General features: G+C 38.0%; 1 protein-coding gene and 2 long non-coding RNA genes across 3 annotated transcripts; 1 reads left to right on the forward strand and 2 right to left on the reverse strand.

Moving 5' to 3' along the window:
• Positions 1 to 28,900: 28,900 nt before the first annotated feature.
• Positions 28,901 to 29,851, reverse strand: LOC131901844 (vomeronasal type-1 receptor 4-like). The gene has a single exon (XM_059252938.1). The coding sequence runs from the start codon at positions 29,840 to 29,842 to the stop codon at positions 28,901 to 28,903; it is 942 nt and encodes a 313-aa protein (XP_059108921.1). The 5' UTR covers positions 29,843 to 29,851.
• Positions 29,852 to 35,733: 5,882 nt separating this feature from the next.
• On the forward strand, positions 35,734 to 38,024 carry LOC131902579 (uncharacterized). Its single transcript, XR_009377094.1, has 2 exons — positions 35,734 to 36,188; positions 37,673 to 38,024. It is a non-coding gene; the product is annotated as an uncharacterized LOC131902579 (long non-coding RNA).
• Positions 38,025 to 50,232: 12,208 nt separating this feature from the next.
• Positions 50,233 to 51,998, reverse strand: LOC131902580 (uncharacterized). Its single transcript, XR_009377095.1, has 2 exons — positions 51,894 to 51,998; positions 50,233 to 50,334 (listed from the first exon to the last, which is right to left on the reverse strand). It is a non-coding gene; the product is annotated as an uncharacterized LOC131902580 (long non-coding RNA).
• Between the last annotated feature and the right edge of the window lie 20,091 nt (positions 51,999 to 72,089).

Below are 72,089 nucleotides of genomic sequence, written 5' to 3' on the forward strand. Positions count from 1 at the left end.
TGTCTGCGAACCCTTCTCTAACCCGGTGAGGATCCTCTGTAGAAGCAGGCAGTAGTATCTATGAATCAGCATCAGACTGAACTAAGCATCCTCAGGATGGGCACTGATGCCTTTCCATTCTCAACAACCATGCAGGGAGAGTCAGTTGGACAACCAAGAACTAGAGAATAACAGGCAGTGAATCTTGGGATCTAAAGTAGTTTAAACAGAGTAGAGAGATGAGCTAAGACCTTAGGCACTACCAGATATTCACAGTCTCCCCTTCCCCATGCACTGGCACTGGAGAACACCTTAAGGAATTGTTATTTCAGAAACAGAAACTACTTTATTATGAGATGTATTTCAAGTTCATAAAGACAGATAGCATTGGGCCAAGTGTATTTCATAGTGTCTAATGATTACAAATGTGTATTTATGTAAATGTGAGTGTGTGTAGAGGCCAGACAACTTGAAAGAGGATCTGGTATAGGATGGGGATGGTAAACAAATATTTTTGAAGTGAAAATGGAATAATGGAAATGGGACAGTTTAAGCTGGGATAAGGGCCAGAAAATGGTGGAACAGAAGATTTTGGGCCAATAAAAAACACTTAGTAAGAAAATGCTTCATGGAAACTCGCTGCTTTGAAGTTATTAAACATAGAGAATACAAAATAAAGCCAAACAAAATTAACATCAATATAAAATGAAGGAAGAAATACTTCAAAAAAACAAATTTGGAATATGCTTGTGGATGAACTAGGGATCAGATACCATGGCAAATTCTGTGAATGTCCCACTACCAACATTTGAAAACGGGTAGCAACTGCTTAACTTGAGTAAATATTACTATACACATCAGTTTTCACAGTCGTTTTCATCTTGCCAATGCTGTACTCATTATTTCATTATTCTGAGAAAAAACACATTATATAAATACAATTTCATTTATGTTGCAAATCTTAATATTATTATGGGCTGTAGTTCTATGTCTTTATATTTTAATTAAAATATGGTTTTGACATTGTCATCTTTTTTCCTCCAAACCCTCCCAAGTGCCCAAACACAAACTTCCTCTCAAATTCATGGCTTTTGGCCCTTTTCTTTAATAGGTGTTACATAAATGTGTGTATGGGTTGTTTAATTTTACTTGTATGTACATGATTGTAGGGTTCACCATTTGATACTGGAAAACCACTTAGGGGCTTCATCCCTGGAGAAGTCTGTTTTCCCCTGTTCTTAGCAATCCTTTGCTGTAGCTTTCACAACTCAACTAAGAAACTGCTATTCAAAAACAAAGGAAACCTTGCAAAGAAAGTATAGCTGATCAAAACTCAGAAAACAAGTGATGTTGTGGTGCCAAGCACCAGTTGATCTAGCTACAATACAAGTCCTTCACTCAAGGCTCAGGGAACTTAGAGATAGAGGAGGTAGAAGACTGTAAGAGCCAGAGAAACCAATATCTGCTGTGAGACTCCATCTCTTACAAATGTCGGGAAATCTGCACCCGTGCAGTCTCGAACAGGCTGTCTAAAAAAGGACACCAAGAGACATGCTAACCTGGGAAGGGAAATCTCACTGGGTGCCAGAAATCCCACTTTCAAGAATATCCACACACCTAAATTTACTTTTTACATCATCCGGAAACAATAATGGGAATTTCAACCTGCAGAACATTCACAAATGCCCAGTGGCACCCCATAATCAATTAATGGATACTCACAAAAATAGACATTTGCATGACAATTCCAGCCTGTGTCAATTCTGTGACATTATTACTGGGGACGATTGGGAAGATGCTACTGATCAATGGGAGGAATATGCACTCAGGTCAGCTAAGACCATACACCAAAGACAATTACCAATGTGTGCATTGATGATTCCACAGCATGAAGGAAGTATATGGAGATTTTGCTGTGGATGGGGACCTCAAGATGGCTGATAGCCTATAGGAAAAAAAGTTGGGAACAATTTGGTATCAAATATTCAGTGGAAACATTTGGTCAAGCATCATCTGCAGGCAGCTAAGAAACTCCAGGAGGATGATATAAAATCCTAAACTCAGTGCCAGAAATGCTATAATGATCTTGAACAAAAAGATCTAGAAACTATTTTGGAAATCAGAAGCTAGCAATTGAGGCTGCATTTGGAAGAAGATAAATGAGTACATAGTGTATCTTTTACAAAAAGAGAGGGGATGGTTACATGAAAAAGAAAAAGATGAAGAATGTCACAGAGTTCTCTGGAGGCAGCAGTTATTATGGAGAAGCTAGAGGAATAGAACCAAGAATGATGAAAGAAGCTGTCTGTACTCCAGCATGAGTGACCCACAGGGATCAGGAATGGTAAGATTCTGAAATCACACAGAAAAAGCAAAAAAAAAAAATACTTTCAGAAATTGATTGATTTCTTATGACTTAAGAAAAGACACAGAAAAACTTACAAAAAAGCTAAAGAGTGAAAAACTGATCTTTGTACAAAGTAAACATGATCTTGAGTAAAGTAAAAACAGCTATGTGGACACTTGCAAAGTCAAAAGACAATAATAGAAAAATGTTGACAGGCCATTCCCAAAACTACCACATTCAACATTGTACTCTGAGGATGTGGATCACTGCCATTTTACAAACAAGCATACTGACACTCTTTATTTCTCAAAATCAGAGTTTTCTCATAATTAAAATTATCTGCCTTGAAAATGATCTTGCTCTAGCAAACATGACTGAATGATACGAAATGCATTCCACATTGGTAGTTTTTCTTCTATCCTGCATTCTAGGGAGTTATGCTTAAGTATTTTTCTAATTATAAATAATTTCAGATCATTTAAAAAAGAATTTCACATATCTATGCTGAAGGAGACAATAATAGATTCCCCAAATCACATGAACTAATAGAAACATCAAAACGTATGATCGTTGTTAATGGAGGACTTCATTGATAAAAGCCCTGTACAATTAAAATGTTGTCTACTCTCTGAAATGATTACCAATAAATCTATTTCTTTCAACAATGCAGCACAGGTCTGTTTTGGTAAATTATTTAACAGGAATTTTTGATCATATTCCAGAATTGATTTTGTTCTCTCTACTGTGTTCCAAGTTGTGCTTCACTTGTAAAATGCCCCTTAAATGTATTGTTATGATGTTTGTTTAATGAGTTGAAAAATTACATGACAAAAAATGGAATAAAGAAAGAAAGGAAGGAAAGAGTGAAAGAAAGAAAGATGGAGGAGGGTAGAAAAGAAAGGAATGAAAGAGGAAGAAAGGAAGGAGCAAGGAAAGAAGGAAAGAATTGTGGAAGGAAGAATGAAAGGAGAGAGAGAGAGAGAGAGAGAGAGAGAGAGAGAGAGAGAGAGAGAAACAGAAGGAGGGAGGGAGGAAGGAAGGAAGGAAAGAAGGGAGGAACGAAGGAAGGATGTGAATTTTGGTTAAGGTTTCAGGTTATTTAAAGCTGGTGTCTATACATGAAACTCAGAGAACCATGGTTGTCAACCATGATCTCAGCAAAGAGGAGTGAGTCCATGGAAATGTTCCTTAGAACACTATCAAAATCTTGTTCTTTATGTTTTTGCTGGTTCATCTGACAACAATACATACATAGGAAACGTGACGTCATTTAAGATATACCCTGACCAACAGGGTACAAAGGAAAACCCAACATCCCTGGAAGATGTTTAAAGTTCTGCCTACTTGGAATTTTTGTTCTTAGTGAGAGGCCAGGCATAATCCCAGGAAGATGATTCCAGTGGACCAATCCGGCCATATCTGTGAGGATGGAAAAAAATTAAAATATTGGCAAGTTGTTTCAACCCAAGAACTGCTGTGGTCTCTGACACTCCTTGAATGACAACAACTAAGAAGTATCTATTCCACTTACATAGCATTTGAGTGGGTATACAACTGCATTCATTGTAATGAAGAAAGAAGAAATGTTAAGGAAAAGAAATTATGACCACCATTCACAACAGTGTGAGAACACTCCTGTGTTCAGATATGTGAGGTCAGTCTGCTCAATTCCAGATATAGGTATTCGTCATCACAGTAATAGCATCAGCACACAAAACTGTGTTGTGGTTATACTGATCACATGCACAGAAATCCAATATTCTCACTAGTTAATATTAACTTTGTTTTATTTTGTTAAGAGTCAAATGTATAATGGCAAATACAATTTTTAAAAATATTTATTTTTATTGAATGTATATCAATATGTATCATTCAAATCCTACAGCCTTTCTTACCTGATCATGTCTCATGTTGAGGATCTACACAGACCTAAATACCAATACCAGTGCTGACATCCCACTGATTGTAATTTTCCCTTAACAGTGAACACAGTCTTATTTTACTCAGGGAACTGGACAACAAAAGTACATCTCAGGTGTCCAGTTCCCTAAGTCATGCCTAACTATCCTCTATTATCTTTCAGTTCCTTATATTCATTGACATACCAGCCTGAAATGACAGCATGTCCTTAGTATTGCATAAAAACGTGTCAATCAGGGACTTATTTATCTTATATTGACTCATATGTGTACATTTCTTCTCAAGGAAAGGTGGTAATTTGAATTCCTCAATTTCTCTGCTTCCAAAGTTCTCACACTATTCATATTAGATCATTTTCAGTCATCCCATGAGCCAGGTTCTTAAAGAAGCTTTCCTTCCTAGTTCAGAAGACTCCACAGTATAAGCATATCAGATAGAAAGTATTCTATAGTTTTTTTATGATTTCATGTACTGGGCAATGATTAAGATCCCATGTCCATACTCAATCTTAGATCTTTCAGTTTCTATGGATCAAATGTTAGACTTCATGGTTGTTTTCTATTGCTTCATCTGTACTATCTTCTCTTACATCCTAAACATTATAAGAAGTGGCAGGTGTAAATTTGTATTAATTAAGTGCATAAGTGGTCAACAATAGTAAAAATTTATGTGTCAATCCTTTCCTCTTAGTTTAATAACTTCTTTGAGTTTTCTAATTGTCTGATGTGGACAGTAGTTCTATTTCCACTGAAGATCTGAACTTAGAAAGAGAAAGGGTGCATGACTCTTTTAAATCTCAAAGCTCTTTGTGTCAGGGTGTATATTGGACATATCTAGTGTGATGCCAACATAGTCCCCCAAATCCCCAATCACAAAGCCATGAGACACATTTTCAAAAGCACTGCAGTTTTTTAAGTAGTTTGTGTTTCCCGCTTGACATGTTTTTCATGTTGTTGATATTTCATTGTACGCTTTTTATGGTAAAATGTTTTTTTTGGGATCGTGGAAAGATGGCACAGTCATAGAAAATGTTTGATAGGTTTGGATTCCAGCACTGACATGCTAATTCACAACTGATGCTAAGCTCAGCTCCAGGGCATTCTGATAAGCTCTTCTGGTCCCTCCAAGTACTGTAGTCCCATAATGCATATGTATATGTGCAGGCAAAACATTTACAAAATATAATAAAAGCAGATAAATCTTTTTAAAAAGTTTTCATTCTGAAATAAATGTTTATTTCTTAGACAAATGCCAAGTGCAAATAAGGCTTTTCATATTTTAATAAAAGTGCAGTGTTCTAACAGTGGTTTGTGGTGACAGCTGTCCTATCTCTCAGTTCGATTTCACAAGCGCAATGTGTACCTGATATTTAAGATGCCACTAGAAATAGCCATTGTTTTCAATGAATGATAAAGCCTCTTGTAGAATTCAACCTGAGATACTAATGGGTGCTGAAATAGCATGAGAAGAAAACTACATTACCAAAATATTTTCTTAAAATTATGAGTATACTTACTAGATCATATGTTGATTTATATACTATAATAAAATTTATAATACACTCCACTAGAAATGCTTCATGACAGATACATAAGGAATCTGAAGAATGTGAGAACTTAATAAAAAGAAGCTAATATGCATATAAATGTAGCTGATTGGTAGAGTCCTGGCCTGCCATGGGACCATGGCCCTTATATTTTCCATTATTAACAAGGATAAAACAGTGAGAAACCACATGTCAGCACTTTGTGCTTAACACTGGAATATGACTCAGCCAGGGTAGATAACCTAAGACACATTTGTTTCTGGCTGTCATTGCTGATATTCATTCTATATCCTCCCTTTAGTGTTACCTTCCCAAGCTCAAAAGGGAGGTTTCAAGCTAGTCCTTCAATATAGACTGGTCATTCAACACAGAGTCAGCTAATGACTCTATAAATATAGTGTTACATAAGAATATCCGTTAGCCCAGAAACAGATTCATTTGTTAGAGCTTCCAAGATTGTATAATTTTACATTCCAATTTGAATGGGCATAAAACCATGCTAAATTCAACTATAATAATCATACTGCAAAACAGTCTACATATCATTTAACATAAGGTAAATTATCATATTGACATATTACCACAGTCCTTTAGCACTTTCACAGATGTATTGCATTACCCTGGTGGTACCCACAGTCACCCTCAGTCAGGGATTTGCATTACAGTAAGAACCAACAGGGACAGGCACAACGTTTTTGCCTATTTTGTCTCACCTCTTAGCTATGGAATTATTCTTCTGCCTTTTCTGTTTGTGCCACAGATCTATTTCTCCCCCACATTTCCATTGCTGAACATGAGTGCTTACTCACACTTCTCTTCTTTGCTGGATCTGATGCTCAGGCTGAAATGCGAAGTACTCCCCTGGCTTTTGGACTCTGCAGGATGTTGGATTCATTGGGCAGATTCACACTCATTAATATAAAGGAGAGTCACTTCAAGCCTGAAGTAGCGGTCTAGGATTTTGTGACCTCAGCTCCCTCTAGAACTGCAATTTTTATATCACCTACAATGGCAATGACAGTGCTGTGTTTAAGAGACCAGATCATTTATAAAACTTTTTCCACTTGCTGATTAACAAAGACACTTAAGAGTGTTTTCCTGACTCTCTCCAAAGACACGAGTTGTTTTGAAGAAGCACTGAGTTTTCGTCATCCCTGAAGCCTGACAGGGGTTCTATAGAAGGTGCTAGAAAGTTTGAGATCTGATTCATGAGAAAGTTAGAGAAGTCTCTGGGTCCCATTGGATCCAGACTTCTCTGACTTCTTCCAACACAAATTAACTCAGGCTTTTTTTTTAGCTTTAGAATATTTACTACTTAAATTTTTTTTGAGTATTATATACATGCTATATGTGTTTTAGTCTAGGGCACCCATACGTTATCTCCTTTCCTATCTCTTATCCCTGCACCAGTATTCCCTCTAAATCTCATGTATTCTCTACAAAAGGAAACAAACAAACAAAAGAACTGAGTATATGTAATGAGCTAGTATATGCCTAGTGTAGTGGCATCTATGAAAGCATGAGTAGATTCTAAAATGTCAATTCTTGTATGAAATCTGAAACTTTGTTTCCCAGAAGCCATCTGTGGCCAATAGCTCTTCAGCTGAGAGTGGGACTTATGGACCACCTCCACTGTGCTGGCACCTTGTCTAGCTTGATCACGTGGAGGTTTTGTGAAAACTGTCTTAACGTGAATTCACATGTGCAAGTGCCCTGTTCTCTCCAGACAAAATCGGGTTCCTTGGAATCTTATTTCACTACTGGTTCTTATAAATTTTCTGCCTTTTCTTCCATGATGATCGCTGAGTCTTGGGAAGAAAAAGTGTGATATAGATGTCCCATTGTCAACTGGGCCCTCCAGATTCTCTTACTCTTAGCACATGGAATGAATGTGGGCCTGAGGGTTAATCACCATAGTGTGCAAAAAGAAGCTTCTCTGATGAAGGTTAAGGGATAGACTAATATACCAGTAAAAAAATAATTTACTGTTGGTGGAGCATGTGTTAGCTGGCCCTAAGGGCTTGGGAGTGGGAGATCTGGCCGTGGCCCTCTTCTGCAGTAAGGTGGTATGAGTGTGTGAGAGATACCCTCTCCCATACTCAGGCCCTCACTACCTGTAGCAGGTGAGAGAGCTGACCCTGAGATCATAAGAGCAGGAGAGCTTTTCAAACCCCTCACCAGCTACAACCTTCAGAAGAGTGGACTCTGAAGCTTACCTGGGTAATATAGTAAGCTGTATTGTATTACCATGGTGGCCTAGGTGTGGTTGAGCTGGCTTTGAGGGTGTGAAAGCAGAAGAACTGTCCCTCTCCTTGTTCCTTGCTCAGGGAAATTCTAGAGAGCTCAACTTGGTGGTGAAGATGGGAGCACCTGCTGGTCTGACAAAGCCTGCAACCAGCCTGGCACAGAACCAGGGCTATGAGTTGCCTCACTTCACTCCAATATCCATCCCATCTATGACCTTCTGGAGCATGTGAAGGGGCTGATCCTGCTTATTCAAACCTACAGGATCTCCAGAACACAAGACAACAAGATATGCAAGAGAAGTCCCAGGGAAGGCATGGTATCATATCAATAGCATAGCAGAAATCAGAGGCCTTGAACCAGACCAATGACTCTTTGCAATGAACATGAAAAATAAAGATAGATGGACTAAAGGGTACATTGTGTGACTCACTGTGTCACACTACAGCTTCTACTATGAGATTTTTTCATTTAAATTTTATTTTGTGGGGTAATTTGTAAGGACAGAAAGCTGATGATACAAAGTGATGAAAAGATGAATGAGATTGAGATGCATGATGCAAGAACCACAAAGAATAAATAAAAAAATTAAAAAATAAGGGTTTATTGGGCAGTTTATTATTATGTTATTTTAGAATAATGAAATTTGGTTTATTATCTAGGGTGTATGTAACTCTGTAGCCACATAGCCTTGTTTCTAATAATTATGCTGGCATAGATTCCATCTTGTGAAGTGGGCTTTCAATTCAATCATGCACCGGTTAGTTATTATCATTGTGTTCATGACATTATTGCATCGGGACTGTGATCGTTATAGGTCTCAGGATTCATACTGGGTAAGAGTTATGATTATTTCTAGCACTATTAAACCTATCCAGCAAATGTGAAGCTTTCAGTCTAATTTCTCCATTTTCTATGACTCCAGTATATGGTACCTTCTGCAATAGGGTCATACCACATATGGACATTAGACTACTAAACAGTATAGGCTGTTGACATTATTCTTGGTTATCCTCAATTTATTTCTTAACTTCTCAAACCCTAACCTGCTCCACTTTAGAGTACTCAACAGAGGAACTTAGTCAGATCTCAGAATATCTAATGAAGTAGGACATCATTAGAACACTTTATATAATATAATACAAATTAAATTTATAATGATGACTTGAAAATATTCTGCGGAAAATTAGAAAATATGAACCATGTCATAAAATAAACTTTTAAATTTTTAAAAAATATTTTACTTTTGAAATAAAACTAATAATCTAATTTCCCTTCTCTTTCTTCCTTCTAACCCTTAATATGGACATCCCTCAATCTTTCTCAAATTCATGGTCTCTCTTTAATTGTTGTTACAACACACACACACACACACACACACACACACACACACACACGAATATACATATGTATACATGTATGGTCCTAAATGTATAAATACATTAGTCCATACAGTTTCTTCTATGTACAAGATTTCTGTGCTGAACATTTATTGGATGAGCAACAGGGAGGATCTTCCCAGGGGAAGACTATTTCTCCCAATCTCAGCACTTTTTGCTCATCTATAGTTCTTTATCTGTGGTTAAGGCTTCATGAGACTCACCCCTTCCATGTGATCAAGTCTATCAATATCGTTCTTGTTCAGGTCTTGTTTAGGAAGCCACATTGACGAGACCCCATGGGTATAGCCTCTCTGAAATTTGTAGGAGATGCATTCTCACTGCAAAATTCCTGTTCCTCAGGCTCTTGAAATTTTTCCAACTATCATCCCTAGCTGCACTCTCTTGCTCTTAGCATTTTGGTTTGTTATAGTTCTCTGTAAGTGTTTACATCTCTTGCAAGCACATTTCTCTCACTAGAGGTGAAACCTCTACTTATTTGTCAGTAGAAGAATAAATATTGAGAAAGTGTTTAGGAAACATGATACTTTAGTATATGGCAGTAGCAGACTCTCCTCTAATACCCACAACCTCAATTGTGCTTGGTACATGGCTAGGCTTCTAGCACCAGACACGTTTTTCCTCTCTAAATTGGAAATAGTTCTTCATGTGCCACACTGGTGCCTGAGGGTCATGATACTGCAGGGGTCATCCCAATCTGAGCAGCCTGCACTGGCACCCAGGGTCATGAATGCCATCCCAGCTTAAGCCGCAGCATCAGGACATGTCTAGTTCTGTGACCTTATGCAGCTAGGATCCATGCCAGTACCCATGCCACCTGTTGCTATTGAGGGCAAGACATATGCTGAGGCTGAGCTCCCACCTGAGGCCATATTGGTATCTGAGGGCCACCCTACAGCCAGGCATGCTGATATGACTGGCCAGTACTACCCCCTGGGGCCAAGGTGACATCCAGGCCTGGGCTGCTGCCAGAACCCTGTCTGAATCCATAGTCCCTCTGTAGCCCAGGTCTGCAACTTGACATTCAACCTCACCTGGAGAATTCTTCCACCCAAAAGCTGTCATTATCTGAGGGATCCATCTGATGAACAGAATTAAGCTATTGGAACAGACTAGTTGGTTGAGAATCGGTTCTGTGGGTCTTATCTCTGGTCCAGGGAGCAAGGTGAAGCTATAAACACATAGAAGCAAAGAATTTCCCATGACGCCTTCTTCAGTCTTTGTAAAGAAGATAATCCTCATGTTCAAGCTGATGTCACTCACTTACACATCAGAGGGATATAGATTTTAATTTGAGACAGAAGGCAATGAATTTTTTAAAAGTTACTTTCTTTAGCTCCATAATTTATACTGCTCAGTCTTAGACATATTTCTCCTCTTTCTGTAAGATATACTTTCTATTCTTATTTTTAATATTTATTTTATGTGCAAGGATGTTTGCCTGCATGTATGTCTGTTCACTGTGTGCAATCATTGCCTGAAGAGGCAAGGAGGCATCAGATCCCCTGGATAGTTATGAACTACTAGGTGTGTTCTCAGAACCAAATCCACATTCTCTGCAAAAACAGCAAGTGCTCCTAATCACGGAGGAGTCTCTCCTTCCCTTATTTTCTTTTTCTTTTTGAATGAGTTTTAAATTAATTGCTTGTTGGTGAAGTGGAAGGCAATAAGATCTGACAGTGGAATCTATTTAAGCAATAACATGAGGAGTTTCTTGACAATGTAATCCAACGTAGCTACAAAATTATATGAAATAGTTCATCTCTCCCAGTAAGTGAAATTACCTTCAAGAAAAAGCTTAAATAAGATGATATCAGAAAACAAGAAACATAGTGTGTTATGATTTTCTTATTATTATGAAGAAATAAAATAAAAAATAAATATGAAATGATGACTCCAAAACAAATCAAGCTGCAGATACGTATTTTGGAGTTTATAGTTAGGATAAAAATATATAGAACTAAGAATTCAATGGCATAGAGGAACAAAGACCAAACAGTGTAGAGAGAGAGAAGCAGGCATATTTACATTTCTTTCATAGTTTTTACATTGGGATTTACATAATTTACATTATACTCATAGAAATCTTTTACATAGCATTCTCTTATTTGTGTGTCACATTATACAATATGACATAGCACAATTACTAATACTGAATTAGAATTCAAATTCAAGGGCAAAATTAAATCAGAGTACATAAAGCAGTTAAGAGTGTCCTGGAGGAGATTGGAATGGGGGGCAGGCTGGGGGGAAGGTGAGGGGGGCGGGAGGGGGGAGAACAAGGGAATCTGTGGCTGACATGTAGAACTGAATTGCATTGCAAAATAAAAATTTAAAAAAAAAGATTTTAGTCAAAGCAATAAAGTAATTTATTACTAAATTTAATGGTATTATTTTATGGAGGGAGTCTCTTTCTGTGTTTTCCAGAATATTCTTGAATTCTTGAGCTTAAACGAACCCCTTGCCTCAGCATACCAATATATTGGAACTTCAAACATTGTCATGCCCAGCTATAATTGTTGTAATTTTTTTAAAGTCTGTGTCTATATGTACACAAAATTACTATGTGCCAGCATAGATATTATATTTGTATTGCTATATTATATTTATATACAATATAGATAGCTAAAATACCCATAAAAGATATTGTTGTCAATATTTAATATTGATAAATAAGTTAATATTACTGGAAACTGTCTTTCATCAATAATGGAAACAAGTAGACAAACTTAATTAAACTGCATAATTTCAAATTTATTTGGAAGAATCAGCAGTAACTTGTTATGAATCAGATGTTCACTAAAAACCTCTTTGTAATCCAGACATATCCTGAGTAATTATCACCCAAGTAATTAAAAAAATATTCTTTAAATGCAATTTCTCACCACCTTGCATGACTGAGGACCTCTGAGGAGTTAGTTCATAGGTTCTGGAAGAAAGTATTTTTAAGGTTGTGGATCCTGGAAAGTTGACCATGCTGTATTGGATGGCCCACACCCAGGAGAATATATTTTGCACAAATTGAACCTGGACATTTTATTTGTTTTTTTGTTACTTATTTTTTTAAAGAGAACCCACAGTTGGGGATAAGGAAATACGAGTGGATCTTATAAGAATTAGAGAAAAGGAGTGAAAATAATCAAAATGCAATGTATGAAATTCTCAAGAATTAACTAAATATTTAATGTTCTTTCTCACTAAGTGACTAAAGTATTACAATACGTTTGGGGAAAAACACTGGATTTTCAAACCAATGGTTGTGTGTTTAAGAATATTGTGACATGGAAAGTCTACCAAAGCCTGAGGTCTTTTAAGGGGGAAGCTATCCCAAGACTTGCATTGAAATGAATCCAGCTTCTCAATGACAATGTCTGTAAAACATCAAAGTAAGGTAAATGGATAAATGAAAGACTTCATTATAGTATACCTCACTGTAATATCTTGAAACTGTAATATACAGGAAGAAATATTAGTCACTTTTCACTTCTCCTTCATTCTAGTACAGACAGTATTTCAAGGTTACCAATTATAAAATTACAAAAAAAAATTTACTGATGATAACTTTCAAGTTAAAATGTATAAATGATAACAGAAGAACAATGATTGAGGGAATGAATGTGGGAGAAAGCTGACATAGGAGAATGACTGGCAGGCAAGAGACTGATTTGAAGGAGTTGCCCAGAATGTGTTGACATATTAATCAATTGTCAGTCCACAGGAAAGGCTTTAACTACTCCATGAGCTAGCAGAATTATGGAAAATACCCCCAAAATGAACTCATTTCTTTTTTGCCAAAATAATCAAAGGTAGGAAAAACAGGGAAATTTATTAAAGAAGAACATTAACAGCATAGCAACTAATATAATGCATGTACTGATTCAAATCATTTGCTTGTCTAGAAAAGTGATAAAACTAGAAAAATGTGGGCTTGGTAGTTAATGACAGTCTTGCTCTGAGGTGAGTGAAACATATCTGTGATCTTTTTCCAAATCAGCGATGTCCTTAGAGATACAGTCATGAATCTTCAAGGATCACGTTAAATGTTCTTCTGTTACAAGGGGTAAATGCATTAAATTTAGATTTCTATGGCCAGCAAAAATGTATGTAAGAGGAGTTCAGTCTCGTGGGATCCACATGGTAGACTGAGAGAACCAACCACTTATCTCGAAATATGTTTCCTTGAATGTTGAAAACACACATACATCTATCTATCTATCTATTTATCTATCTATCGATAGATGTGTGTATATACATATATATGTATATGTGTATATATATGTATATATTTAAGATTTCTAGATTATCATAAGACTGAAAATAGAATGAGTTGAATACATGGAAAGTCTTGAAGATTAAAATAAAACATTTAATTGCTCGTTTTGCACAATAACTCTCAAGACCTCATTATTTAAACACAACCAGTATAAAGCACTGAGAAAGTGAAGGAAATGTTGCCTTTTCTACAGTTGTATCAACTAAAAGGAAACAAATACTAAATAATATCATTTGTCTACTAGAAGTGATTGCTGTTATAACAAAAATGTCTACATAGTGTGTTTAGACACACCTTCATAGCTAAATATAGAACGAACACGGTATAATTAAGCTGGAAAGTTCATCCTTTCAGGTTAAATTTCATAGTATCAAAGGTTGCTGTGCAGTCTGCTAGGGGATAAAAGGCATCGTCAATCTTACCCAGCTCTGAATCCCACTAAGTACAATACCAGCCTGTCAGGAAGTTACACCAAAAAAGAACATGTGTCACGTGACTAATCCCAGCAGTAGGAAGGCTAAAGAAGGCAGGCAGATAGATATCTGTGTTTGAGGCTAGCCTGATATACAGAGCCAGTTTCAGGACCTTCAGGACTACACACTGAAGCTACATCTGGGAGAATGGGGAGGAGGAAGTAGAGGTTACAACCACCTGTGAATTAATAAATGCTCAAATAAATTTAAAAATTGAAGATACATTAAATATAAGCTACATTGTAGCTAGAGTTTTCCTGCCTGGCCCACAGTCAGGACAAATCTCTCTCACCTGCCAGTCCCACAGCCTCTCAGACGCAACCAAGTAAACACAGAGACTTATATTGCTTACAAACTGTATGGCCATGGAAGGCTTCTTGCTAACTGTTCTTACAGCTTAAATTAATCCATTTCTATAAATCTATACCTTGCCACATGGCTCGTGGCTTACCGGCATCTTCTCATGCTGTTTGTCATCATGGCGGCTGGCAGTGTCTCTCTGACTCAGCCTTCCACTTCCCTTGTCCCACCTATACTTTCTGCCTAGCCAATGGCCAATCAGTGTTTTATTTATTGACTAATCAGCAACACATTTGCCATACAGACCATCTCACAGCACTACATTAAATAAGAGAAATAAATCATTCTTTAATTCCCTGAAGGTCTGTAAAGAAAGTACACCTAGGCTTCATACTCAGAAATTTCCTGGAGTGTAATATTAAAATGACCAGAGTATTCTCCAAGAAAAAAAATTCTAAACATTAGCATAATAATTCTTTAGTTACTTGTGTACACAATATTTTATGTTGCTTATGAAGTAAACAATCCTAGAGAAACAGCTGTTTTTGTTTTTAGGCCAGTACACGTTGTTAGATTATAAATGCTTAAATAACATACCTTGACAGTAATATTCAATTCAAGTAAAGGATTACAACAGACTATTAACACAGCACATGAATTAGGAAAAAGTTTTTTTTTTTTGTTTTGTTTTTCAAGACAGGGTTTCTCTGTGTAGCTTTGCGCCTTTCCTGGAACTCACTTAGTAGCCCAGGCTGGCCTCGAACTCACAGAGATCAGCCTGGCTCTGCCTCCCGAGTGCTGGGATTAAAGGCGTGCGCCACCACCGCCCGGCTTTAGGAAAAAGTTTTATTCCTTGGCCTAAAGTAAACACAGACCGAGGAGACCCTGATGTCACTGAGTTTGACCACATGGGGAACGAACGCTGGAAAACAAATGGCACAAGGACAGCTGTTCACTCGTCACTGGCCACTCTTCTCTGTAAGAATCATCTAAAGGGGCATCTACAGTAGACAGACTAGAAGGCAGTAATGAAGCTCACCAGGATCAGAATCTCCATGTGTCTCTGCCTTTGTGAGAACAATCAGAGGGTCTGTAGTGGGGAATTGCCAGTGACCAGCCTCAGTAGTTTCAGGGGTCTGAAGGATGGGATACCTGGAAGGCGCAATAACAACTCAGAGACAATGTTCGTGCAAGCTGACAGGTTACTTTGGGCTTAAGCAATTGCTAAGTTTCTTTTGCTTCCCTAGCTTCTCTTGGCTTCTCTTAGCTTCTCTAACTTCTCTCACCTTCTCTAACTTCTCTTACCTTCTCTTAGCTTCTGCTTTTGCCCTGGTAACCTCAGTCTTTTATTATCATTAGTAAAGGGGGGAACAGAAAGAAAAGGGGAAATCACCCAATACAAAATATTCTCATGATTCCAAAGCTTATTATTAGAAAATCACCAATATATTCTTCATCATCTTTTACTAAACACAGGAACTATCCCAAACTTAACACTAAAGCAAACATAATCTATTTTTATTATTAATGATTATACAATCTTTTGAGCACTTGACCCAAAGGCTAGCAAAATGCAGTTTCACAAAAAAGGTAAAAATAAGAACAATGGTCAACATACCAGATAGTCATTTCCTTCTCACACAGCCTGCTCTGACCTCAAGACCCCTGAAGCTGCCTAAGTTCCTCCTCAGCCCTCTGCAAACACCAAGCCCCATGACTGGTGGGCCACAATGACCTCAGGCAAGAAATCTGTCCCTGCAACTCAGCAACTTCTGTCCTTCTATATTCCAACAATTCCAAGGAAAACCTAATCTAATTTTTAGAGTTTCCATGAAAGGAAGCTCACCTTTCTTGGCAGCTCTTTTCAATCTAAGAACCCAATAAAGCTTGTGGCAATCACTCCATCAATTGTCACTTTATCTCCACACTCCTTCAGGAGGAATAAAAAGTATCTGAATTAAAGTTGCCATCTCCATTTCTTGGTGGAGGCCACTATTTTCCTCCTATTCTAGGTTCCCACACTTCTCCTTTGTCATCCCATCTATATGTCACTCCATCCACAGTCTTCAGACAATGCCCCTTAGGGTCTTAAGTTTTACACAATGTCCTTGGAATGTTCTCAGAAACTGAATTATTCATCATGGCCAATTTAAGTCCAGTGTGTTGATACACATCATACAATGTGCTATAGCTGACCACACATTCAGTACAGTTTATCTAAGCCTAAAAAGCTTCCCCAGCCTGCAGGTTCTTTTCCATGAACTGCATAACTGCTTAAGCCGCAGCCTGGGTGATCATCTCTGTATAATTTCCTGTGAAATTTACTTCACTCCTTTCCTGTATCAGAGAAATCACCATTGATCTAGGAACACAGAACATGAAGATCAGATAGAAGAAAAAGACTAGTATTACAAGAAGTATTTATATGGAGGAGGGCATGATATATGCATGCCATAAAGCATGACCTTGGGACACATAGACATCTCTGCCTTGGCCCTCTAGAGGCATGCTAAGCAGAAGATCCAGCACACATGGAAGGTTGATGGTCCACAATCTGGGGTCCCCTTTTCTCCAGTCTCTGCTGGCTGCACATCAGCCATCTTATATGCAGTCCCTGGCAGGGAACGTGATGGACTCTCTGCTTGTGTATGTGATGCACAATGACCACCAATCCACTGTCACCGATCATAAAAGTAAAACTCATCAAGTCATGAGAAAAGTATAAGAAGGTGTATAAGGGGGGCATATGTAGCTGGCATTAGTTAGTATCCATACCTGCAGCTACCAAGGCACAGAGACCAGAATGAATAATATAACTTAATTTTTTTAATTTCCATGAACCAGTTATGTAAGATATTAAAACTACCAGAAAAAAGTATCACACTGCCACCCCCACCAAATACCTACCTTTGAGTGCTTGCTAGCCAGGCAGTGCATACTGGTTTGCCTTAGACAGATGTTGAATGAAGTCTCTGATATAGGATTTTTATTGAATGAGTCCACCCCCTCAATGAGAATTGTTCACCATTTATCTTACAAGGTCACTGGCAGTGTCTGTATGAGGACTGGAGATTATCTACAGAGGAATCTGTGCTCTGAGCAAGTCCCCAACTGCTGCTAAAAATGATAATGATGTCAGTCAGGAGATACAGGACTTATTTCCTGAGGTATAATAACAAAATAAACAATAATCCCATGTAATTCCTGAGGAGCTCAGGGAGGCTTTCATGAGTACTACAAGAAGTTGAGCATAGGCATACACCTGAGTTTTAATGATCTTGATATTTAGGGCTTCCAGATAATTTTGAGAATTCCAAGAACACAGAGTCCAACCCATTTCCTGGTGTTGCACTATATCAGTGATTCCTCCTGGATTTTACTGGCTACTGATTTTGGGTGTCAGAAAGACTTCCAAGGTGTCTGTTTGCAATAGAGATGGTTGCATATAGATTCAGAGTAATGCCTTTGTGACATCGTGGGATCATATACTGAGAAGGGATCATTGTTACAAAGAAGATGGATGCCTTTACAGATGGAGGTTGTAGAGATGCCTGTTTTGTACAGAGACTGATAAAGATGTGGTTAGCTGAGATGTACGTCCTGAAGAACAGTTTTTGATTGAATCTTGATTTAAGAGGGTTATTAAGTTAAGTGGTTAAGTTTAGGAGACAGTTTGATATTAGGAATAAGAAGAAGAGCAACAATCTTACCACAAGGACACATACTCAACTATGTTCATAGTATCATTATTTGTAATAACAGGAACCTGGAAACAACCTAGATGCCCTTCAACTGAAGAATGGATAAAGAAAATGTGGCACATATACACAATGGAGTACTACTTAGCAGTAAAAAACAATGATATCATGAAATTTGCAGACAAATGGATAGAACTAGAAAATATCATCCTGAGTGAGGTAACCCAGATTTAGAAGGACAAACATGGTATGTACTCACTCATAAATGGATACTAGATGTGAGGGAAGGGATGACCAGACTGCATCCCACAGCTCCAGAGAGGCTAGCTAACAGAGAAAGACCCTAGGAGGGACACATGGATGACCCAGGGAAGGAGAAGTGGATGACATCTACATGAGTGGACTGGGTGTGTGGGGGGTGGTGGAAGGCGAGGAGTGGAGGATGAGAACATAGGGAAATGGGAGGATTGAGCTAGAACAGGGTCAGAGTGGGAGGGCAAGGAGGGAGATACCGTGAGAAATGAGGACATCATGGAATAGGAAGAGGCAGGGTGCTGGGGAGGTTCTCAGGAATCCACAAGGATAACCCCACCTTGGACTGCTGGCAGTGGTCCAGAGGGTGCCTGGACTGGTCTACTCTGGTGACTGATCTAGCTAATAACCTGTCATCATAGAGCCTTTGTCCAGTGACTGATAGAGGCAAATGCAGAGATCCATGATCAGGCACTAGGCTGAGCTCTGGGAATCCAACTGATGGGAGAAAGGAGGGATTCTGCAGGTGGGGGACATCGAGATCATGATGAGAAGATGTGCAGAGCTGACCAGTCACACTAGTGGAAGCTCATGAACTGTAGAATAGTGGCTGTGGAGCCCCATTGGACTGGACTAGGCTCTCTGGATATGGAAGATGGTTGTTTGGCTCAAACTGTTTGGGGGGGGACACACAGCCAGGGGGATCGGAATCCATCCCTGGTACATGGGAAGGCTTTTGGGAATCCAATGCCTATGGAGTGATGCCTTGCTCAGCCTTGGTGCAGTGGGAAGGGGCTTGGACCTGCCTAGGCTCAGTATGCCAGGTTTTACTGACTCCCCATGGGAGACATTGATTTGGGGGATGTGAGCATGCAGGGTGGCTTGGGAGAGAGGGCTGGGGGTGAGAGGAGGTAGGAGGTAGGATCTGTGTGTGGTGTGTAGAGTGAGTAGAAAATTTCTTAATAAAGAAAAATGAAAAAAGAAAAGCAAGAAAAGAATAACTGTGATTGACTGACTGACTGACTGACACATTGACTGAATGAATGAGTGAATTAAAACTCAATTCTCAAAAATACAAATCCTTTAACACTAGTTTCACTAGACTTGGTTCCTCATGTCTCATAAGATTATTAGATTATTACAGTTGGTTTTCTGTTAGAGAAGAACAGACATTGCACCATTTTTTCTTTGAGGAATATCAGACTAGGTTAAGTGGGTTGGTGAAACTCTCTCAGACTTTAGTGGGTTATAACAGCAATTTGAGAAGTGTTTGCTGTTCTCTGCATATTTCCACCTCAAATTCTGCTTTTTCCCACTGGGGCTTTATGTGAATTTGGATTATTATTTACTTTATTGGAAATGCCTGTGCAGAATGGCAGAGTAAGAAGTTAATATCCTTCTTAGAGGGATTCATATTTGTAGTTGTGAAAAGAGGAGCAAGTGCTAACCTGGTGTTTCAATGTCCAAATTCCAAGTCCTTGGACATTTGACTAACTGAATAAATGTAACCTCATGTCACTCAGGTCTAGGACTTTTTCTGTCATGAAGCTTGTTATATAGATGAGGCAAGCCTCAATTTTACAAGCATCCTCTGGACTCTGCCTACCAAGTACTGGAATTAAAAGGATGTGCCACTATTTTAAGTCCAGATACTGCTTTTGAATCAAGTAGACATCAATTATTATAATTGTGCCATTTATGTACCCATTGCATCACTGGCTAACAGTCTACTAATAACCGTCAATATCTGTAACATTTATAGATATATTAGCTACATTTTGTGTCTCACAATTCAGAAGACATGCTTCTATTATTTAGTACTCCTATATAGTGTCTGTTGTGTTTAATTTCATTACAAAAAGTTGAAGAATCTTACCAGTGATCTTCCTATTGAATAATTCCATTCACTGCATCCTATTGCAAAGACATTGATAATTTTTTGCTATTCCCATTTATTTAGACATGAGTAAGTGTGATAGAGTTATATTTTAAAGAATACACACCAAATTAAAATATTTAAAGCTATATTAAAACAGATAAATCAAAATATGAGCACATATGTGTACAAGTAGACATATGTAAATACAAGTATAATTGAGTGTGCTGACAAAGGAGAATTCAAATGTTTTCTTTCATGATAGCTTATGGTTTCTTTTCTCATCATTTATTACTATTCTTAATTCTCAATTTTCATTGTTTTTATTATTCTCTATTGTTTATTCTCACTTTTTATGTTTGAGAAAATTGTGTTATAGATTTCGATCATTTTCATAACTCCCCCACACCTCACCAATACACCATCCTTCTCTACCAACCAATCCTTGTGTCTCTTTAATTTTTAACATATACATCACAGTTTGTGTTACCCATATGCTCTTGGATGTGTGACTCTCCTCTGGAGCTTGGTTGACTTATTGGTGGCCACATTTTTAAAGGATTCTGACTCACTCTTCCTATTAGCTATCAGTTGTCAGTAGCATCTTAGTTAGTGGTTACTATTGTCTATTGAGCCAGACAGTCTCCTTTCTGATACGTCTGTGCCTTTTACTAGTTGATGGGACCCTGGAAACCTGTACTGTGTCAGCATCTAGGACACTCATCTGAATCTGGCTTGATCATTAAACCATCTCACCAATGCACTTGTGGACTTTAAAACAGCTATTAGTGGTAAGACACTGAAAAATGCTAACGCTTATTAATGACAGTATAAAGTTTAACTTTTATCACAATGTGCCATTTATTTATTTATAATTTAAACAATAAGAATTCATTGAGACCTAGTAAATTTTAATACGTCTTATGAGTGTCAGGTGATAGTGTCTATGTAGCATATTATGAGTCAAGCTAGGAAAAACATAGTCCAACTTCTTCAACACATTTCCTCTGGATTTGTTGTGCAGTGACCCAGGGCCTTTACAGAATGGCCACCAAAGCCATGACTTTTAGGATCTTTCTTCTGTCCCAGACTGTGCTGAGAATGTTGGGTAACCCAGCCTTAATTTCTTGTTATATCATTGCTAACTTCTCTGGAATCAGGGTGAAGCCCACAGACCTGATTATCAAACACCTAACCTGGGTCAACCTTATAGTTCTCTGAAGAGGAATCTCATAGTCAACTGCTGGTGTTATTCAGAGTTATTATCTAGATAATGTTCCATATTAACTTGCCTTATATTTTCATAGAGTTACAAGAGGGGTGTATCCCAGGAACATGCCTGGCTGAGGGTCTTTCAGTGCATCACCATCAGCCTTCACAACTAATTCCAAGTGGGCACAGCTCAAGGTCAGGGTCCCCAGGATCATTGGCCCTTCCTTGGGCCTGTGATGGGCCCTGCAGCTGTTGTTATATGTCTTCATTCCTGTATACACAATTGACATATAGGGTTGAAGAAATGTTCCCAAGATAAAAGATTTTGGATACTGAGTTATTATGAATCCTGGAAAACTAATCAGTACACTTATTACAATGTGGTTGATATATTGAGCACCCCAATAAACTCATCTGGGGGTCAGAGAACAGAACAGCCACAATATTAAACATAGAGGTTACGCAGTGGAAGCACATGCCTTTTATCCTAGCATTCACTAGGCAGAGATCTGTCTAGATATCTGTGAATTCATCTGAGAATAAAGCCAGGCTTGGTGGCACACTCCTTTAATCCCAACACTTGAGATGTCATGTCTTTGCTTGGGAAGGGCACACAACTTTAATCCCAGGAAGTAATATGTCAGAACACAGAAAGGTATATAAGATGTGCAGAAACAGGAACTCATGCTCTTGAGGCTGAGGACCAGGAACTAGAGGCTTTTAAGTAGCAGTTCAGCTATGATCCCTAACAGGTAGGTAAGAACCCAGAGGCTTTCAGTCTGAGGATTCATGGAAACAGGATTGGCTGAGAAGTTGTCCAGGTGAGGTTGGTTGTGGCTTTTTCTGCTTCTCTGATCTTTCAGCATTCATCCCATTATCTGGCTCTGGGTTTTTGAGTAATAAGACCATTTAGCAATTCGTCTTATAATTGCAATCCTACTGGTATGCAATGATGCCATGTATTTGGGACTGATGGTGTGGGCCAGTGGCTACATGGTATTTATCCTGATCAACCACAAACAAAGGGTCAAACACATCTCCAGGGGAGAGTATGGGAAGAGATGTCTAAAATAGGTGGCCATTAGGAGCCAATATTAAAACAGTGCAGTACAGACTTACTGGAACCTATGGGGGTGATTAGCAAGGATTCCTTGTAATGGAACATACAGTTCCTGAACCAATCATCTTCTCTAACCAGGCTAGGATCGCAGTGTTGGGAATGGGACACTAACCCAGCCACAAAACCTGCTCTTTGTCTTGATCACAAGATGCATTGGGATAGTGGTGGCTCAGAACTTATGAAAGGGACCAACTAATGACTGGTCTGATTTGAGGACCAAGCCATCAGAGAAAAGTATACAGGGGTGGAGACCTCTTAAGGGGAAGGCTATTTTCAGAATGGCATTGAAATGAATCCAGATTCCCACTGACAGAGTCAGTAATGACCATGGAAAGGTAAATGAATAAAGAAGAAAGACTTCATTATAGAATCACTCTCTGTATTTTGGAGACTGTAAAATACAGGAAGAAATATTACTCACTTCTACTTCCTCCTACCTTCACAGGATAGACAGTATTTCAAGATAATAAAATATAGAATGAGAAAAATAGTTTCCTGATGAGGACTATCAAGTAAAATTGTAGAAGTGGTAATAACATTAATAGATCTAGAGAATGATCATTGGAGAGGATTGACACAGGAGGATGGCTGGTAGTTGGAACATGCATTTGGAGGAGATGTTTAAGTGTGTAGACTTGCTAGTGAATTGTCATAGCACAGAGAAGGCTACAAGGATTCCATGAGACAGTAAAATGAATTTGGAAAATTACCTCAAACAAATAATACAGTTAGACGTTTTGTAAAAAGAAGAGAGGGAAATGTTTTAATGATTAGCATTAGCTGCACTACAACTAATATAATGTAGGTATTGACTGAAATCACTTGAGTTCCTAGTGAAAGTGCTAAAAATAGAAAAATGTTGGCTGGGTATTTAATGGCATTTTTGCTGAAGGTGAGTGAAACAGATTCATGATCTCATCAAGTATCAGTGATTTCCTCAGAATTTCACTCAAGATTACTTGTGTGTGGCTATAGTGATACCCATGGAATTTTATGAGAATAATGTGTTGTTCTAGCATGGCAAATGCGAGATGAAGTAGGTATGACATACTGGTTCTTAGACAGAAATTCCTGCTGTCTTACTGTAGTTAGTTATCCTATTCTGGGTCAGGGGAGACTGATCAGTGGATAAACTGCTTGCTGCACAAACAAGAGGATCTGTATGCAGATTGCTAGAAACCATTGAAAAGCCAGATGTAATAGCTAACATGTAGAACCCCAGTGCTCCATTGACAGGAAAATAAGTGAAGAGCAGAAAAAAAACCCTCAAATGTGTCAAGCAGCCATTTTCTAAGAAATTTCTTTACAGAGAAGAACTATGAAGTAAGGATAGGTTGGGCATTTGACAATGATGTCTATGGACTTGACTCTAATTCTGGTGAATTCACAAAGTACGAAACAGTAAAGCAAGGCTTTATTCTCCAGAATTCCCAGTACAGTCTGGGACACTAAGTAGATTCTTTTTTTAACAGAATATGAAGTGTAGATTTTATTACATTTAATAATCTACTTCTAAATATTAACATAAGGAGGAATACAATGTGTATATATACCACTGTAGTATTTTTGTAGTATGGTTATATAAACAGAAAAACATTTGAAATAACCTAAATACTAAATATCTTTCAGTCAAGAAGGAGTCAAGCAGTTTATCTATATGAAAAATAAGAGGCCAGCTCAGAGTCTGTTCTCACCCAGACAACTGGAGACTGTCCTGTCCTCTGAAAACTATTGTGTCTGAAGCAAAGCAACACAGCTATGTATGTAGGATATATCTGTGATGCTGGCTGCTGGATGGGGGCTCTGTGGCCAGTTTGGGTCCCACAACCTTCATATAGTAGGAAGTTGAAAGTAATGAAGATTGAATATTCTCAGAGCTCATCCTCCTGGTGCATGACAGGATCATGGTATGGTGTGTCTGATGAGGGTGCAACATCAGCCCTAAGAAAGTCTTGTTGACATCAATAAGGAAGTAATTTTTTAACTGAGTAGTAAGCATCACAAAGGGGGAAGAATGGAAGTATGGAAGTGACTCTTTTATCCTGTGGTATGTGGTATCAGGAGCTGAGAAAACCTTGGGACTGCACAAGGCTTGTATTCTAGAGAACAGGGAATAAGAGCCAAGGTTGAGGTTCCAGGTAGACTCAACCTTCCTGCAGAGTCTGTCTCCCCAAAAACACGTTAACTGACAATTATTATATAGACACCATGAAAAATTCACTTGTACTCTGGGGAGGAGACATGGGTGACAAAAGGCTTGCTGGAAAGCAGAAGGACCTGAATAGGGATTCTCAAGAGCCCATCAAAATATTTTCATACAATGGAGATCTGTTACCTCATGCTGTGTGGTCAGTGAAAAGAGGATCTTAGAGGATCACTCTCAGCTTGTCTATTCTAAAAATAGAGCTCTGGGTTCAGTGAAAGACCCTGTCTGAAACACTCAGGGAAGATGGCTTTAGGAAGACACTGGACAGCAACTTCAGATTTCTACATATGCATGTATGCATGCACATGGGCATACATGCATGCGTGTACACACACACACACAACACACACACACACACACACACACACACATACACACACACACACATTTGAGGAAGGAACTTGGGTGACTGAGCAGGAGAAACTAGTTTGAATGTGAGGATGCAGCTAAAGACTTGGTGTTTGAACTCTCTCTCTTGATAAATTGTCTAGACAGACAATTATTTATTGAACCAAAGCTGGTAGTAATTGCCTGTAATCCTAGCAACTAGGAACCAAAGGCAGCAAAATCGTTAAGTTCAAGACCAGTGTGAGGTAAAGAACACAGAACTGCCTCAAAGAAACAAATAAGAGATTATTTTTTAGTATAACCCAGGTAAAGACAGGTTTTTCAAAGAGTTAGAATATGGTGAAAACCCACAAGGAAACTATGGTGCACTGGACACCCACTGGTTTAGCCAATTCTCCATCAGCAGTTAGTTTCAAACACTTTTATGGTTTCACAAAACTCATCAAGCAGTTCGAGCAAGGGTATAAAGAGTTGTGTCAGCAATTAAGAGCACTGGCTGCTCTTCCTGAGCACCTAGATTCAACTCCTAGCACCTACACTAAGATCAACAACCCTCTTCAAAACCAGTTGTCAGAGATCGGATGCCCTCTTTTGGACTACTTAGGCACTGAATCAAAGTAATGTACATACATACATGCAGGAAAACAAGAATTCACATAATTTAAAAATAAAAGAAATCTTTTTTTTAGTTTAAAGAAAGACATGGAAAACAAGAAAAGCATAATAACACATGCCTTAATCCCAGCACTCACCGGTTGAAGGAAGAGAAAGGCCTTGAATTTAAAGCCAGTCTGAGTTACATAGTGGGTTCCAAGGAAAAATAAGCTACAGTGTGAGTCCCTGTCTCAAGAATATAATTGAAATGTCAAACAAAAGTGCAAATGTTTTCTCAAACTTGCTCTCACATATGACAGGGAGCTGAGAAGAGAACTCAGTGGGTTAAGGCACTTTCTGGCAAGACTAATGACTTAAATTTTTTAAACAGTAGAAAGTGAGAAGTGACTGAAATGAGTTTAGTGTTGACCTACACATGTGACCACATACATGTACTAAATAAACTTTAAAAAATTAAACAGCATGTGTAGTGACACACATCTTTGACCTCAGAAGTCAGAAGGAAAAGACAGGGGGATGTCTGAGTTAGAGAGCAAGTATGATCTACATAATGAGCTCCAGTATAGCCAAAACTGCATAGAAAGACCATGTACACATAGAAAGAAAAACATGTATACACACACACACACACACACACACACACACACACACACACACGTGTATGAAGGTGATATAACTGAAATTTCCAAATAATGGGAAGAAAGAGTACCAAATGGACATCTCTTTTCACCAAATAAAATGTCCAATATCATGATTTGCATACATATATTTGAGTTTTTTGCCAAATGGATCCCACAGGAATCTCCAAACAATCCAAGATGTTGCCAAGAATATAGGTTTTTCTCCACAAAATTATGGCAAGGCCACATCATTCTGAAAAAGGAGAAGTTGAGCTACTGCATATATAGAGACTTCACCCTTATGTTCTAGCTTCCTTGATACAGGAAGTTCCTCTGAAGGCTACTAAAAGAGAAAAGGGAGTACCAAGCTAGCCATAAACTCTTCAAGCAACAATGGTGCCCTGTCTTTCAAATATTCTAGGGCAATGGTGGCAGAAAGCATGGGGAGTAACCAACCAATATCACATTTAACTTAAGGCCCACTGTATGAGATGGAACCTATACACACCTTTGATTGGAATGCCCAAACCAGAAACTAGATAGCCCAGGGACATAGGGTCAAAACAAATAATACTGGTTCAAAGAAACTTAGCAAAGGAGTGTCTCCTAATGACATTTTGATATTATCATGGATCAGTGACTTGCTCAGCCATCAGGAGTAGCTTTCTCCTGCAGCAGAGGGAAACAAATACAGAGATCAACCTCCAGACATAATGGAGAGAGAGAGAGAGAGAGAGAGAGAGAGAGAGAGAGAGAGAGAGAGAGAGAGAGAGAGGGAGACTTTGGATCATTCACTCCTAAATGGGAAGTTTCTAGCAATTTTTTACTGTCAGGACTCATGACACCCTATTAAAGAGGAGATGGAAAAAGTATAAGGGCCACAGGAGATGGAGGACCCCAAAAATATAAAAGCTCACAATAACTCACAGAGACTTAAGAAGAATGCACATGACCTGCATGGGTCTGAACCAGGTATCTGAGTATACTTTATAGCTTTTGGTTTTTTTGCTTTGTGGGATTCCTGAGTGTAGAAACAAATAGGTCTCTGATTCTTATGCCTTCTCTTTGGATGTTTTTCTTCTGTGTGTTCATCTTCTCTACCTCTAGTGTATTAGCTTGGTTTTATATTTATTATATTATATTATTATATTATATATTATATTATATTATATTATTATATTATTATTATGATGCTATAGAAGCTTGTTTTTTCTTTCTTCTTTTTTTGATACAGGGTTTCTCTATGTAATTCTGGATGTCCCCAAACTCAATCTGTAGACCTTCCTGGCATGGAACTCACTGAGATCTGCCTACCTTTGCTTTCCAAATGCTGGGATTAGAGGTGTGCACCACCACTGCCCAGTTGAAATTTGTTTTGTTTTGTTTTGTTTTAATGAGAAACAGAAAATAAGTAGATCTAGATGGGAGGGACAGTGAGAAAGAACTGGAAGAACTAGAGGGAGGGGAACCACAATCAAAAGATATTACATGACAAAAAATAATCTATCTTCAATATAAGGAAAAATGCATTTTTTTAAAAACTTATGTGCAATGTCTATCAAAGTTCTGGTGTCATAATTTACAGGTAGAGAATAAACTATCTCTATTAGTATACAGCCACAAAACAACACAAGTAGATAAGACAATCCTAAAGGGTAAAAACACGCTAGAAAATCAGAAAATAATGTCAAATTACACTACAGAGCCAAAGTGATAAAGACAGCTTAGGCTTTGGCATATAAACAAACACTCAAACAACCTGGGGAAGATAAGAGTGAACCTGGACATAAATTGATAAAAATATGATAATTTATGAGAGATTGAAGTAGTAATTAAAAAAAAGTGATTCAAATAAAAAGAACTCACATTCCCATGGAACCGGATCAGAATTCTGAAAGGAATTTTAAGAAGTAACATCAATACTACTCAAATCAGTGAAAGAGAAAACAAAGACAGAAAGGCGTCTTTCAAACTCTGTGGATGTTCAGAACGACTCAACAGATCTTTCTGTAGAACAACTGCAAGCGATCTATTGATGAATATAAGGCTGAAGATGCTTTCTGTTGCCAGTACAGGAGGAAGTAGTTGTGGATGGAGCAGGGTCTCAAGGAGCACAAGCTTATGGACAGCCATGGTTTGAGTCTTCCTTGTAGTTAGGGTGTAGGTCAATCAAAGTGTCTGTGAAATCATCAAGCAGTGAAGATGCCCCAACAGGATGAAAGCTCCAAGAAGTGCAATTTGATTGGTTTTATTAGCTGGTTGCCTAGCTCGTGTGTTTGTAAGGTAGGCAAGGTGATAATCTAGTAGCTATGAGATTCATGTAGGCTACTAATTCAACCAACTTACAAAACTCTCATGCTCATTTTGGTTCATCTTAGAAAGACAAGACACTATCTATTTAACTTTCTGTATTGACATTCTGGGGATGATATTTAAGTAAAAAACTGTATATCCCATAGAACATATCATCATTAATGTACTTTAAATAAGATTAAATTATTTTTATTCCTGATCCATATCAAAGTAAGCCTGGACAGAATGGAATAATGATTCATAAGAATAAAGGGTCCAAAAGATGGAAAACACAGAGAAGTGAGCGGAGTGATGTTCACCAGCCACCAATTGTGATTATGCAAAAGAGCAATGCAGCCTCGTAAGATGGAGGAGAGTGTATAAAAAAACAAAAAGGTAGACACCAGGACCAGGATGTTTTGGGTGGCTCTGGACTCAGGAGAAATTCTGCTGGAACCATGAGAACTGTGGATGTGTTGAACCCTCTTCTTGTGTCTGTACAGAAAGACAATCATGGAGCCACTGAACAAGGCAATGAGAACAGCAAAGAAGACTTCAGGACACACCAGCAATACTACATAGAGAGAGTCACTGATTTCATCACGCCCTACAATAGAGCAGAACCCAAAATCTCGTTTTCTTGTCACGTTTTTGCTATTAAGTTTGATAAATGGGTACACAAAGAAAATGAAATTTATGAACATGAAGAAGATCCAATGGAGGGAAATGGAGCATCCAATGTGATTTACAGTTTTGACTTTATGATCCTTCCAACAGGATTCCCTGGGTCTGATGACCATGGACTGGAAAACACTTAAGAGACAGGTGATGCCAATGGACACACTACGGCCAAATGCTTGAATGAATAGTAGGAGCCTGCATCCAAATTCATTCAAGAACTGTTTAAACCCAAAAGCTGCCATTGTATGAGATACTCCTGCAGAGAGAATGATCAAGGCATTGGCTGCCATTAGGTGCATGAGAATCAAATCTGTAGGCTTTAATGTGCATTCTCTGTAGTAAAGGACTAGATAGTAGAATATAGGAATGAAATTCCCCAGAATTCCAATTGTAGTTTGTGATAAGAAAATAATTCTGATTGCAAGAATCCAGAAGTCCATTCTGTAATTCAGAACAACTTCCTTTATGTTGTCTCCTTGCTACATCTCTGGTCAAAATGAATAATCACAAATGATCATCACTTGTGGTAAAAGAAAAAAAAGGACACCATTAACCACTGAGCTACTCATAAGCTTAAACAGAGGGCCCTTTAAACTCAGGAATTCAAGGCTAGCCTAGACCACACAAAAAGATCTATCCCAAAAGTTTTGATTGAAGTAGTCACTTTCTGTGTATGTTACTAAGAGATCACTCAATAGCTCAGAATGCACACATTGATTGAAGAAGAACCATTAACTTTCATAAAAAATTGCAGCATCTGGAACAATATGATGTTGACTTGTGAGAAAGAATGAAAAGTGCCAGCCCATATGAACAAAAATGATTCCAGAAAATACTGATATTTTCTAGACATTACGTAAAAGAAGACAACTTCAATAAAGACCACATAACTTAAATATCTCAATTCTTATTGTATAGCTTACTTAAAATTAAAATACAAGTAATGAGAAATTTGTAATGCCAATCAGAATGTATCGATGGTCTTGTGGCAGGGCAAAGTTTCCCCCATTTTGTCTAAGGTAGAGTCTTTTTTGGCTTAACCTGAAACTGACCCTCCTTTCCCTACTCAATTCATGAATAGTATCTTGGGAAAGTACTCAACAATATTCTAAAAATTGGGGTTCAAAATGTGCAGGTAACTGCATGGCTTTGTATTGGGTTAAACTGAATGCTTGCTTTACTTCCACCTGGTAATTGCCAAATAAGATATAGTTTTTCTGATTTTGTTTTGTTTGTTCTTTTTTTTTTTTTTGCTTTTTAATGCTCCCTGTAAAATGCACTTGAGGCAACTATGTGAGAAGTGTTTCTTTTCAAGGAATGTAACTTAAGACAGACTCTCAGTTTGACTTTGATGTTCCTGGATGGTCTTTATATCTCATCCCCATAGTTGTCATACATAAGAAAAAATTATTAAGAACACAAAACCTATTTGATGATGGCTCAAGTGACAATTTACATGGTATTAAGAGCTATACCTTATGAAAATTCCCAGCACGTAGACAACACATGCATGTGTGCACACTCAGGTCAGGGCTGTTAGAGAGGTGGGGACATCCACTATGATGAAATCTCACAAATGTACAAAAGAACCAACATAGGCAAAATATGCCTGGAAAAGTATCACAGATAAAGATAATATCTGATAAATGATAGCTACAGGGGTAATGATTCATGTTTCTTTGAAACTGTGTCTGGAATAATCATGTACTGCTCTTAAGTCTAGAGTGCAATTGAGAGGAAGGAAGGCAGTAGGTTAGACAGCCCATCAGTGCAGTAGGAGGAAACACTCAGGAAACCATACACTGTTCCTATGAAGGAAGGTTTCTGCAAAACCTTCTCTAATCAAGGGAGGTTCCCTTGCAGAAGCAGACAGTAGCATCTTTGAATTAGCACCAGGCTGTACCAAACATTTCCAAGGACAGCACTGTTGCCCTTCACAATCATTAGCTAAGTAAGGACCATCAGCTGGACCATCAAGAACTGGGGAAGAACTGGCAGTGAGGCGTGGGATCTGAAGAAGTTTAAACATAGTTGGGATACTAGATGAGACCTTAAGAACTATCAGATACTTACAGGATCCAGTTCCCCATTCACTGGCAATGTAGAACACCCTAGGAAATGGCTGGAGAAGAAAATGACTACTCTATTAAGTAACATATTCCAAGTTAATAAATACAGAGAGCACTGTGTAGCTAGAGTTTTCCCGCCTGACCCACAGTCAGGACAAATCTCTGTCTACCGCCAGTCCCACAGCTGCTCAGACCCAACCAAGTAAACCCAGAGACTTATATTGCTTACAAACTGTATGGCCATGCCAGGCTTCCTGCTAACTGTTCTTACATCTTAAATTAATCCATTTCTATAAATCTATACCTTGCCATGTGGCTCGTGGCTTACTGGCATCTTCACATGCTGCTTGTCATGGCGGCAGATGGCATTGTCTCCCTCTGCCTTTCTGTTCTCTCTATTCTCCTCTCTGTTAGTCCCGCCTATACTTCCTGCCTGGCCACTGGCCAATCAGTGTTTTATTTATTGACCAACCAGAGCAATTTGACATACAGACCATCCCACAGCAGTACTGTCTGTCCCATGTGTGATTTCATAACATCTAATTTTTGGAAATGTGTGTTTATATAAAGGTAAGTGTATGTGCAGTCCAGGAAACATTACAATGTCTATTAGAGGGTCCAGGGATGGGATGGGGAGGGTAATTCAATATATGTATTTTTGGAAGCAAAAGAAAGCATAATAGAAATTGGATAGTATAAGCTGAGATGAGGGCAGAGAAATGGAGGAATGAGAGGCTTTGGGCCAATCAAAACACTTAGTAAGAAAATACCGTACGAAAAGTGCTACTTTATAAGCTAATAAAATACTGAGAATAAAAAAAAGCAAAAAAATTATAGAATTAAGGAAGAAAATACTGAAAATACCAAAAATGAGTGTGCTTGTGGATGATCTATGGATTTCACATTGTTGCAATATCTGTGAATGTCCCACTACAAATGTTTTAAAATGGGTTATATCTGCTTAAGTTGAGCAAATGTAACTCTACACATCAGTTTTCATTTTGTCTTTCCAAACTCCATTCAGTATTTAATTATGCTGAGAAGAAGCACATTTTATAATTATAATTTAATTTGTATTAAAAATGTAAATACTTTTCATAGTCTGTAGTTCCCTCTCTTTGTTTTTTTTTTAAATAAAATATAGTTTTAACATTGTCCTTTTCTTTCCTCTAACCCCTTCCATGTACCCACGCACTAGGTTCCTCTCAAATTCATGACCTCTGGAGTTTTCTTTTAATTGTTGTTACATAAATATATTTGGACATGTGTGTGTGTGTGTATGTGTGTGTGTGTGTGTGTGTGTGTGTGTGTGTGTGTGTGTGTGTGTAACGTCACTTGTATGTACTTGATTTCAGGGTTCGTCATCTGTTACTGGATAACCAATTAGGGGTTCCTCCCTTGTGAAGACTATTTTCTCCTCTTCTCAGAAATCCTTCCTTGCTGTAGCTCTCACCTCTCAAAAAAGAAACTTCCCTTCAAAGAAGAAAAACTCCTCCTCCCCCAAAAATACAACTGATCAAAACCTAGAAAACAAGTGATGGTGTGGTACCAAGTAACAGTTGGTCTGCCTACAATGCACAGCCTTCACTCAAGACTCAGGAAACACTGAAGTAGAGGAAGCAAAAACATTGTAAGAGCCAGAGGAACAGACAACTGCTGTGAGACTCCACCTCTTAGATATGGAAAGAAAGCAGCACTATTGAAGTCTCAACATGAATGCCAAAAACACCAAAGACCATCCTAACCTGGAAGAGGGAATCTCATTGGGTACCAGTATCCCCACTTTTAAGAATAACCACACAATTAAATTTGCTTTTAACTCCATCCAGTAACAATCATGGGAATTTCAACCTGTAGAACACCAACAAGTGCCCAGTGGCACTCCATGATCAATTAAGGGATAATCACAAAATAGACTTTTACATGACAGTGCCAGCCTGGAGGAATTCTGTGACATTGTTATTGGGGGTGATTGCATGACTGCTACAGACCAGCAAATGAGTGTGCACTGGCAGAGACCATGGACCAAAGACAAAGTCCAATGTGTACACTGATGGTTCCGTAGATTGTAGGAAGTATATGGATATTTTACTGTACAGGAAGATCACAATATTGCTGATATCCCACAGGAAAAAGAAGTTGTGCATCATCTGGTATCAAACAGTCAGTGGAACCATTAAGTCAAGCACCATTTGCAGGTGACTAAGCAAATCCAAGAGGAAGATCTAAGAACCCAAACTCAGTGCCAGTAATGCTACAAGGATGATGAATAGAAAGATCTAGAACTGCTATGGAAATCAGAAGAAGCACACAGCTGAGGCTGAGGCAGGCATTTGGGAGAAGACAAATGAGGACATAGTGTGTCTTTTACAATACAGGTGGGTAGTTACATGGAAAGGAAAATGAAGAATAGCACAGAGTTCTCAGGAGACAGCAGTTACTGTGAAGGAGGAGGATGGAAACACGAGTTATGAAAGAAGCTATCTCTCTACTCCAGCACAAGTGACCAACAGGGATCAGAAATGCTATGAGGCTGAAACTGCACAGAATTTGCAAAGAAACATATTTTCATAAATTGCTCGATTTCTTGTAACTGAAGAAAACAAAGCTTACAAGAGGAAAACAACAGAATGAGAAAAGTCACCTTTGAATAAAGAAAGCATGATCATGCATGCAAGCAAAAGTAACTAAGTTATGAAAATATTCCTTAGAACACTATGGAAATCATGCTGTTTATGTTTTTGCTGGTTCACCTGACAATAGTATATACACAGGAAATATGACATTGTTTATAATATGCCCTGTAAAAGAGGACATAAGTGAAAATCCAACAATCCTAGAAAAATGTTTAAAAACCTTCTACTTGGAATTGTTGTTCTTACTGAGACGACAGCAGGCATATTCCCCAGAGGATTATACTGGTGGAACAATTCTTTCATATCTGTGAAGATGGCAAAAAAATTAAATTATTGGCAAGATGCATTATGGTAAGAGCTGCTGTGGCTTTTTGGCTTTTGAAACTCCTTGAATGGCAATGATAAGATACATACACACACACACACACACACACACACACACACACACACACATATACATATATATATATATATATATATATATATATATATATATATATATAACCTGTTGAGAGTTCAGCACTTGCCTATCCACCTGCATTCAGTAGAGTAAACTAGGATGAAATTTTAACGAAAACAAACAATGACCACCATCTACCACAGTGTGAGAGCACTCATGAGTTCAGATCTGTGAGGTCCCTCAGCTCAGTTCTTAAATGGGTGTTTGATTTCACAGCTATAACATCAACACACAAAGCTGTGTTGTGGTTACACTGGTCACATGCACAGAAATCCAATATTCTTACTGGTAAGTATTCACATCATTTATTTTGTTGTGTTAAATGTATAATGGCAAAAATATTTTTTGAAAAAGATTTATTTGTATTGAATGTATATCAATCCATATCATTCAAATCCTACAGTATTTCTTATCTGATGATGTCTCATGTTGAGAATCAACAGAGACTTAAAGTCCAATACAAGTGCTGATTTCACTCCTCCCTAAACAGTCCTATTCCACTCAATGAACTGGACAACAAAAGCACATCTCAGGTGTTCAGTTCCCTCAATCATACCTGACCATCTTCTACTACCTTTCATTTCCTTATAGTCACTGAGATATCAGCCATAAATGACACCATGTCCCTAGTGATGCATAAAAGTCAGTCAGAGACTTACTTATCTTATTGATTCATATGTGCACGTTTTCTCTCAAGAAGAGGTGGTAAATTGCATTCCTCAATTTCTTGGCTTCCAGAGCTTTCACATTTATCACATCAGGCCCATTTTCATGACCCAATGAGCCAGGTTATGAGAGATGCCTTCCTTCCTAGTTCAGAAGACTCCACAATGTAAGCAGTCCACATACAAAGTATTCCCTGATTTTTACCACTTTATGTACTGGGCAATGATAAGGACCCTACGTTCATACTTAATCTTAGATCTTTCCGTTTCTGTGGATTACAGGTTATAATTCATGGCTGTACTCTACTGCTTCATCTGTACTCACTCCTAAACATTATAAGAAATGGCAGGTGCTATTTTTTGTTAGGTAAGAGTATAAATTGTCCATAGCTGTAAAAATTTATGTCAATACCTTCCTGTTAGTTTAATACCCTCTTTGAGTTTGATAACTGTCAGATGTTGACAGTAGCTTTAGGACCCCTGTTAAAACCTGAACTTAGAAACAGAAAGGGTATGCGACTCTTTAAAATCTAAAAGTTGTTTGTGTCAGAGTGCACGCTGGAAGTTCTAGAACATGGCTAATGTGATGTAAACAGAGTCAACTGAGTCCCTAATCAAGAAGCCATGAGACACATTTTCTATCACACTGCTGGTTTTTTATGTAGTTTGTGTTCCACTTATGGCATGTTTTTAACGTTATTGATATTTTATTGTATGCATTTTGAGGCAAGAATTTTACTTAGGGGTACCAGAGAAAGATGGCTCAGTCATAGATAATACTTTATATTATTGTAGTAGACCTGGGCTTGGATCTCAGCTTCCACATGGAGGCTCACCAACTGACTAAAAATTTAATCCTGGGGGGTTCTGACAAGCTATGTCTGCCTCTACAGTGACTGTAGTCTCATAGTGCACATATATATGTGCTGGAAAAACATTCATACACACAAAATGAAGTAAGTAATTAAATATCTTTAAAATAGGTTTTCATTTTGAAATATATATTTATTTCATAGGCAAATGCCAGCTGTAACTAAGGCTTTGGATGTTTTAATAAAATGCAGTGTTCTAATCATGGTCTATGGTGACAGATGTTCTGTCTTGCAATTTCACAACCACAAGATATATCTGATATCTAAGATGCTACTGGAAATATGCATTGTTTTTAATGAGAAGCAAAGGCTATAGTGGTAACTAAAATGAATTGCGAACACCATTACTCTGTGTAAGATGCAATTTGGGAGACTAACGTATGCTGAAATAGCATGAGAAGAAAATTAAATTACTGAAATGTTGCCTTTAAAATTCTGTATGTATTTACTGCTGCTTATATTGATAAATTTGTTGTAATAAAATTTGTAATACACTCAAATAGAGAAGATACATGTGAGATGCATTACAAGCATTCTGAATAATGTGAGACATTAAACATTTTTCAATCTCAAATAAAAAAGGTAAGTGTGAACACAAACATAGCTGATGAGTAGAGTCCTGGGCTGGCATGGGACATAACCTTTATATATTCCATTATCAACAAGGATAAAACAGTGAGGAAATTTATGTCAGGGCTTTGTGATTAACATTACAGTATGAATCAACCAGGGGATATTACCCAAAACACATTTTTTTTTCGAGACAGGTTTTTTCTGTGTAGCTTTGCGCCTTTCCTGGAACTCACTTGGTAGCCCAGGCTGGCCTCAAACTCACAGAGATCCGCCTGGCTCTGCCTCCTGAGTGCTGGGATTAAAGGCATGTGCCACCACCACCCAGCCCAAAACACATTTTATTCCTGGCTGTCTTTGCTGATACTCATACTATCAGCACGCATCTCCTAAGTTCCCTTCAGTATTACCTTCCCAAGTTCATGAAGGAAGTTTCAAACCAGTCAGTATACCACTGGTCATTTTATACAGACTCACTGACTCTCTAACCTCTAAATGTAGTGTAACACAAGAATACCCTATAGTCCAGAAACAGATTCATATGCTATATCTTCCAGGGTTGTGTGATTTTTACATTTCCATTTAAATGATTACTATGGGCATAGAACTTTCCTAAGTTCAACTATAATAATCCTACTTCAAAGAATCTACACATCATGTAGAGGAAGATAAATTATCATGCTGATATCCTACTATAATCTTTTAGCACACTCACAGATGGAATTCAATACCCTGTTGTCACCTACAGTCACTCTCAGTCAGAGACTTGTATTACAGTAAGAACCAATGGGGACTGGCATAAGGTTAGACGTGCCTATATTTTGGCTAACTTCTTTGATATGGAATTATTCTTCTGCATTATCTGTCTGTTCCATAGATTTGTTTCTGTCCCAGGACCCCATTGCCAGACATGAACACTTAGTTTGCCCTCTCTTTTTTGCTAAATCTGCTGCTCAGACTGAAATACAAAGTACTCACCTGGCTCTTTGTCTCTGCAGGATGGTTGGTTCATTGGGCAGATCCTGACTCTTAATAATCAGGGCTGTGTGAGAGTCAGCTCCAGCCTGAGGTAGAAGTCTTTGACTCTGACCTCACCTCCCTCCAGAACTGCAATTAACATTTTACTTCCAGTAGGAATGACAGCCCTGGCTTTGGGAGACCAAAATTTTCCAGTTGCTAATTAACAAAGACAATTAAGTTTTTTTTGTGAATATCTTCAAAGAGACAGGGTGTTTTGTAGAAGCGCTGAGTTTTCATCATCCATGAAGGTTGACTGGGGTTATGGAAATTGCTGGAGACTTTGAGGTCATCTTCATGAGAAAATTACAGAAGTTTCTATGTCCTATCAAATTCAAGTTTCTCTGATTTCTTCCAACACAAAACAGCTTATTTTATTTAATTTAGAATATTTCCTACTTAAAGGTTTATTTGAGTATTACACATACACATATGTATTTAGTCAAGCCCACCCTACATTATTTTCTTTCAAAATCTTATTGCTCACCAATAATCCCTCTATATGTCATGTGTTCTTTAAAAAAAGCAAAACCAACAAAAGAAAAAAACACTGAGTATACTTAATGATTATAATATTTGCCTAGTGTAGGGGCATCTATGAAATCATGGGTAGACTTTCAAAGGTATAATCCTTAATGAAATAAGACACTTTGTTTTCCGAAAGCCTTCTGTGGCCAACAGCTCTTCATCTAGGAGAGGGACTACCTAAGCACATCAACTCTTTCTGGGATTTTTTTCTAACTTAATCATGTGCAGTTTAAGTGCATACTGCCCTAACTTGTGTTCACTTGTGCAAGTGAGCGCTCTGTTCTGTCTAGGAAAAAATTGTTTACTTAGAATCATAATAACTTCTGTTTCTTACACTCTTTCTGCCTTTTCATCTGTGATGAATCCTGAGTATTGAAGTGAAAGGGTGTGATACGGATGTGCCATTTTTAGCTGGGTCTTCCAGAGTTTCTTATTCTCAGCATCTGAAATTACTGTGGGCCTCTGTGTTAAACACAATAGACTGCAAAAAAAATCCAAACTTTTCTTATGAGTGTTGAGAGACAGAGTAATCTGCCAGTAAAATGAGATTATTGGGCAGTTTATTAATATGTTCATTTATTAGAATAATAATATTACATTCTTCCCTAGATTCTATGTAACTTTCTAATCACATATTCTTGTCCGTGGTAATGGTGCTTGGCAAGGGTTACATCTTGTGATTTGGGTCTTCAATTCAATCAAGTGGTTGGTTACTCCCATGATGTTCATGACACTATTGCACCAGGTTTGTAGTTGCTATAGCTCTTAGGGCTCACATATGGGTACTATATATGATTACTTCTATCTCTGTGAAAACTATCCAGCAGATTTAAAGATTCCAGATTGATTTCTCCATTTTCCAGAATTCAGGTACATGGTATAGTCTGCAATAAGGTCTAACCATCTATGGACTATACACCCCTAAACATTTCAGGCTATGGATATTGTTCTTGGTTATCTTCAGTTTATTTCTTAACTTTCAGACCCCTACCCTGATATATTCTAGAGCACTCAGAGTGTAATAATCAGTCAAATTTGAGATTATACAAATAAATAGGAGTTTAAAAAATGTAGTAAAAAATGAATAGTGTATATCATTATAACACTTAGCGCAATGTAATACAAATGGACTGTATAATGATGGTATGAAAATATAATGAGAACTATGAAAAATATGTCAGGAAGCAAAATTTTTAAATTTTTAAATTTTCTTTTTACTTTTGAAATGTAAATATAATTGTATTATTTCCATTTTCAGTTTTCTCCCCCAACTCCTTCCCATGGACACACCTCAATCTTCCTCAAATTATTCATCTCTCTTTAATTTTTGTTACAACACACATACACACACACACATATACACACAGACACACATGTACACACACACCATATGATTTTCTCCCCAAGCACATAAAATAATTATATAAAACAGATAAAAAATTAATAAAGATGGTACAATCCCTATTATGCGCAATTTTTATATACTACTTTACAGAGCAAAATTCTCTATTAGTGAGTTCATGAGGAATATCAAGAGCATGGCTTATGAAAGACACTGCTTATGGATACAGTAATGAACACCTGATTCTCCTGTCACATTTAATTTCAACACTAATAAATAGAATTGCATCTTAGTATTTGATTTTGAAAAATGTCACATATTTTCAAATATTCTAAAATGTTTCAAAAAGGCTTATAGTATCATATGTTTTTATCTACTTAATAACTCTCTATCTGAATTAGTTAAAATTATCATCTATTTTTGAACAATAGACCCAAATTGAAGACAAAAACTACATAGATCAAATGTGCTTTAATCTTAGATAAACATATTAATATCATTTGGTCTTGAACGTTTTTAATGCATTTGAACTACAAAATAATTTTGTCACTTCCTCTCTTCCTTCTCCTGCTCCAGACTTAAGTTACCTTTATCCAACTCTTTATATGCCCCGTCATTCAAAAATTGATTGTTTCTTCTTCCCCAATTACTATTGTTTATAAGTATAAACAATATACTTATATGCTCCTAAGAATATTTTGTTATTTATGTGTATATGGCTCCATGGTTGATCACTTTCTATTAGACAATCATTTAGGAGGCTTGTCCCTGATGCAAGTGTTACAGCACCCAAGAGAAAGGAACCCTGGCTTATTGGGAAGTCAAGCTATACCTGGAGCTGCAACAGGACAGCTCTGGAGGCTGGAGCTGCAATAGGACAGCTACGGAGGAATAGGTATCCTGACTTTTTCAGAAATCAATCTATATCTGAAGCCTGGGTGAGGTGTGCAATGGTCTTCCTGCAGGATGTAACAATTCTCCTCCTGTCCTAGAGGGAGTGGTTGCAGACTTAAGGGGGCTTCCCAGCAGAAATCTGCTTCTTTTTCCCAGTCTAAGATGTTCTTCTTCTGCTTCACTCTGTTAAGGGGAAAACCTTGCAGAAATGTAGCCATCTCCTCCTTCTTAGGCTAAAAGCTGTTACTTTTTTTCTCCTCTGTCCCCTAAGGGAATGTCTTAGCAAGGTTATTTCTGCTCAGTCCCACTAAGGGAATGCCTTAGGGAGGTTCTTCTGTTCTACACTGGCCAATGAAGACCTTCACCCAAGACTTTAAGAAAGAAATTAATTGAGAAGGAGGAGTCCAGTAGAGTGGCTATCTTTGCCAGGGTGGGAAAAAACAGCCAACAACTGAACATGCACAGGGACTTGTATGGGGCTTCTCAGGCATGGTTTTTTTCCAGGGAGAAGATTTTCTGCTCAGGGATTGGTTAGTTTTTCTGCTCAGAGATTGGTTGGTTTCCTTGGTCAGCAGCAGATTTAGTTCTGGATTTAGGGCCAAATTATTTTTCTTTCACTGGCCATTTTTAGCTTTTTGGCTCTATTTTAAGGACCTAGGTGTATTTCTTTCACTGGCCCTGATTCCAGGGACAAAGTTTGTTTCTTGATTCTTGTTTCAGAGTCAGGGTGTGTTTCTTAGGTTCTGAGCTCAGGGCTAATTGTTTCTTTCATTGGCTCATGTCTCAGACCTAGGATGTGTTTCTTTCACTGGCTCTGGTTTCTGATATAGGGTGGGATCCTTTGGCTGGACCCTTTTCTCTACATCTTTTTTTTGTTGTTGTTTTTTTTTGTTTTTTTTTGTTTTTGTTTTTCGAGACAGGGTTTCTCTGTGTAGCTTTGCGCCTTTCCTGGAACTCACTTGGTAGCCCAGGCTGGCCTCGAACTCACAGAGATCCGCCTGGCTCTGCCTCCCGAGTGCTGGGATTAAAGGCGTGCGCCACCACCGCCCGGCTTCTCTACATCTTAGAGAGGCTAATTCTTCCACTTTGTGTAGTTATCAGTAGCCTGTAGTTCCTTGTCCAGGGGTATGGCTTCATGAGAGCTTCTCCCTTCCACATTACCATGTCTATTGATATTGCCATTGTTCAGATCTTATTTATACCATGATTTCTGGGGGACACAGCCTCACAGCAGACTTTCTGGTATTCTTTTTTTTTTACAATCTTTTGCAACCCTTTTCTGTGATGTCCTTAAATCTTAGATGCAGGACCTGTGATATAAATGTAGCCACTGGAACTAGGCTTTCCACAATTTTTTAATCACTGAATTGTGTTCAGTTGTTGTTTTCTGTGGTGATCTCATTTGAGGAACAAAGATGCTTCTTGGATGAGGTGAGTTACCTATATTTATCAGTGGGTCTAAAGATAAGACTTAGTAAGGGATTATGATGGTCTAACAAAGTATCAGTTGTATAGTGTAACAAAATTTTTTTCTGGGGAAGTACTGCATACATTTGTACTCACACCAGATAGATATGCCATGGAAGACCAAATTATGGATACCACTAAAGTTTAACTTGATGAACTTTTATTTTTATTGGGTTTAATTAAGGAATTATGAGTGAGGTGTTATTTATGGAGCAGAAGTGGTTCAAAGACAAGTGCATCATGAAAATCATAAGTGGAACTTGGCTCAATCTCTAACACCATGTCTGCCTGTAGGAAACATGATGATAATGGACTAAAACTCTGAACCTGTAAGCCAGTCCAAGTTATTTTTTTTCTTTTTCAAGAGTTCTGTTAGTCATGGGGACTCTTCACAGCAGAAGAAACTCTGAGACACTGCTTAAGGAGCCTCCTCAAAAGATAGAAGTTTTCAGTCACAGAGGAAACTGTTACACAAAAGCAGGAGTCGATTCTCTTTCAAGATCCATGACCTCAGCAGCCTGGGGGTTCTATAGGACACATCTAATAATGCTGCCAGGAGAGTTTTGGTGAGTGTAATCCAAGTAATATCTTGTCCAGAAGTCAATGTTGCTAATATCATTGTTGCAAGAGAAGGTGGCCTGGCTGTGTCCTTTAGGGACAGATATTGTGGTATTGAAAAGAGTAACTCTGCTGGGATGCATTCAGAATTTTTGTCTACCCAGTTCTGACTGTTTACCCACTCATAATCATCACCATATTCTTCTGTGGGTGACCCCTGAAGGCCAGATGTTGTACTGTGCCTGGAATCCAGAAGATTGTGAGCTTCAGGACATTAAATGTAACTAAGTTGTAAGCATTACAGCAAGGATAGAAAGGTGTCCTGGAAGTTGATAGCCAAGGAACACCACAAAGTCACACCATATGCAATGAACCTCACACACGAGATTTAATGGGAGTAAAAAAAAAAAAACAAGATGATGGCTGCCTCTGTCTCAGTGAGAAAAAGCAGAGAACTGAGCAGAAAGTAGAGTTTATACAAGGTTTCTTTGGGGGAGGGCACAGGTTTCTAAGATGGGAATTGGGATTTTTTGTCCAGAGTTTGGTCTTTTTACTCTGTATAGCTGGTGCTGGTTCTAGCCTTTAGGGAAGTTAGAGTCTTCTGTGGGTCCAACCTCGAAGTTGGAGGTCCTCAGAGGAGGGGCCTGAACACTAGTGTGCCTTGAGGGGCTAACATATGCTGTTACCAGTGTTTGTCTGTTCTTTCCTAGCAGAAACCAAATCTTAGTACTCTTATGAGGCATGAGGTTCCAATTCTTGTGAAACTAGTGTTGGAAGACCTGTATCAGAACTGTGTTCTTTCCCTCATTCCTTCTCCTTCTCCTTCTCCTTCTTCTTTTTCTTTTTCTTTTTCTCTTCCTCCTCCTCCTCCTCCTCCTCCTCTTTCTCCTCCTCCTCCTTCTTCTCCTACCCATGTTCCTGCTGTTCCTACTATTCTTCCTTCTTATGTCAAACTGAGCTATAAACTGATCCTTTTAATTTTATAACCTTCTTCAAGCATGATTCTTGCCAAGATGCAATGAAACACTCACATCTCAGGTAACCATTGCTTTATTGTTTCTATTTCACAAAAGCTGTCTCTACAACCTACAGCTGCAAGGTTTCCACAATTCATTTAACAATGTTCCCTTCTTTCAATAAGAAATCCCATTTCATAAAGTCATTATTCTAAAAGCATATTAAACTATCTCCATGGCAGACAGACACCTTGGAAGCCTCCCTGATTATACAATTCTTCGCTGGCCAGTAGGGATCTTGGATGGTGTGACTCCAGTAATCTGAAGAAAGACAGCTTGTACTTAGCATTCTCAAAATTAACCCCATCCCAAAATACTAAGGTAATTAAAACTCAGGCAGAGGCCTGTGCTCAACTTCCTGTATCACTCATGAGACCCTCCCTGAGCTGTTTTTCAACTGTGTGTGATTATTATGAATTTTGAGATTGTATCTCAGGAAACTAGTTCTGCATCTCCTGACTAGCATTATTATTGATCATTGATAGTAGCAGTTGGGAACTTTCAAAGTTCACAGTCACCTCTGCAGATAATCTTCCATTCCCATACAGATGCTGTCAGTGAGCTTGTAGGGGAAATGATGATCATTTCCCACTGAGGAGGTGAGACCATTTAATACCAATCCTATATTGGAGGCTGCATTCCACATTTGCATACAGCAATCCAAAAGGCAGTGCCTGGATACCAATCATTGAAAGGTAGGTATTTGATGTGATAAATTTTAATCTAATACTTCTAATATCATACAAAAATTGTTTATGGAAATTACAAATTTTCTATTATTCATTCTAGTCACAGTGTTTTTATAGTATTTTTATTTTATAATTAACTTAATTTCACATATCAGCCACAGATTCCTCCCTCCTCCCACCCCCCAGCTCTTCCACCCAACCCACCCCCCACTCTCACCTCCTCCAAAGCAAAGTCTCCCATGGGGAGTCAGCCCAGCCTGGCAGACTCAGCCTAGGCAGGTCCAGTCCCCTCCTCCCTATACCAAGGCTGAGCAAAGTGTCCAAGCAGAGGCCCCAGGCTCCAAAAAGCCAGCCCATGCACCAAGGACAGGTCCTGGCTCCACTGCCTGGGGGCCTCCCAAACAATTCAAGCTAATCAACTTATCCAGAGGGCCTGGTCCAGTTCCATGGGGGTTCCTCAGCCATTGGTTCACAGTTCATGCACTTCCACTAGTTTGGTTATTTGTCCCTGTGCTTCCTCCAACCATGGTCTCAACATCTCTGGCTCATACAATCCCTCCCCACTCTCACCAACTGGACTCCCAGAGCTCCACCTGGGTCTGAGCCATGGATCTCTGCATCTGGTTCCATCAGACACTGGATGAGAGTTCTATCATGACAGCCAGGGTGTTCGGCCATCCAATCATCAGAGCAGGTCAGCTCAGGCACTCTCTTGACCATTGCCAGTGGTCTATAGTGGAGGTATCTTTGTGGATTTCTGGGGACCTCTCTAGCACTCTGCTTTTTTCCTGTTCCCCTGGGGTCACAGTATTTTGATTGCTACAGAATAGGCATATTCAGACTTGAAGTTAGTGTATTCAAGTCTTGTGTGTGTGTGTGTGTGTGTGTGTGTGTGTGTGTGTGTGTGTGTATGTGTGTGTGTGTGTGTAGTGTGCTTTTCACACTTGTGCTTAAGCTTTGAAAATATCCCTCATCAGTTTCCATGGATGATCTAAACCATCATCTGCAGGTCCTTTGTGTCTTTTGTATATATTTGTGAAATCTGATATTATCTGTCTGCTGACTGCGAACAAAACATAGCCCTCTTGCCAAAAAAAAATACAGACATTGAATATTTCTCACAGTTGTTCAAATTGATTCATAAAGATACCAGTCACAACAAGCAGAATCACAGGCATGGCACAAATTCCAAAATATGGAATAACTGTGTATGAAATATGACATTGCACTGAGTCCTAAGCCTTCATGGCCACTCAGTGCACACACTTCAGTTGCAGAGAAAGTTTGATCTGGTTCAACTGTGTGCAAGAAACTCTAATCCCTTAAGCAAATGAAACTGTAAGTCTTTGTGTCTTAGAATTATAATAATAGCCTGTGACTTTGCGTATAGTACTGTGAACAGGGACACACACACACAGATAGAGGGAGAGGAGGCACAGACCGAGGGACAGATGGTTTTGGAAAGAGAGATGAGTTGCTGGATGGGTATCTTTTAGAAAATTCCTGTCATATTACTAATTTGGTCCCTGCACACGGTCAGAACAGCATCTTTCTTATCTTCCTTGTTAGAATCCTGCTAAAAATTGTTCTCATTTATCCAAGATTAACAATGGCATTATCACCTCATCCACACTAAGATTTCATAGCTAAGACCTGGATGGAGTTATGATAGAGAAGATAAGCTATAGATGAAGTCACAGAAGTCACCTGTGCCTGAATAGGGGTTGCTGGTATGTGTTCCTGCTTCTGATTTTTTTCTTTCCTTCGTATTAAGATTTAAGGAGAATATGTGAGCTCAAGGGATTCTGCAATTTTATTTTTACAATTTATCTTGCTTGAAAGGAAAAAAAATAGCATTCATGCATAGGTCAAGAAAGCTCATTCAGTTTTCCATGTAAAAGAAGAAAAAGGATTACATAAAGACACAGATTGTTAAAGGTTATATGGTAGAAGTGGGGGTATGGAAATAAAGAATCTAAGGAGGGATTTTAACATGCCAGTGTTAGAATTAAACATTATGTTGGTTTGCAACCCAATTTGGGCAATGTGGTTTTATTTTCGTTCTGCTAGCGATGTTACTCTTTGCTATCCTTGAAACATTATTTCAACCCAGTACCCTGCTGGGTGAGCAGGTTTCCATCCTATGTGAGGCCATGACATTGATGTTGCTCATCTCTCTGGCTCTGCACAAATAACAGTGATCAGCAGAAATCCTGAGTCTTACACATTGTGAATTTGTGTCGTGAATTATCAGCAGAGTAAGTCCAGTTCACAATTTTATGATTCCAGGTTACTCTCAGAATAGGTTTTTTAACAAACATAAAATCCCTCTCCTGAGTCATCTGTATTTATTCATCATCATTTCAGAGTATGCCTCCTCCATGCCCCCCACTCTTTTCCTTCCTCTCAGTTTTCTTTTCAGCTTTGTTTATGTCATTTGACTTTATTTTTCTCTGCATCTTCAATTATCTTTTCAATACTGTGTCACCCTTCTGATTGAAAAAAGGCACATCTCACAGGCTGAAATGTCCTGATGACAAGAAAGGAAGGTGATTACGCATATGAATGCTCTGACATGACAAACCAATTCTTCTGAGGTGACTTCACTCTCAGTTCCATGATCTAGAGCTTTTCAAGTTTCTTAATTATGAAAAAAAGTTTTAACATGACCTTGAACAAGTTTTTTTTTATCTTTATATTCAACACCATTTTGGGAAGGGATGATGTTTTGATGTTATTTTCTTGGTACGTGACAAAGAGCTATCAATGCTTTCTGTTTCTATTCTATTTCTCTGAAGAGAAATAGAAGTAGGTATTTCTTTTAAATTATAATTCACATGGATTTATTATTTTTTGAATTATTTAGGCTCATGTTCTTTTATTTTCTTTTGGATTATTTGCAAACATTTTGTTAACAACATTCACAAAGAGTATATAACAAATTATTAACAGCCGTAATTTGCAAATATGATTGTGGGCAATGGTTTACTAGTTCTCATTACAAATTGTTGCTCTTACGTATGCTGTGTGTCTTAAGTTATTTGAATTATTAATGGTAAGTTCATATACATTAAAAATGAAAGAGTTTATTTGACTAATTTTTCTTTTACATTTTAAAATTGTTCAATTTTATGATGGGATCAAAATTCTATGGGATTGTGTGAATATTTCATGAAATTGAATCATACGTAATACCACACTGTCAACCTTATATTTTCCCTTTCCCCGAGTATAACCTTGTCCTTATATTTAGAGGTTCAAACTTTAATGCAAGAAGAAAATGTTTGTTGCACAGGTTCTGCGACTTGCCCTTAACATGTAGCATATCTGCTATGTAGGAACCCATGTCAGTACAAAAAGCTTCCCTCTCCCTAGAAGGCATTCCTTCAGCTGTGGACCACAAATAGAAACATTCATTTCATGGACATTCATGAAATATGTCCATCCAAATGTTATCAATGTCTGTGGTATACTTTTAGAAAATAAAACCATTAAGTTGGCCAAAAATAATTACAAACAACCAAATCTATAGGTCTCAAGTGGTGTCCAGTGAGCAAAGGTAAGATGTACAGAAGGATGTGGGAAGACTTTCCCATAATGCTAATGACTGTGTGTATGAGGCAAATAATCCTCATATTTAAATTCACAGAATACGTTTTATCATCACCAAGAGGATACTGATTTTAATAGAGCCAAAAGATTGAAGAAATCAAACAAATTATAATAACTGTATGATCATCATACTTCTATCAGGAGCTAATCTATTCTCTGTGTTCTCACTTTTAATATTGGAATATTTCTTTTGTATATAGACTCAACTCAATGAAGACTGGTATTTTAGAATACCTTAGTATCTATAGTTAGGGTAAATTAGTCCACATTACTGTGGTCCATTGCTGAAGGAATGCCTTCAAGGGAGAGGGAAGATTCTTGTACTAACATGGGTTCCTAATTCGCAGATATGTTACATGGAGAGAACAAGACGCAGGAACTGCGAACAAACATTTTCTTCTTGCATTAAGATTTGAACTTGTAAATATACTGAGAACGTTATACTACGTGGAAGTGTAGAAATATATAATGTGTAGAAATACAGTATAAATACATAAAACAGTGAAGTTGGGCAGAACCGCTTGACTTAGAATCAAATCTAAGGGTCTCAAGTGATACCCAGTGAGTAGAAGGAAGATGTAGACAAAGGAGGGAGGAATTCCCTATGATGCCAATGACAGTCTGTATGAGGAAAATAATCCCCATATTCTAGTTGGCTGAATTTAATGCTGATTTCATTAGACTCAGAAGAATTGGGAGTTAAATAAATGTCACTAGCTGTATGACCATCATGTGTGTCTCAGTATCCAGTCTATTCTATGTCTTCTCATTTTAAATAGTCACAGCATGTATTTTGTATGTACAGACTCAACTCAGTGAGGATAGCTATTTTAGAATCCATCAATATCTTCTGATAGTGCTGATTAGTGCAGGGCATGGTGGTCCATGGGTGAAGGAACAACTTCAGAGAATAAGGAATACTTTCCACTGATGTGGATTGCGCCTTACTAAATAAGGTACATAGCAAGGAAATAATGCAGAACCTGTATAACAAATATTTTACTCTTGTGCTAAATTTGAATGTGTAACTATAGGGACAAGGATCATCCTGGATGGAGGGGTAGAGATATGAGAATATACACATAAATAAGCACTTCACCTGTTGATATGATGTATGATTTGATTTCATAAAATATTCATACAGTCTTCTAGAATCATTGATCCAATGAGATAATAAATGAACGCTATTAAAATGTAACTGAAAAAAATGAATCAACTGTTACAATGTTAAAGTACATGAACTTACCTAAAATAATTTAAATAACTTTAAAACACACATGCATATGTAAAAGCAATGATTACTAACAAGAAATAATAAACTGTTGCTCACAGCTATACTTTCAGATTACAATAGTTAATAATTTGTAATATACTATTTATAAATTTGGTAAACAAAATTTCTGAGAATAATCCAAAGGAGTATGTAACAATATGACCCTAAATAGCTCAAAGAATAATTCATATGTGCTCCTTATAATTTTTAAAGAATTCTCTATTTCTATTTATGTTCCATGAAGCAGAGTAGAAATAGGAACTTCTCATAGTTCTATGTCAAATGCAGAAAGAATAACATCAAAATATCATTTCTTACTAAAATGGTACGGAACATGAAGATAAAAGAGTGTGAAACTTGATAGAAATAAACCAGAGAATCAAACTGAGTGGAAGGGAAAGACTGGGGGAGACGTGCTAGGCAAATGCTCAAATGAAGATGGGGACAGCTGGCAGAGGAAAGAAATTCTGAATTGTAAAGTTGATTGTAAAACCTATTCCAGAAGACAAAACTGGGAGTCCTTAAATTGTGCACTTGACTCATTCTTCTCCTAACTGGGTGTAGAAATTCACAGTGTAGAAGATACAGTATTTCTGCAGATCACGGAAATCTGGAGAGCAGAAGGGATGGCTGACATCAGTGTCATGGGCCTCACCCAAGGAACATAACATACTAACCCAGTGGGATCTTTGGTTTAAATAATGTTTTTTATTTCATGAAAATTTTACAGAAGAGCTAAGAGTGACAATGATAATAGAAGGAAAGCAAGACTTCAATGACTAAACCTGGTTAAGAAACATATAATGGTTAACTCTAGCACTGACATGTCTTGGATTCTGTTTTCCCCTCCATGTCTCCACACCCAATGGACAGCAATTAACCACTTGTGTTTTTATGCAAGCCTTTCTTTTTCTTTAACATGGAGAACTGAATAGGCTTTCTTTTTCTATAGATAAATGCTACCTTACTTTATAAGCAACATACATTTTAGAAATAAAGTTGCAGACTCCCTTGGACCGATATACTCTCCCTAAAACTTAAGGGGGAAAAAAGAAAAAGAAAATCCTAAACACTCACTTTCAGGCACAGGTGACAGCTTAGCTTGTAAGAGCTTGTCTTCAGTCTCATGGTTCCAGCAAAGTCTTAGCTATAGTAGTCTGAGTGCAGTGATGATGACATCTTTATTGTTTAATGAGGACAATTTCAGGCAGGGTTGTAACAAGGAAGATGAGAGATGGTGTTCTCATGCTGTGCAGGGAGTGAGCTGAAAATATGACAGGGAATTTCTAAAAGATGTTTATAATGCATTTCTCTCTTTCCGCACTCCTGTCTGTCCATCTGTCCATGCTTCCCATCCTGCTCTCTGTGTACATGTGTCTTTTCAAACAGTACTAGATTCTAAGTCACAAATAGACATTTATATCACTATATTCTAAGTGCAGACTTAGTTTTCTTTATGTCATTAGAGTTTCTTGTACCCAACTGAACCAAATCAGTCCTTCTCTTCAACTAAATGGTGCACACAGGAAGGCCATGGAAACTGAGTGCTCAGTGCAAGGAATTTTCTGTGGCCAGGATTATTCAAAGAATCTATGTCATATTCATACATAGTTATTCCATAATTTTGATATTAGTGTCATGCATTGATTTCTGCCTGTCCTTATGGATATCTTTACAATTCAATTTTGACAGTTGTTAGTGACATGTACAGCCTGTAAATTTTTTTTGCAATCAGGGATGTAGTTCTGTTCACAGTTAGATGACAGATGATATCAGATTTCACAAATATATACAAAATTCGTGAAGTACCTGCACACAGTGGTGCACAGCATCATTGGGAGCTGATGAGAGAGATTTAAAGCTTAAGCAGATGTGTGAAAAACACTCTTCATACACACACACATGCAATGAGAGAGATACTTGATCACACTTGCTCATTTGAACTCTGAAGATTCCAAATCTGCAATTACAGAACTACCTAAATCTGAACGTATAATGCAAGTAAGTTTTAATTTTCATGAACAAGTTATTTAAGATATTTGAAGTACAGTGTAATTTGTATCACCCTGCCACTTCCACCTAATACCTACCTTTGAGTTTTTGCTATTCAAGCAATGTATTCTGGGTTGCTGTATGCAGATGTGGAATGGTGCTATGGGATATCTTTCTGTATGCTTTGAATATATGCTGCTTTGATTGGTTGATAAATAAAACTGCATTGGCCTATGGCAGGGCAGGATGGAGCCAGGTGGGAAAAGCCAGGAGAGACAGGAAGAAGAGAAAGGAGAGACAGAGAGATGCGAGCCAGCAGCCCAAGTAACAGCATGTAATTGGAAGCGGGTAAAGCCACAGAACTTGTGGCAATACACAGATTAATAGTTATAGGGTAATTTAAGATGTAAGAGCTAGCTAGCAAGAGGCCTGCCATAGACTATACAGTTTGTAAATAATATAAGCCTCTATGCGTTTACTTGGTTCTGGAGTGGCTGCAGTACCAGCCAGGACACAGGAAAACTTACAGCTACAGAATGGAGACTGTAATATAGGTTTGAGATTGAATGATCTCTACATTTTATAGTGAAGTGATCATGATCTATCCTAAAAGTTCACTCAAAGCACCTATGTGGGACTGAAGATTATCTGTTGAGATGTCTGTGCACTGTGCAAGCCACTAAGTGTTACTAGAAATGATCCATAATGACGTCAGTCAGGAGATGCTGAACTGGTTTTCTAGGATATAATCTTAAAATAAACAATAATCCCACAGAATTTGTGAAGAAGTCAGGGAGTATCTAATGGACTACAGGGCTGAGCTTTAATTACCTTAGTATTTGAGCTTTCAGCTAATTTTGAGTGTGCGAAGAACATGTTGCCACTCTTCTGCTTCCTAGTGTTACACTGTATCTGAGATTCCCCCTCGGTTTTAGTGGCTAGTAAAGCCTTTTATAGTCACAGAGACTTCCAAGGTGTCTGTGTGCCATGGAAATAGTAGGTTATGGTTTCACAATAAAGCCATTATGATATCATGGTATCCCTTATTGGGCAAAGGGAGAATTTTCAAATTGAATATGGAAGGCTTTGAAGCTGTGGATTGTAGAGTTGCTTTTTTATGTGAAACAGAGGCTGATAAAGCGTCTTGGCTAGAATCATGTTGAAGAAGGATATTAAGGTAAGTTGATCAGTTTAGAACTAAGAAAGAGGCAGAGGAGGAGTAGGATAAGATGGCAAAGGAGGAAGTGAAGGAAGAGGAGGATAGGAGGAAGAAGGTGAGGAAGAGAAAAAGGAAGAGGAGAAGGAGAAGAAGAGGAAGAAGAAGAAGAAAAACAAGAGGAGGGAGAGGAGAAGGAGGAGGAGGAGTGGAGAAGGAGAAGGAAGGGAAACAGTTCTCAAAGATACAGTTCCTCCCCTACCAGTTTCACTTGAGTTGGTGCTTCATGCCTCACAAGATTGTTAACGTAGGGTGAAAAGGGCCAAGGACAAAAGGAAAAATGATTGTGTTCCTGACTTGTTCCCAGGACCAGGGCTTGAAATCCCACCAATATCTGAGCTTTCCCCAGAGTCAGGCTGCAGTATCCCTCCAATCCCTGAGCATAAAATCCCACCAATACCTAAGCTTTACCAAGAATCAGGTTCAAAAACCCAAAATCACAAGCCACCCTGGAATGATCTGCCCACATCTCCCCCCATGAAATTCTATATAACCTCTGTACCCTGTTCAATTTGCTGCTGTTTCTCCCACTAGAGAAACACCCTCCTGGAGGCAGCCACCCTCCTGGATTTTTCCTTTCCAATAAATCTCTTGAGTGAGGTTTGTTCTGCAGTGTGACACTTTAGCCAGAGTGAAGCCCAGGTTTAACAACTTTGAACAGAGTTTGAGTAAAGTGGAACAGAACTGTAACACTTTCTCTTAGGAAACTGTGTCCTAGAAGATCAGAAATATAATACTTCTCAGGACCTGGGCAGAGCTGTAACCGTTCTCCAGAGCAGAGAAGAGACGCAACAAATTCACTGGGAAAACCCTCCACTGCCTGAGCAGAGTTCTCAATTTTCATTGGAGAAATATTTTCACGGAGCAAAGCTGTAAGCTGCTATACTTACAGTGACTTTGTGGTATTCAGGAGCCAAGGAAAAACCACCTCGTTGGAGGTGGTTAATTCCCATGAGGGTGGTTTATGGCAGAGTTACCCAACCTTTGAGCCTGGCTCCTCTGCGGACCCTTGCTCCTCCTGCCTTCTGCTTGGTTGTAAAGCAAGATGCTGCGGTGAGAGGCCCATTCTTATGCCCCTCTGAGTTACAGACTTGCACTCTCTAGAACTACAGATAAAGACACTCCTGTTTCCTTCATAGACAATGCAGTGTGGGGGTGCAGTTACAGCGACAGAGGGCAGCCTAAGACACTGGAGTGACGTCAGGCTGCCCAGTAGCCTGCTTCTTCCTGTAGCTCCAGGGCAGAGTCTGACCCTACCTTTTTTTCCCTTGACTCCAGAAGGCCAGGGTACCTTTCCAGCAGAGCTGCCATGCTTACAGTTAGGATTTGGTTTCTGTAAGAGTAGACACTGGTGACAACATAGTTCCACTTAAAGTCCTGGAGCTCACAGCCTTCTGGATTCTAGGCCCAGTATAACATCTGGTCTTCAAGAATCATTCACAGAAGATTATTTTGATGACCAGAACAGTGTGAATTGGATAGGCAAGTTTACAGAATTCATTCCAGCAGAGTTTCTTTCTGTTTTAACTACCATAGATAGCACTTCTGTCCTCTGAGGTCAAAGTCAGGCTACATTTTCTCTGATCAATTGTATTAGCATTGTTTAATTGAGGACAATTTGGTATTTGACATGTACTCACTGAAACTCCCCTAGCAACATTATTAGATATGTGTTACAGAGAACCTGTCTGGTGATATTTTTTTGTATGCTCTAACAAATCTTGCCTAAGATCAGAGGACAAATCCAGTCAGTAGTTAGCCACAGAGGCCAGGCAGTGGTGGCATATACCTTTAATCCCAGCACTGAGGATCTCATGCCTTTGCTCCCAGTACTTGGGAGGCACACACACCTTTAATCCCAGCACTAGGGAGGTTGAGATAGGAAGTGATATGGCTGGGTAGAGAAAAGAATATAATCCTGTAGGAGACAGGAGCTCAGTATTTTTTTCTGCTGAGGATTTGGTGAGTGAGAGGTGGTTGTGGCTGGCTTGGTTGTCTCTCTGATCTTTTAACATTTATCCAGATACCTGGCTGCAGATTTTTATTAAGACCAATTAGGATTTGTGCTACAACCCTGGGCAACTATGGTCATGGATCTTGAAAGAGAATCTGTTTGCTATTGTATCATAATTTCCTCTTTGAATCCTTGCATCTAGCAGGGAATCAGCTTAAGAAGTTTCTTATTTAGGATTTCTGTTGCTTTGAAAAGACACCATTAACACAGCAAATATAAAAAGAAAAAAAAAAAACAAGTCGGTGCTGGCTTACAGGCTCAGAGGCTTAGTAGTGCATTATGGTTATGGTGGGAAGCAAGAGCCATGCAGGCAGAAATGGTACTGGAAAAAAGTGCCAAGAGTAGTACATCCAGATTGGCAGGCAGCAGGAAGAGGAAGATAAAGTGGTCTGGCTCAAGTGTCTGAAACCTCAAAGTCCACTCCCAGTGACAAACTTCCTCCAACAAGGCCACACCACCCCAACAAAGCCACATCTCCTAATAGTGGCACTTTTTTGAGCCTATGATGTCTATTTTCTTTCAAACCACCACAAGCAGGAATGTAAATGACTTCAAATAGCTTCAGGAAGTCCCTGACATTAATGTGATTCATGATGTCCCTCTTTTCCAAAGCAAACAATAAAAGCACAGAGACTCAGGCAATCTAATCTGCAAAGAAGACCCTTGAAATAGAAGACAAGTTGCCTGGAAGAAACTAAAACATCAGAGCTGAATAGAAGAGGATTAGACCAACTGATTCACTTGGAAAGGACACTCTCTATCATCATGAGTTGTCTGAAGGCTGTGCAGTGTGCTCCATATTTCTAACTTTTGTGAGTTGTCTCAACATGGTGGGGGTAGCTCTGATGATTCATCTAATTTTGAATCATTACTGCTCTTGTTAGTAACCACTCACTCCTATTCCTCTAAGGAAGTTCAATAAAACCCATGACTTTGGTGGTATCCATACTTTAGTTGGTCCTGGGATCCCAATCTGGGGTCAGTAGACATGAGTGTTATGTGTTCCCAGGAAAAGTTTTGTCACACAACAACTGCCACTTTGCTGGACAAGCATAGTCTCTTACTAAGTCTTATCCTTAGAGTCACAGACAAATGTAGCTAATATCCTTCATCAAAGAAACTTTACTTACATCAAATGGGATTGTCACAGGAAAACCACAATTGGATACATTGCAAAGATCAAGAGTCTGTGGGGAGCCCAGCTCTAGTAGATACAGCTATATCATAGGTCCTGCATCTTTGGCTCAGGGGTCATCAAAGAAGAGGGGGCAGAGAGAATGTAAGTACCAGATAACAGAAAGTCTGCTGTGAGGCTGGCCTGTTTGAATCATTTTGGATATGTGAAATTATGTGACATGTTATAAAATCAAATAATGACAAAGGATTCTATTAGTCTTAAAATTATATGTAAGTTAGAGAGAATAGATGTCTGTTTATTCATTACTATGCTCTGTCTTTCATAAACAATGCTTTTGATATACTTTAGGAACTATATATATGTGTGTGTGTGTGTGTGTGTGTGTGTGTGTGTGTGTGTGTGTGTTCTGTACAGTATTATATAAATAGTTGCACATTGTAGAGATTTTACAATTTTTTTGTTTTCATTTACTTATTTTGTGTGGAAGAAAATCATATGGTGTATGTGTATGGAGGTCACAAGACAACTGGTAGAAGTTGGTTTTTGCCTTACACAGTGTGTGTCATGGTGGTCAAACCAACTTTTCAGACTTTGCAGAAAGTGCTTTTATCTCTAGTCCATCATTATTAAATATTTAATATATATGTTTCTAAATCAGTATTCTTTCAGTTCTCTAGTGCTGTGAACTTAAAAGAGAGTTCAAATGACTGGAAGAAGACAAAATCTTGCTAAGCTAATTAAAAAATGTCTATGTTGAAAACCTACCATCAAAAGTCCAGCAGTCACCTATATGCTGCATTGTAATATATGCATTAAAATTTTCAATAGATGGGAGTTTACCTCTGGGCCTCTAATAAGAGAGTAATTCATGGAGGAAGTGAAAACTTCTTCACCTCCTGCTTTCTACAATGCAAAGAGGAGAAGGTGAGGCCAGAGACCTAATGTCCTCTTCAGTTCTACATCCTAAATGTACAAATCCTGGTTCCAATTACTAGACTGTACCTTGTAAAGTTTCCACTGTCTCCAAATAGAACTGTAGGCTGGTAACCAAGCCTTTAGAAAATGGTGCTTTGGATCACTTAAAAAGAAATCCAAGCTAGTGCTAGAGTTCTTGACTAGAGTACACAAGACCCGAATGTTGATTTCTAGCACTTCGAAATAAAATGAGAAAGCGTTTGACCATTGACTTCATTGCACAAGACAGTTGCAGATGCTGAAGGAGAGCTCAAGGATGACAGAGTTCAAAGACATCCTGATCTACAACTATTCCTTTTGATTCTGAAAGACTAGGGCAGACACAAGGCTACTATTGACTACTATATATGGCAAATAAGATGAAGAGAATTTGATAACAACTATTAACTATGGAGTAACAGCCAAAAACTACTTTAGTGTCAGTGAAAAATAGGAAATATTACAAAGGACTAGAAAAATTCACATTTCAATGTAAAACTTGTGAGCAACTTTGAAGTGAGAGGAAATAATGGGAGCCATACTTAAGGAAGTGCTTAAAAATAGGGAATGTAATCTCAAAAATAGATTCTTTTCTTTTCTTCCTTCCATTCCTTCTTTTTTTCTCATTTTTTTGTGAGAATCTCATGCAGTCTGGGCTGTCCTAAAGCTTGCCATGTAGCAGAGGATGACTCTGGATGCCTTGTCTTTATCTTCTGCCTGCTGTAAGACAACAAGAATTTGACACCACACTCCATGTATAAAATGTGAGAGATCAAATGAAGGGCTCCATACATGTTATGGTAGCAAGAGATCAAATGACCTAAGTCTGAAGACTCAGGAGCAGACATGTAAAGCATAAAGAAAAGTAATGGGGGAATGAAGAAAAAAGCTGCAAAGGAAAGGATGCAAGGCCAGGAAACCCCCTTGTGTCAGGACTAATGACAGGATGAAGTATCAAACATCATTTTATATTATTGTGGTTTTCATTGTGAGTGTTCATTGAACATGAAACAATGTCACAATAGGACTTTTCATACAATATATTTCACTGACCATATTTCACTGATAGTTTTCTGCTTGCCTTTCCCTGAATGTTTTGTCCCAATTGCCTCCCTTGACAGTTTTTCTCATGTCTTTATGCAACGTATATACATCCATAACTTTATGTCCTTGTATAACATATATGAATCAAACAAAAACCTAGCTGCTTTTCTGTTTTCTTTTCTTCATATTATCTTTCCTTTTTTATTTTGTTTGATTTATTGATTGATTTTGAGACAAAGTCTCTCTATACAGCATTGCCTGTCCTGGAACTCACTACATAAATCAGACTGATAGAATTCATATATTTGTCTTCTTTGCCTCCTGAGTTCTGGGATTAAAGCTTGCACCACCACACCAGGCCTGTAATTACTTTTTCTATGACTACCTTTATGCATTTATTATAATTCTGTTTTTTTATGACTGGCTTTATTCACTTAATGTAATTATCTCTTTGAATATCTTTCCATATAAGCAACATAATTTTGTCCTAGTTAGTGTTACAAAAGAAAATTTACTATATATATATGATTATATATAGATACATATATAATATTTTTATATACATATTTATCACATTTTGTTTGATTTTGTCCATGTTTATTTTCAGGATAATAATGACTGTGTATAAAGAATTTGGGAATGTTTCTAATTTAGTCAGAGAAAAATGCCTGGTGCTGGAAACCTACCCAACTATTCATCACTAGTGAATCGTGCATCTTAAAGGAGAATCAGCTACTGTCATTTACTAAACCAGCATGATTCCTAATTACATTGTAAATATTTATTCTTAAATCACAGATAAGTTTACATCTTACATCTCATCAAAGAAATGTGACTTGCAATAGATGGAGATCATTATAAAGAACTACATCATACTAAATTGCTAAGAGCAACTGACCTTGGGGTGCTCATCCTCATCTGATTCATCTAAATAGAACTGCATTGATGGCTCAGGAAACATAGTGGAAGAGAGGTTATAAAGACTGCAAAAGCAAAAAGAACAAGAGGTTTACTGTGAGAATGCATCTTCTTCAAATATCATGAGGCCATACCTGTGAAATCTCATCAATATGGCTTCCTAAACAGAACCTGAACAAGAATATTGATGGATATGCTAACATGGAAGGGGTGAATCTCTTCAGCCCTCAGCCACAGACAGAGAACTACAGACAACCAAGGAATGATGAAATTGGGAGAAACAATCTTACAAAAGGATGAATTTCCCAATCATCCATCCAATACCAAATCATCAGCATTGAAATTTTATACATATAAGTAACATATATGGAAAAAGCAGGTTGTATTCATATATTGTGTGTGTGTGCATGTGTGTTAGTATGTATGTGGTTGGAGTAACTACAGTTAAAGAAATAGAGGCCACTCATTTGGAAGAGATTATACAGTGTGTTTTGGAAGGATTGGAGGGAGAAATGAGAAGGGGGAATGATGTAATTATATTCAAATTTCAATAATAAAGAATATTTCTTAAAATTGAAAAATTCTGTTTCACAATGTCAATTTTTTATTTTCTCAGAGTATTTTATGTCATTTTAACAAAACTAATTTGTATTATATTTTACTAAGTGTTCTAATGATATCCAATGCTAACTGTGACATCATCCTTTCCATTTTAGTCCCACTCCTTTAGACAGTTTTCTCAGATAGGAATATCTATGTTAAGTAATAAATGAGGATAACCAAAAAAGTCAATAGCTTGAAATCTATAGAGGTCTATGGTCCCTGTATGGTAAGATCTTGTTTCTAGACATACCACGTACTTGAGTCAAAGAACATGAAGACATCATGGTGGAAGCTCCATGCCAACTGGATAGTTTTCAAAGTGCTCAACATAGTCATAAATAATAATGATATAATCCCTGAGATCCACAAGAAGTCTGGTGCAGTAGTGTCATTAATATCATGGGTATAGTAAAATGATTCATGACTGAGTTGAAGGCCAGTTCACAAGAGGGTACCCTTACCTGGACCCATCATTATGCATAAGAATATGAGTCTAGAGAGTATAGAGATTCTGGGGAAGAACATAATACTAATATTCAGCTATGTTAACAGAACAATAAAAGGCTCCCTAAGCTCGTATTTTATTCTGTGGGATTAGTCTGTCCCTCAACACTAACCAGATAAGCTTCTTTTGGAAGTTTATGGTGATTAACACAGAATCCCATAATCATTAAAGTTTCTGAGAATAAGAGACTCTGAAGACCCCAGCTTAAAATGAGACATCTATATCACACCTCTTCTTCCCAAGACCCAGGGATCATCAGGAAAAAAGAGGCCAAAAGTGTATAAAAAGCAGAAGTGATAGATGATTCCAAGGAAACAGGTTTTATCCAGACAGAACAGGGCACTGCATGTATGAATGAATTCAACTGTTAGTACAGTTTTCACAGTATCAAACTAGACAAAGTCCAAGCAAATTAGATGTGGCAGTAGGTTCAGTTCCTACTTGAAGGACTGATGGGCATTTCTGGCTTCAGGGAGAGAATGTGTCAGATACCTTTAAGGATTTAATCTTTGAGAGAGAGGCTACCCTTGCTTTCATAGATGCCCCCAAACTAGTAACATATGAACATCATTAAGTGGACACCCTTTTCCTCCTTCCTTCCATCCCTCCCTCCCTCTGTCCCTCCTTCCCTCCCTCCCTCCCTTCCTTTCTTCTTTCCTTCCTTCCTTCCTTCCTTCCTTCCTTCCTTCCTTCCTCCCTTCCTTCCTTCCTTCCTTCTGTTTGTTCTTAGAAAAGCACATGAAATTTGGAGGGAATAGTAACATGGGATAAGAAAGGAATTGGAAATAACATATTGGAGGGTAGAATTGACCTAAACACATATGCATGAATAAAATGCTCAAAGAATCACTTAAGTACTAAATGTAATAACTGTTAAAAAAAAAGAATAGAAAAATAGGCTGTTTTGTGTTGGGAGAAGTTAGAGAAGCCTGGAACCAATGGGAAATATAAACATCTCTATCTTTTTCATAAATCTCTAACCCCTTCCACACCACCCAGTTCAGCCTTCAGAGATCGTGAAAACTCAATGACTCGTTAAAACACCACATCTCTTCAGAGACATTCACAAAAACCCTTAAGTATCTTGGTTAATTTTTAATGAGAAAAAGTTTCATAAATTATTTTGTTTCCCAAAGCCATCACTGTCATTGCCACTGAAAATGAAATGAAAATTGCAGTTCTGGAGGGAGGTGAGGTCATGTAGACCTCTACCTCAGGTATGAGCTGACTCTCCTGCTACACTGGTTATTAATGAGCCAGGATCTGCCCATTGAATCCACCATCCTGAAGAGCAAGAAGTCAGGTGAGTACTTTGTATTTCAGTCTGTGTGGTAGAGCTAGGAAAGAACAGAGGCCTGAGTAATTGCTTGTGTTTAGTAATGGGACTCTTGATTAGAAACAGATCTACAGAACAGACAGAGAAGTCACAAGAATAATTCCACAGCTAAGATTAAGTGAGAAAGAACAAAGTGCTCACAACCTCGAGTCAGTCCCTGTTGGTTCTGATCATAGGTCCCTGACAGAGGGTGACTGTGGGTAACATCAGGGTAATGCGGTGATAATTCACTTTACCTTACAAAAATGTGCAGACTATTTTAAAGTATAATTATTATAGTTGAACTTACCAGAGTTTCACACCCCCAGTAAACATCTGAATGGAAACATAAGAAGCATACAACTCTGGAAAGTATAGATGTAAATCTTTTCCTGGAGTGAAAGGTATTCTTATATACACTACATTTATGAGTTAGAAACATTTATGAGTTAGTAACTGAGTCTGTCTTGAATGACCAGTGTTAAAATGAGCAGCTTGAAACCTCCTTCTTGTACTTGGAATTGAGGTATCTCCCATTTCAATCATATTCTAATGATAAGCACAAACTGATGCCATGCCTTTCCTTACTGTTTACCATTGTTGCTAAGGGAACACAAGGGCTTTATGCATGTCATAGCAGGGCTCTATACTTCAGCTACATTTGTATCCACCCAAGTTCTTTATTTTAGTTTGATCAGTGTTAAGGTTTCCACATTCTTCAGATTCATTTTTACATATCTCAAATATATCTCCTCTATTTGAGTGTATTATAAATTGGAATATAATAGATACATCAATATAAAAATTAGCAAATACATACAGAATTTTAAATGAAATATTTTACTAGCTTAATTTTCTTCTTATGATATTTCAGCACACATATAGTTACCACTATAAGCCTTTACTGATGCAGTGAAAACAACACATATTTCTGATAGCAGCATAAATATCGGGTCCATCTTCTGTTTCTAAAACGAAATTGGGGGATGGGAGAGTTTTCTGTCATGACAAACCATGCTGAAAGAACACTACACTTTAGTAAGTTCTCACAAGCTTTATTTGTATTTGGCATTTGCCTATCCAAAAGTGACTTTATTAAAAATGATAACTTCAGCCAGACCAGTCACCCTGGCAGAAGTACAGCGGAGTTCTAATGCAAAACAGGTGGTACCCACTTTTACTTTCTTGGTGACAGTTGAGTTTTCCTGGGACAACCTGAAAGGTTTAATCAAGAATTCTTGATTTTATTATTCAAAGTACAACTACCTATCTTGGCTCTGTAGATCATTGTTACCTAGAAAGAGTAGGTTTTCATTTAAATTATGGATGAAGATGTTTTTAATGATATATCTGCAAAATATCTTTGTCCTATAACTGTGTGTAGGTAGGAAAAAAGTAATTGGTCGGGTCTTTCCTAACCAAAACATGTTGTGCCTTAAAAAGGACATTGTAGGTTACTAAAACAAAACAACATTTTTTAATAAATTGGGAAAATGCCTTGTTCATATTAAATTTTAAGCTCCAATTTTTATATTGGAATTGAGAAGAGTGATTAAAATTAAATAAAAATGATAAATTTATTTTTGCATAATGTAACATTTACACTTGAAGTACATTTTTCTGAGACCTGTATCATAATATCTGGAAAGATATGATTTTACAAATTTTCCTTTTAAAAATTATTTGGAGGCCTTTATCTTTTCTAGTCTGCTGGAGAAATTTTTTCTAAGAAATAGCTGTTAGTGGGAGCTTTTTGGTAGACTTTTGGTTAAATGATAATGTGTGTTGTGACATAATAGAGTTCCTAATGAGGAAAGGAGTCTAACCTTGATCAGTCACAGTAGCAAGTGCTGCTTCACAGAAGTGAAGTTGTGCAATGACACGATTCTGTGAGGTGCTGATATGTGTGCTTTGTTCTTTTTTATCTTGTCAAACGCTTGCAGGCATATGGATTCTGACTTAGCATTGACAAAGGATTTTGTATTATTTTTCTGAGTTGGGTGGTAATTTAACTTAAAAGAAGAAATGAGATATTTGCCTTAGAGATATTACAAAGTTAAGGATGATGAATAATGCTAAAACAGCTGATTGTGATCATTCCATCAGGCATTACGCAATTTATGTGTAAAGTGCAAAAGCAGATGTTGTGATGTTTTGTCAATATAGTTAATTACATTATTTTAAGTTGTAAAAAATGAAAACTTCTACCTGGGGCCTATGTAGGGTCCCTTGGCTCGGCCTGGGAGGAGGGGACTGGACCTGCCTGGACTGAGTCCACCAGGTTGGTCTCGGTCTGTGGGGAAGGCTTTGCCCTGGAGGAGATTGGAATAGGGGGCGGGCTGGGGGGAAGGTGAGGGGGGCGGGAGGGAGGAGAACAAGGGAATCTGTGTCTATATGTGGAACTTAATTGTATTGCAAAATAAATAAATTAAAAAAAAAATTAGAATTTAAAAAAAAATGAAAACTTCTTTAAAAATATTTCGTTTTAGACAGATAATATCTATCTTTTTTTTGCCTGAATGTGTTGTCTGTATGTGTAAATGTGTGCTATGATAATGCATTGTATGCAGAGGACAGAACTGGGTGTCAGAACCTCCTGGAACTAGAGTTACAGGCAGTCACCACGAACCAACTCAGCTCCTCTCCACCAGCAGCAAGTGTTTCTTATCACTGAGCCTTCTCTCTAGTCCTGCAAAGTGAAATCTTTTTTACAACCAAAAGTATACAATAAATATCACCAATGGGTGCAAAGTGTCAAAGTGGGAAATAAAACCGCATATAAGACTGGTCTGTGTTTTAGAACATCTATCATGGCTTTGTGAACAGAGATTGAGATGGTTGTGGTTTCACCACACTAGCCATGTCCTAGACCTTTCCAATATCCTCCCTGACACAAACAGCTTTTGGATTTAAAGAGCCAATTAACCTTTGTGTTTCCAAGATCTGGTGTAGACAGTGAAAACAATGCTACCATCCACATCAGACAGTTATAAAAGTAAAAAGAGAAAAGGTGTCAAACTGACAGCTTAATAGTGACTCTTAAATTGTTATTGCCATAGGCCATTTCTATACTTAACTAACACAAAATTACATTTACAATTTCTTAAAACTTTAAGGACGCAAGAGGAATGAATAGAGAAAAAAAAAACAGTAGAAAACATCCATGGAGTCTAACCTGTAACACATAAAAAGCAAAGGACCTAAGTTTGAGCATGGAGGTAGGGTCTTTAAAATGGCCCAGTACAGGATATTAGTAAAATTAATGTATACTCTATATTTGAAGTGCCTATATTGGGGAGTCTTATGAATAAGAAAGAAGATGTCTCTCATAAAATGGCACATGAGTTCACGGAAAACAGGTGTTATGTGGTCAGTGAGAGTTTTGGATGCAGAGAAATTGAGGAATTCATGTTACCAACTCTCCTTTAGCAAAAGGTCCACTTGAGTCCATATAAGATGAATAAATCCCTGATTGACTGGATTATATGAGTTACTAGGGACAGGCTGTTATTTCAGTGAATATAAGGGATTGAGATATCATAGAAGATGATCAGGCATGATTGAGGGAGCTGGACACATGAGAACCAGCTTTTGTTGTCCAGTTCACTGAACAGAAGAAATCTGTGTTCACTGTTGAGTTAATAAAGGAATAATTATTATGACCTCATCACCGGTATTCATGTTTGATCTGTGTTGGTCCACACCGTGAGACTTGATCAAGTAGAATGGCTGTAAGTCTGGAATGATACAGATTGGAATACACATAATAAAAATAAATATTTTTAAAAATTACATTTTCAAGCATACATTTAACTATGAACAAAATAAAACAAATTGAATATTTAACACTGATAATGGTATTTCAGTGGATATGACCATTATGAACACATGGTACCTTGGTTTGCAAAAGTCTTTGCCTGTTCAGACAAATAGCCATTTTCTGAATTTAACTGTGGCCTCATACATCTGGGTGCAGGAGTGATCTTGCACTGTGGTAAATGTTGTAAAGTTTCTTTTCCTTAACATTGCTTTTTACCACACTACACTGAATGCAGCTGGAAACTTAAATACTCAAATCTCAAGCACATGGTACAGACACTATTTAGTCATTGTTATTCAAAGAGTCTCAGATGCCACAGCATACCTTAGGTTGGAGCATCGGGTCAATAATTGCAATTTTTCCATCTTCATAGAGGTAGGGGGTATTTCCATTGCCATTATACTCCTAGGAAAGAAAATAGTCTCTCAGGAAGTACAATCCTAGGTAGGTAGAGTTTTATAGAGCTTCCAGGGATGTTAACTTTTCACTTGACCCACGTTGGACAGTGATTATCTTAAATGAAATCATATTTTCTAAGTTGGACCATTGAAATAATAAATAGTGAACATATTTGTGATATGGTTCTGACAACATTTCTTTGAACTCATATCTGAGTTAGCATTATAATTAACAAATATAGGATGTTGTTTGTTGGGTACATGGTCTCAAATTGTGACTTCATAAATAATATATATATATATATGTATATATATACACATATATATATATAAACTAGGGTACATAGCACCAAACTCAATTTCTTTCCTTCCTTCCTTCCTTCCTTCCTCTCTTTTTCTGTTTCTCTCATTCATCCTTTCCTTCTTTTCCTCCATCTCTCCCTCCTTGTTTCCTTCCTCCTCCTTTCTTCCCTCCCTCCCTCTGTCCCTCCCTCCCTCTGTCCCTCTCTCACTCTCTACCTTTATTTCATTCTTTTTTATGATGTAGTTTTTAAATTAAAGAAAGAATATTAACTGTACATTTCAAGGGGATTTCACAAGTGAAGAACTTCTCACAACACAGTAGATAGAGGAAACACAATATAGTAAGACTCTCAAAAGTTCCCTTTAACTAACTAATCAAAACCAGACCTCTGCTGCACTATTGAAGGGAATAGACCCCTTGGTAAACATCTGAGAGATTAGTGCACCTTTTAATTGCATGGGGCTTTTATAAGTGGAATCGTACATCAGTAACTACTGCACATTTTGATGTTTTTATTAGTCCACATGATTTGTGAATACATTATTGTCTTCCTTAGGAGTACTATGTGGAATTCTCTTTTCCAAAATGATGTAAAGTGTTTGCAGTTAAGAAAACAAGTGAGAGTGAGCCTCCAGAATGCCAGATAGAAGACAAACCACCAATGTGGAGTGCACTTTCTATCTTTCAGTAATATTTGCTTCAGCAAGACAATTTATAGGGCTATATTTTTAACATTATTTATTATGGCTTCCTTTACGAAAACTCTGATTTTGGGAAATGAGGAATGCTGATTGGCATTATGCTGATTGGTAAAATATCAGTCATCCAGGTCCCCAGGGTCCATCATTATACATGGTGGTGTTTGAGATGGCATGTCAATCTTAGAATATTGTGTTAATGACTGTCTTTTGACTTTGTGTTGATTTATCTGCTTTTCCTTGCACTCAGGGACAAGTTTTCCTTTGCACAAGGGTTTCTCACTGTGATGTTTCTTGTAAGCATTCTTTTATTCAGTCATCAGAAATCGAGCAATTTTCACAGATTTTTTCTTGCAATTTCTAGTCAATTTCATCAGTATCACATTCCTGATTATTGTGGGTCACTTAGGCTGGAGCAGAGACAGCTTCTTCATCACTCTTGGTTAAATGCATCTATCCTCTCCATAGTAACTGCTGCCTCTGGAGGACTCTGGAATGTGCTTCATTTTCCTCTTCCTTTAACTCTCATTTTTTAAAAAGATGCACTATGACCTTCTTGGTCTTCTCTTGAGTGCCTCACTCCCCACCTCAATTGCCAGCTTTTCATGATTTCCTGAGATGTTTCTCAATCTTTTAATTTGTGGTCTTTGTAGTACTTCTCTCACCAAGTCTGGGATTTTATATTTTCCTTTTGGAGTCGCTGAACCACTTGCAGATGATGCTAGTCCAAATAGTTCTGTGGCTCCCTGTTTTTTCCTCTGGATCATTGGCCTTTTTCCCCAATGAGGAGGGAGCCAAAATGAGTGAGCAGGGTCTTGCAGCTTGTGATACAGCTCCCTCGGGAGGTGGGTAACCATTACAACTCCACTTTATTCCAGGAAGAAAATGGAATATAAAGGCTGGGGGCAGTGGCTGGAGCATCACCTAATTTGGATTAAGAGGCAAGTTCCTAGTATGTGTAGTAAGAAGGATTCTAGAAGGAATCTGTGCCAAGGTTCAAGATAAATATAAGTCAGTTCTCTTATTTAGAGAGTGCTTTCAAATAAGGTTAGTCCTCCAGGCCCAGAGACCTTTTCCAGATAAGGGCAGGTAAAGGCAGAAAGTTCTGCTGGGTAGTGAGTAAGTTCCCAAGTTGACTAGCTTTTGAGAAAAGCAGCAGGCTTGACAAGCCAACAGAGCCTTCCAACACAATCTGCTGAATGGTTGATGCCATATACTGTACAACCTCTTATTCTTGTAGGCTGTGAGCTATGGTGTGATCTTCCAGCACAACAAAGACACTTGGCTCACACTGTGAACTCACCAGGAAAAATTTTGGTTATGATGACTGCTTCATCTCTGGTGCATGGTGACCGATGTGCATACCAATATTGCTGGAAAAAAAAAACAGCCATCCATGTTCCCAAGGTAGTGATGACAGGAAATCTGCTGAGCCTGGACTTGGAATGTAGAATTTTATTTTGCTCATATCAATTAAAAAATCATGGCCTGTCACAGGTCAGGTGTTGCAGGTTTGCAGTTCAAAGCTCCCATAGTTTTTATTGGATGATATAAAAGTGTACTTATTAGTTAATTTATTATTAGAAGTGGGATTAATTTGGCCCAATGAGATGTTCTCCATCCATGTTAGCATTTTGTTTGTGTCTTATTTTAGGTTTTGTTTAGGCAGCTATGTTGAGAATTAAAGGGTAGAGCTTCTCTGACATTTCTAGTAAATGGAATCTCAGAACTGATATCTGATCCCCTATCTCTTATAATCTTCCTGCTTCTTCTACTCCAATGTTTCCAGTGCCATTAGTTCAGGACTTGTATTCTAGATGGATGAACTGAGGCTTCGCACCACACAGCCACTTGGTTTTGGATATTGACCATTTGTGGTCTTATGTAATGGTCTGGCTTTTTTGTAAAATGATGCTTCTTTGTGAAGGATAAAAAACACAAGTAATGAATGATTGCTGAAAATGGGAGAAAAAAAGTCTTCCCCAGGGAAGACCCCAAATCCAACACAAAATTTTGTACATTGAAATCATGTACATGCAATTAACATCATGCAGATTGAGTATGTGCATATATATATTATGTACACATATTGTGTGTTTGTACATATGTATATGCATGTATATACATAGTTATGTATATCTACTAATATACAAACACTCACACACATATATGTATATATGTAACAACAACTAAAGAAAATGGGCCAATCTCTATTCATTTGAGAGGAAGTGTGTGGGAGGACACTTGGAAGTGATCTGAAGGAAAAAGGGGACAATGATGTCACTATATTTTAATTTCTAAAAAAATAAAGCAATGGAACAACATATTAAAATCTTACCTTCTGTAGCATGAATTAAATTGTAATTATACAATGTTCTACTCAGAATAATACATGCTGAATATGATTTTGGAAAAATAAAAAAAGGTGTTATTACCAGTGTGTAGCATTCTATTTGCTTCATTTTAGCAGGTGCAACTCATATTCCAACATTGGGATGACATTCACATACATGGTTGGGGCAAGAGATTCCTCATTCAGCCACCAGGATGCCCAACTTTTTTTTCAACATTTTCTATCTTTGCTTTCTATTGATTTCTATTTGTTTATTTTTCTCTATTTTATTAGCTTACAAGAGTAACAAGTTTCTTTCAGGCATTTTAATACTTAGTATTTTGATTGGCCCAACCACTCTGCTTCCCCCATTTCTCTGGCCTCATCCTAGCTAACACTGTTCTATGTCTGCTATTTGTTCTTTCACTTCCAAAACATGTGTAATATTATAGCCCACACACTCCTCCTCAATGCTCTAATGGGCCCTTTCTAGTTTCCTGGACTCTACACACTCACTCCCATTGAAACACACATGTAAATATTGGAAGCCATGAGTCACGTTAGGGACAGTGGTATCTGTCTTTGTCAACAAGGATTACTCACTTAGTGGAGAGTTTCCATTCTCTGCTGCAGCCATTACCTGTACTGCAGTGCACTATAGAGTCAGTCCATGACGAAGGGGAGACCATAAATATTTTCTAGTTCCTAGGTTCCCAGCTCATCTCCTCACTCTGCTTAAACTTCTTCAGATCCTAGGCTTCACTGCCAGCTCTTCCTCAGTTCTTGATTGTCCAGCTGACCGTCCTTCCATATTTGATGACTGACAGGAGAAACAATGATCTTCCTGGTGCTAACTCAAGTTCTTACTGTCTGCTTCTGCAAGGGCCTCTCACCCAAATTAGAATGGTTTGCTTACATGTTCTCTCACAGGAATAGATGTGGCGTCCTGAAGTTTCCTTTCACTGCACTATATTAATGGGGTGTCTAACACATTGCCTTCTTCTCTACTACTTTCATTCTAGACTTTTGGATGGTGTATAATTATCCCAGACACCATATCAGTAAAGACACTGAACATTTCCCCAGTAGATATCTTTTATCACATGATGAATCCTTATCCTGGACACCTATCCTGGCATATTTTGTCTTTTTATGATGTGCATTCTGTGAGATTTCATCACATTGAATGTTCCTACCCCTCTAACATCCTTCACCTGTGTTTGCACACATGCATGTGTGTCAATGTGGTGTGACTACATAAGAGCTTGCCCTTAATTTGATGTAAGTTATCATTTGAACCATCTTTCAGATGAATTTTTGTTCTTAATAAATTTTTCATATGTAAGAAAATTGTGGGGTAGTGAACCAAAGACAATTTAGCATGATCAAAGTCCAAATTCAGAGTCCGCATTTACCAGGCTTGATGACTGCCTAAAGAGAAAATCTTCTCATAGAGAATCATTGAATGCCTCTTTCATCGAAGTTTTTTTTTTTTTTTTTTTTTTGGTTTTTCGAGACAAGGTTTCTCTGTGTAGCTTTGCGCCTTTCCTGGAACTCACTTTGTAGATCAGGCTGGCCTCGAACTCAGAGAGATCCGCCTGGCTCTGCCTCCCGAGTGCTGGGATTAAAGGCATGCGCCACCACCGCCCGGCTTTCATCGAAGTTTTAATGGCAAAGAACCCAGAAAAACTACCTGCTGTGTGGCAATTGATAGATTACAGTAAAGCAAGTAAGCAGTGTAACAGAAGCAAAAAATGTGCAGTTAGCTGGGGACATTCCTAAGTTTCTAGAACAAGGTTGGCTAATTTTCCAAAGGAGTTTGGATGGAAGGTTTAGAAAATGGCACAGATAATTTTCAGAATAAACTAAAGAAGTATCCTGCTAAGATGGAGGAATCTTTGCTCTGCCATAACATCATAAGCATATTCTGTGTGGAATTATAAATAACCCACTATTTTTGTTTTAATTTTAGATGTAATGTACATTAAGAGTTGATGTATTTAAGGTAATGATCATTAATGAAGTTGCCTTACTTACACCAGGACTAGCAAATATCAATATATACTGGAGTTACGTTTGCTTGCACAGGTTGTCACTTTTCATTGTTTCTTAGATGCCAACATCACATCATACTTAATGCTGCATTTTCTATGAAAGTTGGTGGATCTCCTTTCAACAATATGTGCATTCTGAGGTATTGAGCAAACTCACATTAGCACAAATGGAAAGCACATACTCCTAAATTCTTGGAATGAGGCTTTTTATGTGGTCTAGGCTAGCCTTGAATTCTCTTGAACAGACTTGAAGGACTCTCTGTTCCAATCTCTCAGTACCTCCGGAGAGTAAAGGTGCCCTCCTTGTGCTCAGTATACTGTCATTTGTCATCATTCATTATGATCAGACAAATAACATGGCCATAATCTAAAGCAAGTTGTGTTAAATCAAGAATGGTTTTCCAGAGTCTGGCAATAAGAATAATTTTCTTTCACAAACTATAGCATGAATATTTGGAGATTTCTCCCCTATTTTCTACTATCTAGTTCTTTACTATAAAGAATGCACATTAAAGTCCACAGCTTTGATTCTCATGTACCTAATGAATGTCAGCCTGGTTTTCCAGAGTCTGGCAATAAGAATAATTTTCTTTCACAAACTATAGCATGAATATTTGGAGATTTCTCCCCTATTTTCTACTATCTAGTTCTTTACTATAAAGAATGCACATTAAAGTCCACAGCTTTGATTCTCATGTACCTAATGAATGTCAGCCTTTTGATTATTCTCTCATCAGGAGTGCCCCATAAATGATATTTTGGAGTTGATGCACTTTTGAATTATTTTTTATGCAGTTGCCTTTTGTACTTTTATTTGTTTGGTTTTTTTTGTTTTTTTTTTTTTTGTTTTTTTTTTTTTTTGGTTTTTCGAGACAGGGTTTCTCTGTGTAGCTTTGCGCCTTTCCTCGGACTCACTTGGTAGTCCAGGCTGGCCTCGAACTCACAGAGATCCGTCTGGCTCTGCCTCCCGAGTGCTGGGATTAAAGGCGTGCGCCACCACCGCCCGGCACCTTTTGTACTTTTAAAGGTTTGGCAGGAGTGTATCCATTAGCATCATCTGCCTCTTGAAATATCTTTCAGGCCATGATTAGCAGTCCCAGGAAATCACATTGAAGGAATCATAAACTCAACCCTGCAATGTATGCTGACTGTTCCATTTACTCCCTCTGGGTCCTACAAGGTATGTGGAATGTTCCATTTAATCCCTCTGGGTCCTGTATGTTTTGAAAAAGTTCATTTTCTTTGTTTACCCATTTTTTGCTATGCATAGAAAAAAACAAGACAAGAAAATGAGATTTGGGATATTGTAGCAATGCAGGGAGTGATGAAATCAGGGAGTAACTTCATGCAGCATTGATGGTTTATCCTGAAGTTTAATTTTCTGCATTGATTGTCTGGTCAAGCAGCTCTATGTTTGTCATTATATATAGAACAAGCAGAGGTTTCAACACATCCACAGCACTCACTGGGTTTTTATACTCTCTCCTCTGTCTTACATTGTTGCATAGCTCTTCATATAATCACAATTTTGGGCTGGTGAACACCAATCACTTCACTTCTTTGTTTTTTCCCTCATTGTTACCCATTATTCTTATAAATCATTACTCTACTGTGTCCAGATACTTTTTAGTCTGGATAAAAACAAAAATGTGTGCATATTTAGTATGTAAATCATGTTTTTTACACTTTATCTGGTAGGGTACTGACCCATCAC

The sequence above is a fragment of the Peromyscus eremicus genome, chromosome 1, assembly GCF_949786415.1.
Source record: "Peromyscus eremicus chromosome 1, PerEre_H2_v1, whole genome shotgun sequence".
In the NCBI taxonomy this organism is placed as follows: Eukaryota; Metazoa; Chordata; class Mammalia; order Rodentia; family Cricetidae; genus Peromyscus; species Peromyscus eremicus.

Coding starts and splice junctions, on each gene's coding strand:
- LOC131901844 (XM_059252938.1), bottom strand. CDS start 29,842: ATGGACTTCTGGATTCTTGCAATCAGAATTATTTTCTTATCACAAACT.